Source organism: Quercus suber, unplaced genomic scaffold (assembly GCF_002906115.3).
Source record: "Quercus suber isolate HL8 unplaced genomic scaffold, Cork oak 2.0 scaffold_202, whole genome shotgun sequence".
NCBI classification, from domain to species: domain Eukaryota; kingdom Viridiplantae; phylum Streptophyta; class Magnoliopsida; order Fagales; family Fagaceae; genus Quercus; species Quercus suber.
Window position 1 is genome coordinate 535,711 of NW_027069660.1, and position 66,223 is coordinate 601,933.

Here is a 66,223-nt window from a genome sequence, read left to right on the forward strand (position 1 = left end):
TTACGGTGTCTATAACTAAAGTCTTATCTATGTGATTTTTACAGCTATGACAGAGATTAGAGAAATGTGAAATCAATCAAAGTTTTTGAATATTTTTTTTGAAATGCGAATGTGTGTGTGAGAATATTTTATTGGTTTTTACATGCAAACGCGTGCAACTTTGTAGTGGGAATTTCTCTTTCTTGGGTATGGGTAAGTCTAAAGAGGTGGGGTCCATGCATTTTGACATTGACAGTGTTTTATATTTCAAGGAAAAAAAAAAAAAAAAAAAAACATTGACAGTGTTACTTTAACTTTTTCTTTTTCTTTATCATCCTCATCTCATTTTATTATTAAAAGTTTCCAGTCAGATATTTCAAGCATGAAAATTAAGAATGGAACAATGATTAAATGGATCATTAAAGTCATTGACAAATGCTTATTTTGACCTCTTCTTTTTTTTAGTGAGTTTTTGGCTAATTAACTGCTATGCACTAGAGACAAATACTAGCTTAGCATCTTTTTATTTTGTTGGGTTTCCATGAATGCTCCCAATTTTGTTTGATACCATTAGTGCAGATTAGTTTGGACTTCGGAGTTTGCTGTGAGACTAGGGACCGCAAAGGGGATAATTGTTGGAAATGACAAGACGTACTTGGATGATTATCTTCTTCTTTTTTTTAGGAAAAGGTAAATAGATGATTATCTTCTTGTGAATGATCGGTGACACAATTTTGGTGTAAGTAATCAATTTGTTTGCTTGTGTCACGTGAGCAAACGGTCTGCGGTTAGACTGTGAATCTGGGATATTGGCCTATTGGAGGGGAAAGTCGAGAAGATTGATTAACCATGAAGTCAATGTTCTAAGTAAAAGTTTAAACATTTAATTTAAGGCATGGGAATCCCAGATAACAACTGAAGAAAACGCCCTCTAAAAAAAAACTGAAGAAAGCATATTTTAAAAAACATTAGATCATTTATATAAAGGTTACTAAAAAAAAATACTTATTTTACTGTTTAAAAAGTTATTTTTATTTATTTTAATAATCTATTTTACAATTCATACTACATTTCAATTTTTATTTTTTACATACAACTAATACTATTCATTTATTTATTCATTTCTCTCTCTCATCCTTCCGGACTCTTTTTCTCTCTTCCTCTCCCCATGAGTTCCACAACTAAACCAAACCTGTCATGACCCATACCCACGCATGCCAATCTCCAATGCTTGGGCCGAGGTTGGCCATGCCAAATCGACTTCCTAGGCAAAGTTGGCCACGCTACATCCACAACCTGGACCAAGTTGGCCACGTCGACTCCACCATTTAGGCTGAGCTAGCCACACTGATCTCTATTGCTTGGGCCGAGTTGACCATGGTAGGAGGTGGATGGTTTTGAGAGAAGAGAGGGATGAAAGAGATAAAAGAGAAAGAAGGTGAAGATTGTGAGAGAGGAGAGAAGACAATGTGCCGGTTTGGATAGCTAGTAAAGTTGCATTGCGTTTCACTTGTTGCGTTTTCTCCCTTTTTTTTTTTTTTTTTTTTTTTTGTTTTGGCCGGCTTTGTTGACTTTGGAACTTTGGGGGACAAAATTCACTGTGCGTGCACTGTTCACGCACTGTTCATGCAATATTTAATATTAAAAGTGGGTCTCATAACACTATTCACACATTTAAAAATTATTTTGCTACAGTGTTTTCAACAACAATCAGTTTTTATCAACTTTCAACAACAATAAGTGCTATCCAAACGGACCCAATGTTGAGGTGAGAGAGGTTAACGAAGTTCAGCGAGAGGAGAGAGAAGAGTTAAAGTTAGAATAAAATATTAGTTTTTAATTTTACAAACTTACTACAGTAATTTTATATTTAAGTGTGTAAAGGTGTAAAAAACAAATGCTCTTAGAAGGAAATGAGTAAATTTGGGAGCTTCACAATTACTTGTGTGGTGGATAGTCTTCGTTAAACATAGATGAGTAGATGACCATTAATATAACACTTTATAGTAATAAATAAGTTGTTTATAGACCATGTGAAAATAAATTCTACTTGTTTTAATTAATGAATAAAGTTATGGCTGTCTCTAATTTTTATGTGAAGAAAGAGTGAGTAAAATCTTTTTTTTTTTTTTTTTTGGATAATTACATTTTATCCATCTGTGGTTTGCCTCTAATTTGACTTGCCTACCCGTGGTTTCAATTTTGACACTTTACCCACCTATGATTTCCTCCGTTACTGGTCCATAACCCACCTCTCCTTCAGCCGTTACTCTAACACATAAATGTCAAAAACAAAAGCTCAAATAGATCAAAAGACTTCTCACATGAAGAACATACACAAACATGAAGAACATACACCTAGAAAACTAATACAAATTAAATCAAGCAATACCATCAAAGTATAAATCACAGATATATCAAAATACAACCCAAAAACCCAAGTCAAAATTGCAAACATCAACACACCCACACATTCAAACCCAAGGATCCATTAGTAACCATGCCTCAAATCCCATTTTTCAAACCCTAACAACCAAAAGAAACCCAATCCCTAAATCAAATAAATGGAGCAAAGCAACTGTGATGTCCATCTCCTCTGCTCTCATCACCCGAATGTGCCACATTCATGAACGCTCTGTCCCTAAATCACATTTCCTACTTCAAAGACATCAAAAGAGAAATGGAGAAGAAAACTCTGGCAAGTGTATGCTCAGTCAGTGTCAACGGCACCCTAAAATGGCTTTATGAGCTCAATTACTTATTGGCCGAGTGCCGAATTTTTGCACTAAAAAAGAGCAAGCGGCGAAACAATAAATTGTTACAGTTCATCGCTCTTCTTCTGGACCAAATATTTTTTAGGAAAATGAGGAAGTGATTGAACACATCAATGCTGGGTTTGGAAAATTTTTACTAAAGACAGGAAATGAAGATAAAACGGTCAAAATTGATTACAAAAATTTCATCACAGTTCAAGATATGAGTCGAATTGATATTGGTGTTACTGAGGTTGGAGATCGGTTTGTGTGCTTAGATTGTTGTTTTTTATTTGCTAACTTGTCATGGTTCAATTTGGGTTTAAAGGGTTGGTTAGGTCTTCATTTTCATAGCTAGGTTTTTCATGGTGTTTCATGGCTGGGTTTTTCATGGTGCTTTCTTGGCTGGGTTTCTTTTCTATCTGAGTTCTTTTCTTTATTTTTGTGCTTGTTTCCATGTGCTTGGCTTCATTTGGATTTTTTTTTTTTTTTTTTTTAGTCTTTATTTGGAAAGAAAATCTTGATTTTCTTGGGAAAACTTTGAATACCCAGAAAATAGATCAAAACAAAAATCCTAGATGCTACAATGCAATTTGAAGTGTTGCAGTCTGCTTTGTTTTTGTAGATTTACTGCCTTGGATCTAGGATCTTAGTTTGGTGAGCAAGTTGGATGGGAGTGAGTTTTGGGAGTGAAGAGTGTTTTGATCTGTTTGGGTTTTTGTTTTTGAGTCTTTGACATATCATGTGTTAGAGTAATGGCTGAAGGAGATGTGGGTTACGAATCAGTAACGGAAGAAATCATAAGTGGATAAAGTGTCAAAATTAAAACCACGAGTAGGCAAGTCAAATTAGAGGCAAACCACAAGTGAGTAAAGTGTAATTGTCCATTTTTTTTTAATGTTTTTCTTTTTATCTAATAAAGAACATTTTGTCTATTAATCACACAATATACCACAATCATTTCTCAGCTCTTAAATCTCAATCTTTCATGAACCAACCAAAAAAAAAAGCTGTAATGATTATGCATGAAAAGAACAAAAGAATATCTAATGAGTGCAAAAATTTCTTATCTAGTTAACACTTTTCTCTATTTTAAACGAATGCTTTGGGCCGGGACTTATTCATAAATTTAGATTATATAATTACATCCTTTTAGGCTAACAAGTTGAGTGCCTTACTAAAAGAAGGGAAAAGGGAAAGAGAGTAAAATATTATGTTGCCGACCGTAAAAATATATGGAATTCGAGGTTGAATAGGAAGAACTAATCCAATAATTGATGATAAATTAGTAATTACATGACTTTCAACTCTCAAGTCAGTAATCTTTTCTCAAAAGTGTTTTGTATTGGTAATTAATTCATATCTCAACGTGGTCATTGAATTTTGAATTTATACAAGTTAACGTACACATGTTACTTCTTAATTACACTAATTATCTTAGTTGTGGATTAAAATGGGTGTTATTAGAGACATCAGGAATGAAGTTGAAGGAATTACTTTGATCATAGTGAGAATCTCGACCTTAGGTAATTTTTTTTTTTTTCCCAATAAATGTAGCTCCAACGTTTTCAACGACGTATTTCCTCTTTTTCAAGAACAATTTATTGACTATGGTTATACTTGTCCAACAAGCTTAATCAGTCAATAAATTCATCATCATTCATCCTAACAAAACTGTTTAATTAGTCGATTCTTCTCCTCATCAATACTCTTTTTTAAATTTAAACTTAATCAAATGTTAAATAAGCATTTGTTTATCATTAGGCTCAATTATTAATAATGGGCATCTAAGTATATTGAATCCTCTAAAAACTAGTAAAAATATGGGCAAAAAAAATCATTTGCGTGATTAGGCGGCATCTTGTTGGCTTTAACGGCACTCCACAACGTGGTATAAGAATCTGTTGTTGGTTGTTTGTTCCAATCGGACATGAGGGAGTGGTGCTTTATGAGCTTTGACTAACGTGCCAGCAACAGTGAAGTTAGACTTCTTAGACCAATCTCAATCAAGACAATGTGATTTATAGCAAATGCTTCCAAATAAGTTTGTTGATTCCATTCAACTAAACCCGACATGTGTAGCCGACTTTCATTTTTTTCAGTCTAGAAGGTCTATCTTGTGGGGCCTTGATATGAACACAAACAGAACAAAAAAAATGGCATTGTTCAAATTTCAAATCTACCAACCTTGTTTAGTTGATTAATATCTGCATTTGGCATACAAATTTCACAATTGTATTCAATAACTTCACGTTTGAGTTTTTGACTTTTGTCCCAAAACCCATATATTTGGCCTGAATATTTTTCATTAGTTTGGATTTACCATCTTATATTATAATCTGAGAGGGTGGAAACTTTTTTTCCGATGTCTAAATAGTAATTATTGAACTTTTAGACAAAGTTTGTCTATAAACTCTCACTAAAAAATTAATATGACTACATATTTTGAAAATATATCCATTAGATTGTATGTGTTTTTTTTATTCTTAACATGCATGTTAATTTTTGTTTAAATAAAAAATTATTTACTATTCGATCCATAAATTTATTTATTTTGAATAATTTTAAATTACAAAAACTTAAAATTTAAACATTAGATTGATGACATAGCTTTTAATTTTTGATTTTTGAAATTTTGCAAGTATGAAGAAATAATAAAAAATACAATCTAATAAAAATTCACATCTAATAAAAAAAAATAGAGTGATTTGTTAATAATTTTCAAAAACAAATTTCAAATCAAATTATATAGCCGCGCAATGACTTTCTCAGACAGATAGAATTTGTGACCAACTTAAATTCAATTAGGTTGAAAATGCATCTAATTTACTGAAAAAACAACTAGAAGACAAGCCGTGAATTAAGAATAAAATGTTGAACTCAGCATTTGAAATTCATTCCATGTTATGGGTGATGTCGTCGGTGGAAGACAAATGACAAATGAAATAATGTTATATACTATATAGTATGAATTATGGCCAAAACCATAATTAAACTTTGATTGCGCAATCAAAGCATTATTATAAAATTTGGCCATATAGTTGGCCCCTAAATTATGTTCTGCCATTTCTAGAACTTTGAAGCACGTTTTGAATCCAATTTTATCAAAGCAGGTAGGTAGATAGATTATGGGCCTTGTAAGTTCTACCTAACCTGCTCGATCTGCGTAAAGCTCTTTCGAGAGTTATGGTAAACTGCACCTCTCACTCTCAGAGCCACTATAAATACCATTGTGGTCCATATGGTTTTCAAGATTCTGCCCAATTTGTTCAGTTGTCCAACCATGATTAGTAATGCTTCTTTGTGAGGGAATAAAAAATGTTCTTTCTTTCTTCTTCTTCTTCTTCTTCCTCTTTTTTTTTTTTTTTTTTTAATTTTAATTTTTAAAAGGTCTGACTTTTTTTTCTTTTTTCTTTTTTAATTTTATAATTTAGCTGTTACAAGCACAAGATAATAGAAAACAGACGATGTCATTGAACTATAAAGCTTTTAATAATTGTTTTTATTTATGTTACCATTTTGTTAATGTAATAGTTGGATAATGCTACACGTACATTGCACATGGTAACATCTCAACTGAAAGTATATATTTGAATTTTAAAAAATCATTAAATATCTCTCTCTCTCTCTCTCAACGAAATTACAGAACAAAGAAGAGGGGTTGGTGAACGAACAATTCGACCGACAAAATGTCTCCTTTGAGTCTAGGGCAACATGAAAAGAACGAGAGCTTACAATATTTGGAGGACCGTGGATATCAATGATTGGCATATAGGGGCAAACGGGACAAAGTGAATGAACCCAAAGACCACGGATTTGGGTCGAAGATTCATAACTCAACTCATCTTGTCATTTGTGCTGCACTCATCTTGCCACCCATTCAAGGTTTTTTTTTTTTTTTTTTTTTAACAAAATTTCAAATACTAATTAAATTAAAACAACCATGTCCAAATTTAAGGTATACAAATTGCACTTTCAAAATTTTACTTTTTAAATTTGTGTTCGATGGGATACATTTTTTAAGTTAGTGCTTTCTTTAGGAAGGTAAAAAAATTAAGATTTTATTTTCAAGAGTTGTCATTCTATAGAGTGTCACGTTATTTAAAATTTTAAATGACATGACACTAAATACACATTTAAATTTATAATATTTAATTTAAACCATTAAATAAATCAATTTCAAAATTGAGAGCATCAATCGGCAATGCATGAATGTGTGAGCTATACTAGCATTAAGTAATAGTATTAAGCAACGAAATTTTAGATTCAACCATGGAGGAGTGAAGGGAGTCAATCACTTGAGTGTACATTTTTATGGGGGAAACTTGTAACAAAATTTAGTCTTTTTTTTTTTCTTTTTCTTTTTTGAGAATCATAACTAAATTTAGTCTCATGGAGAAAGAAAATGAGAATTTGAAATTAGTAACTTCCACTTTATGAGGATTTCTTCTCAACTGATTGTACTATCATTTGGAATTGAATGTTCTAAAAACTATAAATAAACTAAGAGGTGCCCTATTTTGAGCCTGGAGAAGAAGGAATGAACAGAGTAGAGAATAGAGGGGGAGCTAGTGCCTTTGTCCTATCCTAGGATGGGAGATACTTTAATAAAGGTTGGTATTACACCCATTTTTATGGCGTATGGTACCTTTTGCCGTGGGCGATAGGATATATAATTTTATATCATTATCTATAGATTTGAAGGGCATCTTCATTTTTTTTGCTGAATGATTTGAAGGGCATCTATATCTCTAGGCTAGGCTAGATATATATATATATATATAATCTAATAGGTAAATAATATTTTATTTATGCATCATTCCTCTCTCTCTCTCTCTCTTGGTCAAAGGCAAGGAGCAAAAACACCATAACACAGTGGGCCCAATGGTCTATACTCTAAAGAGGCCAGAGAAACCAGGCATGTAGCTTACAGGCTCTAGAGTCAAAGGTTTGAACTAAGCAAAAACATGAATTGGGATAAGATGCAGTACTAATAGCTGGCAGTGTAAACACTTCTTAGAGCATTCGCATCAGCTCTTATAAATTTTATGTCTATTTTACATGAAAAAATCTATTTTTTCTATTTTAGCCGACCACTTTTACATTACACCCACATCAGTTTATCTATTTTCCACATTTATTCAATAAAATATTTCCTATTTTACAATTTTTTATTATTACTCCCTCACTGCCCCTCTCTCTCATAGACCCACAGCCACCATCATCACCGCCCAGCCACCATCACCACCATCATCAGCAACCAAAACCCACACAAATCAACCAAAATCAACATCAGATCAACAGCCACCATCATCACCACCCAGCCACCATCACCGCCATCATCAGCAACCAAAACCCACACAAATCAACCAAAATCAACCTCATCGCCGCCACAAATCAACATCATCAGAAAAAATCATTGATCGATCACCGCCGCCATCAATCATCGCTGCCATCGACCTCGCCACGCTCATCGATCATCGCTGATCATCGACCTCGCCACGCTCATCGATCATTACCGATCATCGCCGCGATCGACCTCGCCACGCTCATCGCCGCGATCAACCTCGCCATGCTCATCGATCATCGACCTCGCCACGCTCATCAATCATCGCCAATCATCGCCGCGATCGACCTTGCCACGCTCATCGATCATCGACCTCGCCACGCTGTGACCCACAGCGATCGATCTCGCCACGCTCCGGTGGCACGCTTTGAACGAGAGAGTGAGAGATGTGAGATAGGTAGAGAGAACTGAGGATGAAAGTTGTGGAGAGAAAGAGAGGCAGCGTCTGAGATAGATAGAGAGGGAGCTGAGTGGCAGTGAGAGAGAGAGAAAAAAAAAACTATTAAAAAAATAAATAGATGAGCTACAGTACTCGTGTAAATTTACACGAGTACTGTAGCTCGTTTATAGTTTTAGACATATTTGAATGATTTTAAAAGAGCTGATGTAAAGGGTTTTTTGGTGCAAAATGTGTAAAAGTGATCAAAATGTGTATTTTACACATTTATAAAAGACCTGATGCGAATGCTCTTAGTTGCTGTTTTATAATTTAAGACGGTAAAAATTCACTCCTTTTAGGTTTGTATATTTAAAAATTTTTTTGCAACTTATAAATAATAAGAGCATTAGTATTAAGGAGTGTAAACACTTTTAAGTTGCTATTTTATAACTTAAACTATCCAAAACTCACTCCATTCGGGTTTGTAAACTTAAAAAAATTTGCAACCTATGAACAGAAGTTAACCTTACTGTTCATAGGTTGCAAAAAAATATATTATTTTAATATGTAGTTGTGTATGAAAAGAAAAAGTGAGTGAAGGAAAAAGAGAGAGGATAATACTTTTTATTATTTTATTAGGTAGTTTATATTATTTTATTGAGTTGTATGTAAAAATAAAAACTGAGATATAAGGTGAGTTGTAAAATAAGTTGGTAAAATAGATAAAGTAGTGTTTGAGGATGCAAAATAGTTTTTTTTTTTTTTTATCTCCGGATGCTAATGCTCAAAGGTTGCATATATACAACCTCATTATTCACACTTTGTAAAAAAAAAAAAAAAAAAATAATCTAAGGAATGTTCCTATCAAAAAAAAAAAAAAACTGGGATGTAAGGTGAGTTGTAAAATGAATTGATAAAATAGATAAAGTAATATTTGAAGATGCAAAATAAGTTTTTTTTTTTTGGCATTTTCAGGTGCTAGTGCTCTAAGGGTTGAGATTAAGAGTTAAAAAAATAATTTTCAATCTCAATATTTGAATTAAAAAAAAAGTAAAAAATCAAAATTAAAAAGTAAAAATGTTTGTATGTGAGCGAAGAAGCAATACCCTGGATCCAAAACCCAAAAACACTATAACACAATGGGCCCAAAGGTCTAAACTCTAAAAAGGCCAGAGAAACCAGGCATGCAGACCTAACATAATTTACAGGCTCTAGACTAGCACTTGTTTATTGTGTATTGCCCTAGATTTGCTAATGGCAGATTCTGGGCTTCGAAGACCGAAGCTTGAAGAATGTGGGCCGAGACTTGTAATGCCCAAGACTTGCAATTTGCCAATTCTGGGCTTCAAAGACTGAAAGCTTACAGGCTAGACTAGCTTATTGTATTGCCCAAGACTTGCAATTTGCCAATTCTGGGCTTCAAAGACTGAAGGCTTGAAGGCTGTGGGCCGGAATTGACCTAAAACAGATGGGGGTGGTTGTTCCAGCTTTGAGTTTTGTACTTCAATCGAAGATGGAGATGAAGAAAAATTGAGTTCAGCTTGTAAAGAATGTGGGAGGTGGAGGTGGGTTCTAACCACAAACATGGGGATACTATGAAATGTGTTATTACCACTGAGCTATCACTTGAGCCACTATTAGCTTGTTAAATTGTCAATTCAAAGAATAAGCTACAATGAGAGTGTAAGTTTATATATGTGGGTGGTGAGGAATTATCGATGGATGTTTGATGGAAGCTCTAATACAAAGGAGTATCAGTATGTTCGGCACTTGCACACAATGAATATAGGAGCAACCCTAGAAGGGGTGACAGTGAGCACTTCGAAGCTCAAGTCAGTATTTTGTCTTGAAAGAAATTGAATGAGTGCAATTGTTATGTGTCAAGAATTTTTTATACCTTTTGGACGTTGCAAAGGGAGTATTTAAGGCTTTAATTAACACTTACCAATTCAGAGAAATCTATCATAAGATTCATAACATATCCAATTTGATTTTGGTGAATGTGACCATCTTTTGGCCATTTTTCTAATTTCGAGCTACTTTTAATTAGTGGTTGAGACTTCCATTAAAAAGATAGATCACATCACATTATATACTGACTGAGTTATTAGATTTAATTAATGCAATCATGATTGACATGACTTTATGATATGTATTTTGGGGATTGCACCCAGTTCGGCTGTTGTGAATAGCATATTGGAAAAACCTTTGAACTGGAAATCCTAATGATTATCGATCTCATGTATCGATCTTTTTCTTTGTTTAGTATAAGTTTTAGGCAAAATACTAGTCTTACCCATGAGTCTTGACTCATACATTAGACCACCACAATTTCCATTAGAAGACTTAGTCTGGTCCACAGGAGGAGTTATCCTAATTAATTAGTATTAATTTTATAAATATTTAAATTTATTGTATAATAATATGAGCGGTAGAAAAATAAAATACTCATCCCCTTCAAGTAATGTGAACAGGTATTTTGTGAACAGATGCTTAAAAATAAGTGTTAATAATGGAAGACAGAGGTCCCTAGCCGAACATTTGAATAAGCATGTTTTTCATCAAATGCCAGTGTACGCCATAGACTGTCTTCAATTTCTAACATAGAGTTGTTAATACTTATGACGAGCTCTCTTACATTTAGTTATTACTGCTAAATTAAAATTATTAGTTTGTTGATATCATGCTCGTGCAAAATATGGATAAAAAATCATATATAAACAAAATAAAACATTTTAATAATATAGCTGAAAATGAAAAATTAAAGTACATAGTAAAAATGAAAGAGTAAAAATTATTTTAAGTTATGCAATGAGTGCAATTTGAATAATTAAGGCAAAGTTTCTATCAAAACCAAAATGCTTGAAACTTTTGTTAATTGAGTTTTAATCGTAGTATTTTCAATTTATCAAAACTTTGGTAATTTTATTTCACTAAGAAGAAACTATGCTAATTTTTATGTACTTATTGTGCATGGCATGTCATATGATATATAATACTTGAGCATTAGCATTGGAGAATGCTAATGCTATATCTAAGGTGTTTTTAGCATTTCAATCCTTAAAAACTGCTGCATCAGGAAATGCTAAAGGCAAGAATTGCAAATTTTTTGCAATTCTTGCTACAGTGCAATTCTAAACTACAGTGCAATTCTACCTTTAGAATTGCACTGTAGAACAATTATAAACCGAATAAGTAATTTTTTATTCCATCTCTCCTTTAGTCCTCTCTCCCTCTCACTCCCACTCTGTCTCTCCATCTCCCACCCCATCTCTCTGTCTCTCTTTCTCTCATCTCACGTCTTTCTTTCTCGTTCAAGGCTTGCACCGGAGATGGTGGGTTTGGATCGGTGTAGTGGTGGGTTGGGATCGGTTGATGGTGGGTTTGGATTGGCGCGGATCGGCGAGCTGGGTGTGCTGGAGATGGCTCTAATGGCTCCGATGGGTTTGACAAAGGTTTGAATCAGAGAGGGTGTGGGTTGCTGGAGATGGCTCGATGGGTTTGACAGAGGTTTGAATCGGAGAGGGTGGGTTGCTGTGTTTGACCGTGGCTTGCTGTGTCGTGCTTGGTCGGTGAGGTCTGGGTCGTGCTTGGTCAGCGAGGTCTGGGTTTTGTGTTTTGGTCGGCGTGGGTCACGGTGGCTCCGATGATTATTATTTTTGAATGGGTTTGCTCCGGTGGGTTTCAAATCGGCTGGGTTTCAAATCTGCGATTGTTATTGATGGGTTTGCTTCGGTGGTTGTTGATGGGTTGAGGTGCCGTGGCTATGGTTGTTGATGGCTTGTGTGTTGCTAGAGGTTGAAGGAGAAGGAGAGGAAACAAAAAAAAACTGTTGGAAAGCGCAGGAAATGAGTCTGAAAAAAAAAATAACAGTTATAAAGAAATAGTAAAGAAAGATTAAAAAAAATAATATTTTAATAAAAATTGAGTTTTGGAATGTAGGAGGTATTGTAAAATTGAATGGTATAATGATAAAGTGAGGTTTTGGAATGGTAAAATAGAGTAGCATTAGCATTTTCCAATGCCAATGCTCTTACATTGAACCACACAATTTAACCACATTTTCAAGCAGTGTTAAACTTAATTTTTTATTGTTAAAATTAATCTAAAGACTTTTGGCAAAAGGATTTTAATTAGAGCAATATTTTTAAACTTTTTTTAAATTTGATAACTTTTTGAAAATTATCTTTGATGGTGCAAGAAAAACACCAAGTTAATTACTCGTCCATATGGCTGTCCATAGCGATGTACAAAGTGGAGAACGAAGGGCCGGTACAATCGTCCTTCCTTTACCGTCCTCTTACATTTGTCCTTCATTCACTCGTCCAATGAAGGACGTACTAGCAGAGAACCTCGTCCGTCCTTAATGATGGACGAGTGAGGTTCACCAAGAGTTACACTCTTCCAACACTCTTCCAAAAGCCAAGAGTCATGTTGAAGAGTCATATTGTTTGAATCAGAACACAGGTCCCGATGAGGTGACTCCTATGACAGTTATGGAAGTTACCCTATGAATCCTCCAAACTCTACGACATTTTTTTTTTTTTTTTTTTTTTTTTTTTTTTTTTTTTTTTTTTTTTTTTTTTTTTTTTTTTTTTTTTTTTTTTTTTTTTTTTTTTTTTTTTTTTTTGCGTAAGTATCAACCATTAACCCAAGGACGAGGGGGCATGCTAAGGTCAACTCCAAGCTAGTAGACCACATAGTCTCAACAAACTACCAAATCAATTTCACCATATTTTCAAATATTTTAATGCCTCATTGTTGACAAGCTCATGTTACTAAGCTCGACAGTAATCGTCTTTAGTTAAAGTATGAGCTTTTTGGACATGTTTAAATGCATTACTTTTTTCTTTTTTCTTCTTTTGTCTATATGGAAATAATTTTATTTTGGTCATTTTTTAGGCTTAGGGTATTTTGTTCATTTTAAATAATTTAGGGATATTTTGATCAATATAAAAGTTTTAAGTTATTTTTGTTTTTTTAGAAGTTTTAGATATATTTTGGTGATATATATATATATATATAATTGGATAAGTGGATGGGTTGAGTTGGGTTTTACATTAAATTAAATAATTGGTTTAGATATCAAGAGTATTGTAGCTCAACTCATTGGCACGTCCTGATCATGTCCATGACATCCAAAGTTCAAATCTCCCATCTTTCATTGTGACTATTGAATTATCAAAAAATAATTTGTTTGGATATAGGTCATAATTATTTTGTAAATGATTAATAAATTGGTGAATAAGTATTTTTTTTAGTAAATAGTAATACTTATTAAAACACACACGAAAATAGTAATACTAGTGTTTTAAACTGAGTTTATAATACATTACATAACCAAAGTACAATTACAAAAAGGGTAGCACATGGAATCCCATAGTAATTTATAGCCCACACATTTGCCATCCTTAAGTGCAAGCAAAAGTGTCCATATACATTACTTGTGCTAAATTCTATATAATAGTTGCAATGGTACCTTACATGGATAAATTATTATTATTATTATTTTAATTCAATAGTTATGGGGGGAACTTGAACCTTAGATGGTTCCGTAAGAAACAACAAAATATATCAATTGAGCTCTGATGGTGCAAGAAAAACGCCAAGTTAATTACTCGTCCATATGGCCGTCCATAGCGATGTACAAAGTGGAGAATGAAGAGCTGGTACACTCGTCCTTCTTTTACCGTCCTCTTACATTCGTCCTTCATTCACTCGTCCAATGAAGGACGTAGTAGCAGTGAACCTCGTCCGTCCTTAATGAGGGACGAGTGAGGTTCACCAAGAGTTACACTCTTCCAACACTCAACCAAAAGCCAAGAGTCATGTTGAAGAGTCATATTGTTTGAATCAGAACACAAGTCCCGATGAGGTGACTCCTATGACAGTTATGGAAGTTACCCTCTGAATCCTCCAAACTCTACGACGATAGGAGAAATAACTGTCAAGCTAACACTATATAAAGACCCTTCTACGCAGAGTTATGGGGACTTTTTTTTTTAGATTCTAGAGAAAAAATTGGTGAAGTCTTTGAAGTGCTCTCTTTTCTACTTCAATCCACTAACTTTACCATCGGAGGATTCAAGACTGGCTTCCACCGGTCTTCTCTTATTTTCTTTGGTTTTCCAGGACTCATTCTTCAAGATCAACAACATCCGAAAACTTTTCAGCCCACTGATTTCTAAGGACTTATCAGTTGGCGCCGTCTGTAGGGAGTAAGAAATTTGTTATCTTTTGAACTTAGTTTATTAAGTTCTGTAATTTCTTTCTCCAATAAAGGGTTGAAATGGTTCGGACAAGATCTAGGGCTACGAGTCTAGGCCCTCAACAAAGCAGGAATGCATCTAGTAACCCTCACCGAGACCGTCAGTCAGCACCCACCATGCAACCATCTTCATTCCAACATATGCAATCCATGGCCGCTGCTATGGCAGAGTTAACTCGTCAGAACCAAGAGTTGGTTAGACAACTTGAGTTAAGGAAGCAGCCTCATGAATGGAATGCCGAAGAACGGGCCCAGAGTCAAGAAGAGGAAAGGAATGTTGAAACTGAAAATCAGTCAAGGGGTACCGCTTCACGGAGGGTACCTCGTTTGGAAAGGGAAATGGATCAAATGAGAAGAGTCATGGACGAGATGAGGGAAAACATGAGGAAAACAAACCCTGTGGAAGACTTAGTTCATAGAACTGATTCCCCCTTTGTGGCATCCATCAATGCTCATCCTTTGCCACCTAAGTTCAAGATGCCTCTTTTAGATTCGTATGACGGGACGCGAGATCTTTTTGACCATATTGCCACCTTCAAAACTACTATGCATCTTCAAGGAGTTCCAGATGAAATAATGTACAGAGCTTTTCCTACTACCCTCAAAGGACCTGCACGAGTGTGGTTCAGCAAAATACCTCATAATATAGTGACGTCCTTCAAAGAGTTAAGCAAGTTGTTCGTTAACAATTTTATTGGAGGGCAGAGGCACAAACGTTTTTCGTCTAGCTTGCTAACCATAGGGCAAGGGGAGAATGAAAGTTTGCGGTCCTTCATCACGCGCTTCAATAGGGATGCCTTGGCGGTGGACGAGGTGGATGATAAGCTCCTTCTGGCAGCATTTTATAATGGAGTTCATTCTGATTTATTCATCCATAAGTTATATGAACAAGCGCCTCAAACCATGGTTGAACTAGTTCATTCAGCCCAGAACTTTATGAATGCAGAGGATGCTATCATAGCCAAGAAAAGGAAGAGAGTTGAGAAAGTTGAAGCCAACCCAGGCGTCAGTCGGAGCAAGGCCCTCGTCCTAAGAAGGGACGGACAGAAGATAAGAGGGATCGAGAGAAGAAAGCAGGTCCTTCAGCGCGAAATCAACAGTACACCCCCTTGAACGTGCCACTTGAGCAAGTCCTTATGCAAATTAAGGACAAGCCTTCTTTGAAGTGGCCAGAGAAGATGAAGGGAGATCCCAACAAGCGCAATAGGAATAAGTATTGTCGCTTCCATAGGGATCAAGGGCATGATACGAATGAATGCTTTGATTTGAAGCAGCAGAATGAGAATCTCATCAGGCAAGGAAAGTTGAGAAATTTCCTTGGACGAGACCACAAGGATGAGAAATTGAAAGCGAAGGTAGAGGAATCATCACGACCATCGCTCGGAGAAATAAGAATCATCCTAGGGGGAAGTCCTATAGGACAGTTGTCCAAGTCAAAGAAAGCATACTTGAAAGCAAGATAGAACGTTCAACTCTCTAGACGATTACCGAGCAAGAGAACTACAGATGAGCAGGCGATCACCTTCACGGACGAGGATGCAGAGAGAATTCACCATCCTCATGACGATGCTATTGTCATCACCCTCCTTATTGCTGACTACAAGACCAGAAGGGTGTTGATAGATAACGGAAGCTCGGCTGATATTTTGTATTATCCAGCCTTTCAGCAGATGAGGTTAGGACGAGATCGGCTACGACAAGCGAGCTCCCCCCTAGTGGGTTTTGGTGAAATGAAGGTACAACCTGTGGGCAGTATTTCATTACCAGTGACAGTGGGGGCATATCCGTAACAAGTTACCAAGAAAGTGAACTTCCTTGTGGTCGATTGTTCGTCCTCTTACAATGCAATAATTGGGAGGCCAACCCTAAATAGGTGGAAGGCAGTTACATCTACCTACCACTTGTCAGTCAAGTTCCCGACGGAACATGGGGTAGGCCAAGTACAGGGAGACTAATTAACAGCAAGAGAGTGTTATCTAGCCATGCTGACTGCGGACGAGCAAATTCAAGCAACGAATATTGAAGAAAAGAAAGTTATGGCAGAACCCATTGAAGCGTTGGAAGATATTCCTTTAGATGATAATAACCCTGAGAGGTGTACCAAGGTTGGAGCAGATCTGGAAGCGAAGATCAAGAAAGATCTCATTTGTTTTTTAAAAAGAAACAGAGATGTGTTTGCATGGAGTCACGAAGACATGCCGGGTATAGATCCTAGTGTCATTACCCATCGTCTGAGTGTGTGCCCTTCCTCCAAACCAGTGCGGCAAAAGAAGAGGGTGTTCACCCTAGAGAGAGACAATGCTGTTAAGGAGGAAGTTCAGAAGTTAATTATGGCAAAGTTCATTCGAGAGGTATACTATCCTGACTGGTTGGCCAACGTAGTCATGGTCAAGAAGGCGAATGGCAAGTGGAGAATGTGTGTTGATTTCACTGACTTAAATAAGGCTTGTCCCAAGGATAGTTACCCGTTACCACGCATTGATCAGCTGGTAGATTCTACTGCAGGCCACAAGTTGCTCAATTTCCTGGATGCTTTCTCTGGATACAATCATATTAGGATGGATGAAGCGGACCAAGAAAAGACGTCCTTTGTCACCAGTCAGGGATTATTTTGTTATGAAGTGATGCCTTTCGGTTTGAAAAATGCTGGAGTAACGTACCAACGATTGGTCAATCATATGTTTTGTCCACAGATCGGGCGGAATATGGAAGTCTATATAGACGATATGTTGGTGAAAACTTAGGACGAAGATAGGCATCTGGACGACTTGCAGGAAACATTCGATACACTGAGGCAGTATCACATGAAGTTGAACCCTAGCAAATGTGCTTTTGGAGTATCATTAGGAAAATTCTTGGGGTTTATGGTCTCCTACAGAGGAATCGAAGCAAACCTGACAAAATTCAAGCAATATTAAGTATGAAGCCTCTGAGCAGTGTTAAAGAAGTCCAGTCCCTCACCGGACGAGTTGCCGCCCTCAACAGGTTTGTTTCTAAACTACTAAAAAATGCCTGCCATTTTTTAAAGTTCTTAAAAAAGCATTTGAATGGACCGACGAGTATCAGAAAGCTTTTGAAGATTTGAAAACATATCTCACCAAAGCCCCTTTGTTAAGCCCGTCCGTGCAAGGAGAAGAGTTGTATTTATATTTGGCAGTCACCCCACATGCAGTGAGTTCAGCATTAGTGAGGGAAGAAGACAAGGTACAAAGACCTGTATACTATACTAGCAAAGCACTGAGGGGAGCGGAAGGACGATATCCGTTAATGGAAAAATTGACTTTTGCACTGATAACAGCCTCCAGAAAACTAAGGCACTATTTTCAGGCTCACGTTATTAACGTCATGACAAATCACCCACTCAAGAAGACAATGAACAAACTAGAGGCTGCAGGACGTTTGATCCAATGGGCCGTCGAGCTCAGTGAGTTTGACATAAAGTATCAACCGAGGCATACCATAAAAGCTCAAGCCTTGGCAGATTTCATTGCAGAGTTTACCTTAAATTGTGACGAGGTGGGTGAGAAGGAAAATATTAAGTGGTTCGTCTATGTGGATGGTTCATCTACACAGTACGCAGGAGGAATAGGTGTGGTTTTACAATCTCCAAAGGGGGACAAACTAAAACACAAAATTTGTTTGCAATACCAGACAACTAATAATGAAGTTGAGTATGAAGCTCTTCTCAAAGGGATGGAATTGGCCAAGTCCGTAAAAGCAGAGTCACTCCTCGTCCTGGGAGATTCTCAGTTAATCATAGGCCAAGTGAACGGCATGTTTGAAGCCAAGGAAAAACGAATGAGGAAGTATCTAAATAGAGTGATGCGCCTTATAAAAAAGTTTGAGGAAGTTAGCTTCGTTCAAATCCCAAGGGAAGAAAACATGGAAGCTGATGCCTTGGCGAAAGAAGCCTCAGCGAGTGAAGACGTAGACGAATTTGATGAAATTCAGTATATGCCAAGTATAGACATCCCAGAAGTACAACAGGTGGAAGATAGAGCAAATTGGATGGCTCTAATTTTGTCATACCTAAAAGACGAACGACTCCCACAAGAGAAGGACGAAGCTAGAAAGCTGAGGGTAAGTGCGGCCAGGTACGTTCTTATGGACGAGATTCTTTATAAAAAAGGTTTTTCCCAGCCTTATCTCAGGTGTTTGGCCCCGGACGAAGCAAACTACATAATAAGAGAAATTCATGAAGGAGCGTGTGGCAATCACTCAGGAGCCAGGTCGGTCGTCCACAAAATCGTCCATGCAGGATATTATTGGCCAAACATACAAGCTGACGCTAAGGCCTACGTCAAGGTCTGCGATCAATGCCAAAGGTTTAGCAACGTCCCCAGGCAACCATCAGAGTATTTGACTTCAATGACGGCCCCGTGGCCTTTTGCACAATGGGGACTAGATATTCTGGGTCCATTTCCACTGGGTGTAAGACAAATGAAATTCCTCGTGGTTGGTATTGATTATTTTACCATGTGGGTAGAAGCAGAATCCTTGGCTAACATCACACAACAGAATGTCAAGAACTTCATGTGGAAGAACATTGTGTGCAGATTTAAGGTTTAAGGTCCCTCACCTCGTCCTCAACCAAAGCTTTAAGGTCCCTCACCTCGTCCGTCGTCTTAGCAGCCACCTCAGCCCATTGCTTAGCTTCTTCCTTCAACTCCTGTATCCTCGTCTCTAGCAAGATCCTTGTCTTGTCCAACCTAGTGGCCTGTCTGGACGCTGCTATAAACTTAGACATGCCCTATAAAAGTCAACAACAAATATAAGTTTAAAAAAAAAAAAAAAAAAAGGAGAAAAATGTACATTTACCTTGAAAAGGTCATGAACACCAGAGTGTTCGAAGTCCTTGAGGGACATGTCATCGCAGACGTTTATATCCTCGTCCGTCACAGCGTTCTTAAAACGCTCCCAGGCCAAGTCCTCATTTTCAATAATGTTTAAAGGGGCCCTTTGGGATGGTTGAGACGAGGTGGGCACAATTCTGGACAGTGGAGTCTTGGACGGAGTGGACTCAACAGGAGTGGATGAGTCGATATCATAGACTTTGGTTGGCTGCTGAGACGACGGAGTAGGCTTAACTACTTGAGACGAGCCATGCTTAATCTTTTTACCACGTCTGCTGGGGAGGTTTTCCAAATCCAAGTGTTTGGATATGGTCTTCCTTTTCTCTCCAGCAACAGGACGAGCTTGGCGATCAAGCTCAGGACGGCTCCCCTTAGCACTTACCTCATTTCCTTTATTGCCTCTCATGGTTGCCATTCCTATGAAGAGACGAAGAGAATTCACTTAGAAAAATGAAAATAAAAGATGCAAGGAATGCAGAAATCTAATACTTATTTTTCTTACTGTAATCTCGTGTGCAAGTGCAATGTCAGACGGATTAGGACCTAACCCCTACTTAGCTAGTCGTCTGAGATTGACCAAGGAATGGAAATCCCTGTCTGTGTGTAGACGAGCCCTGTGGACGCGGTCACGGTGCAACTTGCTCAAAATGGGTCGTCCAACGGCTGTAATGGAATAAATTAAGGTTAAATGAGATAATAATAAATAAAAGGTAAGAGAGAGAAGAAGGGGAAAGCTAAGGGACTTACCCTCAGGACGAAGGTTCCCTAGGTCCCCAATAAAACGACCAAAGGAATCCCGACCAACGTCTACAGGATTTCCAGCCCAGAATCCAGAGATGAAGAAAAACTCCGTCTTCCATTTTCTGTCAAATGAGGCCAAGGATTTCACCAGTCTACAATCTTTACTCCTGGCTGTGAATTGAAAAAAGCCTGGAGATTGATAAATCTCTGAGGGTTTATAGCAATAGAGGAACTCGTCCACAGTAATAGGATGGTCCCCTCCAAATACTTCCCTTCACAAAATTTGCATAGAGATAATTAATCTCCATGCATTTGGGTTGAATTGACACACCCCTAAACCTAACCTAACTAACAGCTCTCTGGTAAAAGAATTTAAAGGAAACCTAAGACCTCCAAGAAGGTAGGCCTTGTATACACCTATCCCAAAATGAGGGTTGCAGCACCACTCTCCATGGACGGGTAATCTAGGATTAAAATCGTCTGGGATTTGGTACCACTCCCTAAGGTTATTTAATCTTTCCTCGTCCGTCTTTGAAGGAATATCTACAGCACAACTATATACAGTTACCTCTGTCTCGTCCAAAGGACTGGACGAAGGGATGGAAGACGAGGTACCTACTTAGGACCCTATAGTTTTCCTAAGTTGTTTCTGTACTTCTTCTAAAGGAAGCCTAGGGACCCTTGAGACATACTCCTCATCAGTAGTGTTTCCCTTACTAGTACTACTGGTATCACTAGAGTTATCACTACTCTCGTCATAATACTCGTCTATAGCCTTTTCTGTACTATCACTAGACGAGGAAATTGTGATTCCTAACATTTTCTAAAAAGAAAATTTTGAAAACCTAAAAGACGAGGAGAGAGGGAATACCTGGCTCTAGGATGAATTGAAACTATGGACGCGAGGAAACTCTTAGACGAGGCTCTAGACGATGAATGTCAAGGAAGAAAAATCTCAGATGTGAGAGGGTAATAGGGGCATTCCACTATTTATAGATGGTTGACCTGAGCATATGAAACGACACAACCAATCAGATGCTGACACGTGGTCTTCGTCTCGAAAAAATGAATCGACGAAATGAACCATCAATTAGATTGTGACACGTGGCATCTCTGATCATTAAAAAAGCTCGTCCATCCAGAGGAGTAAATTACTATATTTTCTTGGACGACGCATGGACAAGGGGGTAACTGATGGTGCAAGAAAAACACCAAGTTAATTACTCGTCCATATGGCCGTCCATAGCGATGTACAAAGTGGAGAACGAAGGGTTGGTACACTCGTCCTTCCTTTACCGTCCTCTTACATTCGTCCTTCATTCACTCGTCCAATGAAGGACGTACTAGTAGTGAACCTCGTCCGTCCTTAATGATGGACGAGTGAGGTTCACCAAGAGTTACACTCTTCCAACACTCTTCCAAAAGCCAAGAGTCATGTTGAAGAGTCATATTGTTTGAATTAGAACACAAGTCCCGATGAGGTGACTCCTATGACAGTTATGGAAGTTACCCTCTGAATCCTCCAAACTCTACGACGATAGGAGAAATAACTGTCAAGCTAACACTATATAAAGACCCTTCTACGTAGAGGTATGGGGACTTGTTTTTTTAGATTCTAGAGAAAAAATTGGTGAAGTCTTTGAAGTGCTTTCTTTTCTACTTCAATCCACTAACTTTACCATCGGAGGATTCAAGACCGGCTTCCACCGGTCTTCTCTGATTTTCTTTGGTTTTCCAGGACTCATTCTTCAAGATCAACAACATCCGAAAACTTTTCAGCCCACTGATTTCTAAGGACTTATCAAGCTCTAAAAAGCTCTAGGCTAGAAAAAGTATTTCCCATTTATGAAAAAGGGGGAAAATCCAATGTTTTGTGCGGTATTTATTTCGACAGATATTTCACAATTTGTGATTGTGATAACGAATGTATTCAAGATTGTAGCTTGAGTAGAGTATGTGACAGTATGTTCATGTTGGTTATTATTTCATTTTTCAAACTTCGTGACTCATCACTCCTCACTCAATTTTTGTCACTCATCACTCACCACTTAAAATACCCCAATTCCCTAAACCCCACATGTTTGGCACCCATCACTCAGTTATGTTTTCAAAAAACTGGGACCCACACACTGACCCAATGTCATATAACTTTTCTGTCTCCTTTTTTTTCCCTGACTCTCATCTTTCTCTACCTCTCCCCTTTGTTTTTCTCTGCTTTCCTCTTCGTTTTTTCCTTGTTTTTCTCTGCTTTCCTCTTCATATATATTAAACTTTTCTCTGCTTTTCTTTTGCATTGTTTTTGGTAAAACAATCCAAAAATCTCCACATCAGTCTCACCAGAATAGCATCAAAATCTAGCGTTTGAAGGTATCTCGCCTCAATTGACGGGATTGTTCATTGCCAAACCAAATAGGATATATATATATATATTTGTTCTCTTTCTCGTGCATAGATCGATGGACTGGGTTCTAGACGACTTATTCATTGATAGTGGTGGATGGCTTTCCACGATGGCTGCTGATTGGTGGGTTTGGTTGTGCAATGGGTTTGTGGTGTTGTTGCTGAAGTGTGGCTCTAATGGGCGAAGCCTTAGATGGGCAGCCTGCAATTTTTGATGGGGTGCATGGTGGCTATTAGCTGCACTTGGGGGCAACAATGGCCTGGGCAAATTTGAGTTTGCTTTTTTATTTTTTATTTTTTTATGATTAAGAAATTTGGGTTTGTTCTGGAATATAATTATGCTTGTCTAATTTTGTTCTGGATTTCACTTTCACTTCTTTTTTTTTTTCTTTTTTCTTTTTTTAAGTTGGGGTTTTCTGTGTATTTTGAAGATCTCAATTGGTCTGCAAGAAAAACATGGGAAAAATAAAGAGAAAAGCATGGATGAAGAGAAAAGCAGAGAAAAAGAGGGAAAAATGAAGAGAAAAGCATGGATGAAGAGAAAAGCAGAGAAAAACAGGGAAAAATGAAGAAAAAAAGAAAGAACTGAAGCTTACTGTGAAGAACAGAGAAAGAAAAGTTTGTTTCTTGATTTTTTTTTTTTTTTTTTTTATGGGTCTGAGATGAGAAATGTGAGAAGGAAGAAAAGAAAAAGAAAAAGAAAGAACGAATTGATGCAGTGAAGATAAGAGAAAGAAGAGAGACAAAAAGAAAGAAAAGTGGAGAAGAAAAAGAAAAGAAAAGAGGAGAGTAAAGTCAAAAGTTGTGGCTGGTGGGTCCCTCAATGTGTGTGTATTTTCAAGATTGCCATTATAAATTTGTTTTCATAACTTGAAAACACCTAAAATGTGTTTTCAGTTTCCATAACTCATCACTCAAAAATCAGAGAATTGAGTGATGGAAACAAATTTTGAAAACAAATCCAAACAAGCTTTCTCTCCATGGATCCCACCATTTTTGAGTTATGGGTAATGAAAACAGAATTATGGGTGATGGTGGGTGATGGAAACACAAAAACCAACAGCCCCTTAGGCAGCATATTCTTCTGACAGTGTAACTGAAATCCCCAATGAAGTCACCGAAATGTCAAAGTCTTTTCTTCATGTTGGCACATGTTGTGATTAATTGGCTTTGCTTTCAGACTTGGATTCAAGATAGGGCTCATCTTTGCTACTTTCATTGACATGTATTGTGGTGAAGGCTAGATTTACCTTAAGGGCTACGCACAAAAACGTGAGCTAAATAAAAGGGGTAGCTACACAAGTACAACAACCAAAGGTGACTGACCATAAAATATGACAAAAAGAGGGAAATTTTTTTTTTTTTTGGAGAGAGAGAGAAAGAGGAAGATTATGCACATGTGATCAAGGGCCTAAAGACACTTTTTTTTTTTTTTTGGCTGAATCAGGGCCTAAAGAAACTTATTTTGGCTTTTGTTGTATTTGACATAAAAACGTTATGTTGAGTGAGATCATAGTAAATGGACTGATTCTAGGTTGGTGAGCTTGTATAGTCTAAAATTGCCAAGGGTTGATGTCTAAAATTCCCAAGGGTTGATCTTTTTATGGAGATGTGATTTTGGTTTGGTCAAGTGTCAATTTAGCCATTTAGGTAACCAGACCTATTAGAGACTTTTTTTTTTTTGGAGGAAATATGGAGGCAATTTGGTTGGCTTCTCTTGACAATTTTTAGCTTTTTTATAATCCAAATAATGTTAGATAATAAATTCAATAAGGACCTGGTGTAAACTCTTTGGTTTACACCCTCCAATTAGGATATGCCACATTAGTTTTTTACTTAAAACTTATTATAAAATCGATACATCCTAATACATCTAATAACATCTCAAAAAACACCCTAATTCATGTTTTCAGGCTAGATGTGAGGAAATGCCCTAAATCTCATCTCCCTCCTCTGCTCCTCCCTCTTCGGCCATGTTACATCACCGGACCTCCGTCCCTACCACATTACCTCAAAGGAGTCTCTGTTGAAACCTTGAGATTATAATATGACGTTGTTTTGTGACTTCAAGGTTTGTTTACCAGGCCCTATTTCACGTTTTGCTATATACTTCATTGATTTGGTATGGCATGTGCTATATTTTGATATCTAGGTATGGGTTTTGCTATTTTGAAATAGAATTGGGTTTAGCTAATTTGCAATTTTGAAATAGATATAGATTTTGCCGAATATAGATTTTTATTATTATTTTCTAATTGTTTCTGTTAACATAGAAACGAATCTAAATTTAAGTTGGTGTTAACATAAAATCTTGCTAGCAGTTTGTACCAAGAAATAAGAATCAGTTACAACTCAAAGTAGCACATCCAAGCAGTTTGCCCAATCAAGAAAAAGTAAACCTTGAGGTCGTGGAATCTCTATCATAGATTCACGATGCTACTAAAATAATGAGATTTGTTTTTTTTCTTTTTTCTTTTTTTCTTTTTTTGATAGGAATTGATGAGATTTGGGTTTAAGTTTGTTCAGAAATTGATGATGTTGGTAAAAGTAGGAGTTGATTGAGATATTAATAGTCGCAACAAGATGTTTTTGTTGAGATGTTATTAGGTGTATTAAGATGTACTGATTTTACGATAAGTTTAGGTAAAAGTCTGATATGACATGTCCTTATTGGCTGGTGTAAACTAAAAGGTTTACATCCCGTCTTTATTTTATTTTATTTTTATACAAGATAGAATTCTACTCTAGCTTAATCTAAGTGTATATGTGTGTGAAACTTCCTCTTGGAGATTTGAACCCTGGCATTTACCCCTCACATCCCACAAGCACTTATACTTGTGGAGTGACCATCGCACCACCTTGGTGCGATGGTCACCTTTATTGAATTTAATCTCATAATGTTATATTAGCATCATTACACGCGCTTTGTGCATGCAATGAGACTTTTTTTTAGTGGTCCTATTTTGTAGCCAAAAAAAAAAAAACACTAAGCTTTTATTTTATACATATAATTTTTATTTTAAGAATCTAATTTATAAGTGAATAAAGAAATTTGAAAATCAATAGGAGAGTTGCTCTATTTTTTTGGCAATGTTTTAGTGAGAGTTAGAGTTGTATTTTTACTGGATTGTCCTTTAGTTTTTTCTCTACTTAAATATAGGAATGTAGATGTATTTTTGAACAAAAAAAAATGGGAATTCCAAATAGGGAAAACTCCTTAAATAGTAGTATAGATAAACATAAAAAAATAATAATAATAATGTTATAAACATATCAAAAATAAAAGTCAAAATTTATCATAAATTATGGTTAGAAAAAATATTTTTTTAATTAATTTATCAATTTTATATATACTTTAATATTTTATTGATATCCTTTTTACTTTACACTAATAACAACATAGAAGGTACAACACCGAGACCTTTGTAACTCAACTAGCACTTTCTAATATTTTCATCAATGACGTCAAAGGTTCAAATTACCTTGTAACTATCAAATTATAAAAATAAAAAATAAAAAATAGTAATAACATACAATAATAACACTATGAAAAAAAATAATGAAATTTTTGATAATTCAAGATTTATTACAATCCCAACTCCCACACTTCGACAAAGTCTAAGTAAGCCTCCATAGTCAATGCCAGCATAAGAGCATTAGTATTGATGGAGGCACATAGGTAAAATGCTATATTTTGCAACTAAATATAACAAAACGGAACAAAAGGCTAATGCATTAGTGGAGCACAAGCCATATTTTTTTTGCTATTAAGCTATAGTGCTCAGCCCTATGTAGGGTAGCTAAGATGGTAAAAAAGAAAATATTTTATTAAAAATATTATTCTATTGTGTTGGCGGTAGTGGTTGTTGTTTATTGTAGTAGATATCTATACTACTATTTAAGAGGCTTCCTCTGTTTGGGGTGCTCATTTTTTTGGTTAAAAAATGCCCCTATACTTCTATGTTTAAGTAGAGACAAAACTAAAAGACAATTCGGTAAAAATATAACTCGAACTCCCACTAAAATATTGCCTAAAAAATAGGGTCACTTTCCTATTGATTTTCTTTTTGAGTAAATAGTAATACTTATTAGAACACATCTCTTGTTGATTTTCAAATTACTTTATCCACTTATAAATTAGATTATCAAAATAAAAATTATATATAAAAAATAAAAACACAGGTTTAAAAAAAAAAAAAAAAAACCTCATCGTACGCGCAAAGCGCATGTGATAAGGCTAGTATTATTTTATTGTGTTGAATGCTAAAATATATTAAGGGATAATTACACTTTACCCACCTGTGGTTTGCCTCTAATTTAACTTACCTACCTGTGGTTTCATTTTTTACACTTTACCCACCTGTCTTCGTTATTACTTTGTTACCCACCTCCAGTGCAGATGTTACTCTAACACATAAACTCATAAAAAAAAGAACCTAAAACAAATCAAACACAGTCTCACTCCAAAAACACACTCTCATCCAACTAAGATCACAATGCAGTGTGTTTGAGATAATGGACTGAGAATCACCTGGGTTTTGATCGTGCAAGCAAACCGAGGAAGAATGAGACACAGTGTTCATTTGTTTAGATGTTGCAGGAGCACGTTGGAAAGAGCCCTTTGCCCTTGCTAGAGACCGTTCTGCCCAAATCTACACTTTAAATGGAACGTTGTCATTGGAACAAAGGGATGGAGGTAGGGTGGTTACAGAGTGACCCCCAACCAAAAAAAAAAAAAAAACATCCAACCAGATAAACCATTCTAAAAAATTTTGTTTTTTTTTGGGGGAGGAGGATTTGGGGGAGGAGGATTTGAACCCTAGACGTCTCCGTTGGAAACTCCAGAAATTCCATTTGAACCAAAGGTCATTGGCAAATTGTTGGAAAAAATCACTTTAGTGGAATGTTAAAAATATAAGTTGCTCACATTGGAAAAGCTGAATTGTTTGTTTATTGCACAACTACCAAAAACTGAAGAGGGACCTATCCTACCACAAAGTAAGGACCTATGCTCTCCCTCACAAAAATTACAGTAAAACCACATGAAATAATGTCTCACTCCAATTAACAGTCAATCATATATAACATAAAAAATAAAAATAAATAAATAAAAAAAGTTTTAAAAAAATTTATTTTTGTGTGCGCGCGCGCACACGCGTGTTGGGGGGAGGATGAGGAAGGAACTTTATAGCAATAAAGTACCTGTTGGTTTTGAATCACAAATGCTTCTTCCAGGGAGGGACGAAGCAACTCCATCATTTGAGTATCAGAGAAGTCATAACATATATGCTCTAGTATGTCTTTGTCAGCAACAAAACCCAAAGCCCGAAATACAATAATAATGGGAATCTCAGTTCGAATATATGGAAGTGTGGCGCGAATGTACTGCCCTGAAGATCCCTGTATCAGTAGACATGGATACACATGAAAGAACACACATCAATACTATAAACGAACTCAATAGAGGAAAAAGATCAACTGAATAGTCCAACTTTCCAGGAAAAAGCAATCCAAATGCCATATATAATCCCATTACCCCTTTGGCACTAGTTCGAGAGAGCATCCGCACAAACATGGTACTAGGTGGTCTGTTTTGAGATTCTGCCATAGACCGAACTTCTGCCACAAAGGCATACTTGTTGGGCTGTCTCTTCTTGAACACATAGACATGGTTGGTGCTCATCTTCTCCTGAGCGATTAAAACCTTTTCACTCCCGTTTATAATAAAATACCCACCTTGATCATATGGACACTCCCCAAGCTCAGTTAAATCTTTTTCTGAATTCTGGAACAATGTGCAATAACTTGACCGGAGCATTATTGGAACCTATTGACACATAAAAATACACAACAACACAGGGTGGTCAATTTGCAGAGTTGATTCAACTATTCATCCAATAAAGAGTTCAAATAACATACCTTCCCAATAAAAACTTTGGTGAAATCCTGAGTCTCAGTTACTTCTTCACCATCATGCCCTTTCTTTATAACTCTTTTTGAGACATCCACGTACAATGGGGCTGAATATGTTAGATTTCTCAACCTTGCAGCCTTTGGAAACAAGGTCGCAGTTTCCCCATCAGACTCAGTCATCATAGGCTTACTCAAGTATATCTGACCAAAGCTAATCTTGTAGATAGTCTGCACAGGAAAAATGAACAAAAGCAGCATAAAAACCAGGAATAAAGCCACAAATAATTCTTCAATTTCTACTCAAAACTCATTTCATCGGTTGAAGATGAGGGGAACGAGAAGAAATTAAAATTGACTCTTAAGTATCTCATCATTCAAGCCCAACAGAACAAAAACCCTCCACTGAACCATATCTAATACCATTGTAACAATTCAACCATTCTTTGAAGTTCAAAACAACATAAAACATAAAATCAACATAACTGCACCAAAATAACCATATAAAGATTTAAAATTTAAACTATTGTTCCAATTCCCATATTTTTTCACCAGCCAAATATAATTTATATATATATATATATATATATTTTTTTTAGATAAATTGTTGCTGCCCAGGATCGAACTGGGGACCTTAGTGTGTAAGACTAACGTGATAACCACTACACCACAGCAACGGCATTGCCAAACATAGTGTTACAAAATTTAAAATTTCCTCAACTATCACTCAGTCAGGATAACATCACACAAACCCTAGAAACAAACTATCTAAAGAAACTATGCAATTTTAAGCACCTAGGCTCCATTTGTTCCAACAAAAAATTTCCATTCACGGTTATATAACAGAAAATATAGGTTTAGTATAAGGACACAGTTCCCTAAGGCCAATAAAACAGGCTTCAAAATTCTCCCAAATTTCACAAACTAACCTCCACAGATGTAAACAGATAAAATATATGCATTCCAAAGAGTACTTCCCCTTAGATTACTCAAGAAATAAATTGTAGTGGTGAATATAGAAAAATGTATTTTCCCAAAACCTAAACTAGGAAGCTTGATGATTTAACCCAAGCTTCAATTTAAATACTAAGTAATGTGTAGCCTTACTCCATAAATTTTTTTCTAAGTGCGATTTTCATCCGTAAAAAACAAGAGCCTAGGGATATTTGTGAAAAACTAGTGGTGAACCAGAAAAGGCATGCTAACAACCCCTTGACCTTGTTGCTGCGTGTGTGAATAGTAAAGCTGACCTCAACGGTTCAAGGATAGGCATGATCCTAAAGCAAAAACCACATTTTCACACAACATAATTATCACAGTAGATGATGCTTTCACCAGGACTTTGGTTCATTCATTTCTTAAGATTTAAAAAATATGGTTCACTCATTCCTTCAAAGAAGTTTCTACGAATCTGTATTTGTCCATAAGAGACTCACTCATGACCAATTGTTTTGCACGTCAATCTTAAATTCTAATTTGAATTATCATTTTCGCCTTTACAAGTTCCAAGGCTATCCCGTATGGAGGCAAGAACCCCTAGTGTGAACGAAACGATGAGGTTAAACTTGAATTCTAACCAAAATTCTAAGCTCTCCGTTGTCTAACAACAAACCCTTACCACTCCGGTTCGCTTCCACAGAAAAATTAGTCTCAGGAAAAGATCAAATTTCACTCAGAAACCCTAATACTCCTTTTGTTGTTTGTTTGTTTGTTTCCAGAGAAAAATGGAAAGAAAATTCCGATTAGAAAACAAACGGACGGACCTCAGCGAAGTCCGACTGGTGGCCCGGGTTGTGCTGAGACTCCGGGCGGATCTCGATGTCAGCGGACTCATCGACGATTTCCTGCATGGTGTTCTGGATGAACTCGTCGAAGGAGTCGAGTTGCTGGCGAACCAGACCTTTTTCTTCGAAGTAGGCGGAGATGACAGCCCAGGCATCCTCCTGACCGATTTCTTCGTCCTCGTCTTCTTCGTAGTTCATCTGCTGGTCGTATTCCTGGCCATCATCCATGGCTCTGCGATTCCAATTCCAAACCCTAGCTGTTCAATTTGGGTATGGAAGTGATGAGATAGAGAGTGTAGAAGTGAAACCCTAGCAGAGCGTTTAGAGAGAAGAGAGGTTTCAGTGTTTTTTTTTTTTTTTAGCAAAAGAGAGGTTTGAGTTTTGGGGGTTCTAAATGACGACTAGTTTGAGGTACGGTGTAAATTTGTACTTTTATAGTCGGGGTCGGGAGGCCGTGTCTCTGGCGGTTGGATTAGACTCTAGAACAACTTTGCTCTTTTAGATTTTTACCAATTTGGGCCGCTATTTTATCGATTTTTTTTTTTTTTTTTTTTTTTGCATTTAACATTATTTTTGAAATATTTTAATTAGTTGTCATGTTTGCAAAATCATGTACCAAACTAGCATTTTGAGATTCAAAAACTGAAGTTCAGAAGTTAAACTCGAGTTTTTAAAACTTGAATTGTATGTGATGGTAATCTAATGTGGAAAAAAAATCAACGTGGAAATCAAGTATTTAAAACTTAAGTTCCTATTCTCCACATTCCACAAATAGATCTCTTTCTTCTTCTTCCTCAATTCTTTTCTTCTTCCTTCCAAATCTGATTTTTCTTCTTCTTGCTCGATCTGGTCCTCTATTCATCTTCCTCTCCTCCTCCTCCACTTCTTCTTCTTCTTCTTCTTCTTCTTCTGCTCCTTTATTTTGGATCTATCTGGTCCTTTGTTCTATATTCCTCTGTTCTGGATCTGATTTGATCTATTCCACACTTACACTATAGAAATCGAGTCCTATAGACTCGAGTTTACTTTTTACAAACTTAAGTCTATAAGACTCGAGATTTATGTAGCAAAAAACCCCAGATCAGCCAATAAAACTCAAGATGCTACTTTACTAAATCGTTTCTAACGCATGCTAACTAACACTATTGTCTCCCAAATGTATGCTAGCCTGCAAATTCCCTCTTATTTTATCTATTTTACTACTTTACTTTACAAAACACTTCATGTTAGTTAATATATGGGATAATTACACTTTACCCACTTGTAGTTTACCTCTAATTTGACTTATCTACCTGTAATTTCATTTTTGACACTTTACCTACCTGTGATTCCCTCCATTACTACTCTGTTACCCACCTCCAGTGCAGAGGTTACTCTAACACATAAACTCATCAAAAACAGAACCTAAAACGGATCAAACACACTCTCACTCCAAAAACACACTCTCATCCAACGTGCTCCTTCTTCCTCGGTGCAATTTGATTTTTGATCAATGCACTTAATAGCTTAAGAATTAGTTGTTGATTTTATACTGTTGCCATTGTTATATGTTTGTTTATGTTGTGTGTGTGGGTGTTTTTTATTTTATTTTTTGGGTTTAGCCATTCATATTTTGCATTGTAAGGGGCCTACCTGCATATGTCACCTCAAGACAATGAATCCCTATGAAATCCACAATCAAATCCGCATGTCCTAACACAATCTAATGCTCCCCTTCCCTCAATCAAATTCGTAGCACTCCCATTTTACAGCTCTAAACCCAATTTTTAATTACCATTAATGGAACCCTGAACTAAGTATTGACACACATTAGAACCTTAAAAAGTTCTCCAATTTATTCTAGGCTTTGGGGGGGGGGAGAGAACATTTCAGAGTTTTTTAACGGCTGCATGCATGTTACTTAGTTTCTACCAATGGACATGATGCTCAGCTTTATTTTAGTTCTGAAGTCTGCTGTTGAGCTTTAGTTAAATGGTCATGTTGTTCTCTCATTTGCTGCAGGTTGCACTAGATTATATTGGAAAACGAGGAGCAACTGTTGGTGTAACTAGGGAAAAAAGGATCAAGTATGTATTATCTAGATAAATTTACTTGGCCATTGGGATGCTTTGAGTAAAGTTTTAGCATCATATTCTGTGCATCCTCGTCACAGGTATGCCAAAGAAATTCTTCAAAAGGAAATGCTTCCTCATGTTGGTGTTGGAGAATTTTGTGAGACGAAGAAAGCTTACTATTTTGGGTAAACTTTGCTCTCTGTTAGATGTGCATTTGAATCATGGTGGTGATATGTGTGCTTAACATATTGCTGCTTCTACCAGATATATTATTCACCGGCTTCTTCTGTGTGCACTTGGTCGGAGGGCAGAAGATGACAGGGATCACTATGGCAACAAGAGGCTGGACCTTGCTGGTCCCTTACTTGGAGGCTTATTTAGAATGGTTAGTTTTTTGTGGAAAATTTGGAGGTTATTGGAATTTGAGTGATACACATTATTGAATTTATATATATTTTATTTATTTATTTATTTTTTCATAAATGCAGCTATTCAGAAAATTAACTAGGGACGTGAGAGGTTATGTGCAGAAGGTTCCTTACATAAACCCTGATATTATTTAGTTAAGTTACTATACTCTTTGTGGGGCTTGTACCTATGTGTTTCAAATGCATGGCACAGTGTGTAGATAATGGAAAGGATGTTAACCTCCAATTCGCCATCAAAGCAAAGACCATCACCAGTGGTCTCAAATACTCACTTGCCACTGGAAACTGGGGGCAAGCAAATGCTGCTGGTACAAGAGCTGGAGTTTCACAGGTTTAAGTCTAATTATTTTTATACTTGTGTGTATATGCTTTGCTCTCTCACTTTCTGCTAATTTGCAGCTTAAAAATGCATCTTTTCTACTGTAAATGACTATTTGGCTTTCATTTGTTCTTTGTATTTACAGGTGTTGAATCGCTTGACATATGCCTCCACCTTATCACATCTGAGAAGACTAAATTCTCCCATAGGACGTGAAGGTAAACCTAAGTTTGCATGATTTAGCTGATTCTGTCTTTTGAATTCTTGACCTTGCAGAGATTGGTCATTGATGCAGTATGGCAATAATGTCATCTGCCATATAAATTATTCCTAGAACCACTGCGCTACTATTTTGCCTGTTTGCTATTTTCTTCTTTATTTTCCTTTAATCGATGTATAATTTACCAGGGAAATTGGCCAAACCCCGGCAGTTGCATAATTCACAATGGGGAATGATGTGTCCAGCTGAAACACCTGAAGGACAAGTGAGAATCTTTTTTTGGATTTCTATGTGTACTTTACTACAGAAAAGTGGAAACTTGTCTAATTTTCTCCCTGTGGTACTTATGGCTGTTATTTCTCTGTTACACAAGGCATGTGGACTGGTAAAGAATCTTGCACTGATGGTGTATATAACCGTTGGATCAGCAGCATATCCTATTTTGGAATTTTTGGAAGAATGGGGTACAGAAAATTTTGAGGTGTGTACTTTTGGTTCTGTGTGAGTGGGTGATGATTTTCTATTTACTTTTCTAGTTGACATTTTAAGTTCATTGCAGGAAATTTCTCCTGCGGTTATTCCGCAAGCTACCAAAATTTTTGTCAACGGTTGCTGGGTTGGTATTCATCGGGATCCTGATATGTTGGTGAAAACATTAAGACGGCTGAGGCGAAGGGTCGGTATATCCTTAAATAATGTTCCGTGTCATTAAATCATTTCCTGAGTGAAAACTGGTCGGTGCCTTTGATGCACTGTACATTTTCCTTGTCCTTTCTTTCTTCACCTATAGATAAGCTCCCTTTCTTAGGACATGTCTCTTCAGTTTGACTTGTGTGCACTGGTGCCTTTTCCTTCCCAATGTTGTGCAGTGATATTTGTGTTCATGTCATACTAAAGCATTCTAGTGTTGAAGCAAAACAATATGCAAACAAGAGTAGACCTGATCTCATGAGCTGTTTTCAACAATAAAATCAAAATTCAGCACTTAAAATCCAATTGTAGACTTGTTAATGATTTTTACTGAAGTTATACCAATACCTTTGTCAGTAGTTATAACCACTTTCTTTATACCTTTGGTTTTTGGTAAATGTGTTTTTTTTTTTTTTCCTTGTTCTTCCCTTCTTGTTTTTCTCGATCATTGTAATTTTGGCTCTTGATTTCTGCCCACAGTACATCCCCAATGTACTTAGGTTGGCTATTTTTTATTAATAATATTTTCATTAATTATCAAAAAAAAAAAATTTGCATACAACCCTTTTTTTGTTGACAAATTTTAACTTCTAAACGAAGAAGCTTAAACAAGGAAACTAGGGGAATTCATGAGATGGGCTGCCCACGGAAGAGCATGACCACATTGCTTTATACCATTAGGTCATTTTGCAGATTTATGCTGCTTAAAGACGTCATAGTATAATTTTTATTTGATTCATATAACATCTGCTTGATTAATACACCCATAATTCTTTATCAGCTATGAATATGTATGATTGTATGCTGAGAAGAAGGTTATGCATATGAATGCTATGCCATGCATGGAATCCTGACAAGTCCTTACACATACAGGTTGATGTTAATACTGAAGTTGGGGTTGTTAGAGATATCCGCTTGAAAGAACTGCGGATATATACTGATTATGGCCGTTGCAGTCGTCCACTATTCATTGTGGAAAAGCAAAGGCTTCTCATAAAGAAGAAGGATATCCATGCATTGCAGCAGAGGGTGAGCCAATTAAAATTTTCATATGCCTTTCTTTCAACTAAATGTATTTTTTAGCATTAACATGAATGTAATTATTCTATTTTTCAGGAAAACCCTGAGGATGGTGGTTGGCATGATCTTGTTGCTAAGGGATTCATAGAGTATATTGACACAGAAGAAGAAGAGACCACCATGATTTCCATGACCATACCTGTAAGATAATTTTGGTTAGGAGAAACCAATCTTTATGTAATGTGCCACTATCTTGTAAAGAGACATGAAGAACTCATAAATATTTAACCGCAAAAAACTTGTACCAGGAACTTATACAAGCGAGACTCTCTGAGGATGCTTATTCTGGTACTTACACCCATTGTGAAATTCACCCTTCATTGATTTTGGGTGTTTGTGCTTCAATTATACCATTTCCAGATCATAATCAGGTACATTTGTTATGGTGGTGTGGAGTATGTGGACTTTATTTGATCATGATATATTTTCTATTTCTTCTTATTAATTTGTTGTGGGTGCAGTCCCCACGTAATACGTATCAATCAGCTATGGGTAAGCAAGCCATGGGTATTTACGTCACCAACTACCAATTTCGAATGGTATGCTTTGGTTCTCAATCTTTGTTATTATTGATTTTTCAAACTTTTTATAGTGTACCTTGGATCACTGTGGGTTCATATTCTCTTTACACAGGATACATTAGCTTATGTTCTATATTATCCTCAAAAGCCACTTGTAACCACACGAGCCATGGAGCATCTCCACTTCAGGCAGCTTCCTGCTGGCATTGTAAATATCTAACTTTGTTTAGCTTGATGTGTTTTTTACTCACTTTGGTAATGTTTCGTATGACAATTTCTGCCTATAATTCTGCTTCAGAATGCCATTGTTGCTATTGCCTGCTATTCTGGTTATAACCAGGAAGATTCTGTCATTATGAACCAGTCATCTATAGACCGCGGATTCTTTCGGTCACTATTTTTCCGTTCATATCGGTAAGCATATATTGCTGACACCTTTTTGAATGTATAGTCTATTTTTGTGCTTGTTTATTATTTTCCTTGGGGTAGCGCGTTGTTAATTCCCTTCCCTTGTACAGGGATGAGGAAAAGAAGATGGGAACTCTTGTCAAAGAGGATTTTGGGCGCCCAGACCGTTCTAATACCATGGTGAAATTGAGTTTGAGATAGTTTTATGTCCTTTGCTGCTCAATTGAATGTTTGGCATTTAACTTGGTTTGTGTTTTACAGGGTATGCGACATGGCTCTTATGATAAATTGGATGATGATGGTCTTGCCCCTCCTGTAAGTTATGCAAGCTTGTGTTGTTACCATGTTTCCTGCTAGTGCATAAGTTTTTATTTTGTTCTCTGAAAGTAACCTACTATTGTTTATTAGGGTACAAGAGTTTCAGGTGAGGATGTGATCATTGGAAAGACAACTCCTCTTTCTCAGGACGAAGCTCAGGGACAAGCTTCACGTTATTCACGCCGTGATCATAGCATAAGCCTGCGCCACAGTGAAACTGGAATCGTGGATCAAGTAAGCTTTATTGGATTTTAACATCACTGCTGTCTTTAGAATTGAGTTTCTGTTGTGTTTGTCCATTTAGTTGATTGATCAAGATATTTTTTGAAATACTTAAAATTGTGTCACACAGGTTGCCTTTGTAATATAAATGTGAACCTTTTATGGAATTTGACTGTTGTTTGCCCAACCATTTATTTATATTTCTTGGTAGGTTCTATTGACAACAAATGCAGATGGGCTAAGGTTTGTAAAAGTAAGGGTGAGATCTGTTCGAATACCTCAAATAGGGGATAAATTTAGCAGTCGGCATGGGCAAAAAGGAACAGTGGGCATGACATATACTCAAGAAGACATGCCATGGACCATGGAAGGGATCACCCCTGATATCATTGTTAATCCGCATGCCATTCCTTCACGTATGACAATTGGTCAACTGATTGAGTGTATCATGGGCAAGGTTGCAGCTCACATGGGAAAGGAAGGAGATGCTACTCCTTTCACAGATGTGACTGTAAGTTTATTCTCTCTTTAAAACTGTACGTTCTTAAAAATTGTCATGGAAGTAGATGTTACTTCTTTTACAGACTTCGAATGATGTTATGGAAATTTGGTTATAAGTATTTGTTGTCTCTTTAGTTTTTAAAGTATCATTTTTCAAATTTTTGGAATTGGGTTATGAAGTACTTTGTTTAGTATTACAGCGATTAGCGTTTTTTGGAATTTGAAAATTTTCATCTTCTCTTCTTGTATTCATTGTAGGTGGACAATATCAGCAAAGCTCTTCACAAATGTGGCTATCAAATGCGTGGCTTTGAGACCATGTATAATGGTCACACAGGCCGACGTCTACCTGCTATGATATTCCTTGGCCCCACTTACTACCAAAGACTTAAGCACATGGTTGATGACAAGATCCATTCACGCGGGCGTGGGCCTGTGCAGATACTGACAAGGCAACCGGCTGAGGGGCGGTCCCGTGATGGAGGTCTTCGGTTTGGAGAAATGGAACGAGATTGCATGATTGCCCATGGTGCTGCTCACTTTCTCAAAGAGAGGTTGTTTGACCAAAGTGATGCATATCGGGTCCACGTTTGTGAACGATGTGGGTTGATAGCTATTGCAAATTTGAAGAAGAATTCTTTTGAGTGTAGAGGTTGCAAGAACAAGACTGACATTGTTCAGGTAAATATTTTCATCAACTGAGAGAAAGGGAGGGGAGGGGGGGGGGGTGTTTGGGGGGAGAGTTAAAATTCTTGCTATCACACACACCACAAGTACATGAAACACACTGATCTCATTAAGGTAAATATTTTCATCAACTGAGAGAAAGGGAGGGGAGGGGGGGGGGGTGTTTGGGGGGAGAGTTAAAATTCTTGCTATCACACACACCACAAGTACATGAAACACACTGATCTCATTGTGTTCAAAAGATAATGTTTTTCCTTGTATATGCAGGTTCACATTCCTTACGCTTGTAAGCTGCTCTTCCAAGAGCTTATGGCCATGGCTATAGCACCAAGAATGCTCACAAAGGAAGTCAAACCAATCAAAGACAATAAGAAAAAAGGAGCCTGATATACCATGTCAAGCAAAAGTTATTGGATTTATTTTTCTTTTGCAGTTTTGCAGGTAATTTGTGAAATATTTATTGGTATAGAGAAGTTGATGTTTTGGGACCAAAGGTGCAGCAAATCATTTCTTCATTCTCAGTGAGCGAGAGCCTCTATCCAGAAGAGATGCTGCTGCCTTGTTACATTTCAAATCATTATAATTTACAACACATCCTGACATGGCCTATCAAGTAGCCAGTTGCCATGCAGCTGGAAGAATCAAAGAGGAATTGAGCCCTTAAGTGAACAAATCTGCCATCTGGGAGAACTGCTTTTCCTCTCTGCTATCTTTCATCTTGGATCCTCCATATCCTCATTGTAAGAAAATTGTTGCGTACGCATCAATGTCCGGTGTTTGTTGGGATCGGCTGCATTACTTTTTTAATTTTCCCTCTTTGCTTCCACCGTAGGAGAGAGCTTTTTGTAATGTGATGGTAATTAATTGGTTTTTGCCTTCGCCATTGTGAGAGAGAGAGAGAGAAAGAGGATACTGAATCAGAAAGTATTTATTCGTAAAACTATTGTAGCAGCTACTGGATTCCCTGTGCTATACATGTTTTAATATTTAACCTTTGTAATAGCACATAATTGAGAGTGGTGCAAACCATGCCATCATCTTTGTTCTGTTGCTGGACTTGATGAGCTCGTTTTCTTAGGTTGCTTTGCAGAAAAAGTTTCTCCAGTAACCGGCCTTGGAGTTTTGAGAACTGACCCAGTCTACTATTCCCTACCATCCTGAACAAAAATGATACTGGTGTTCTAGATTTTCCAGAGTTTTTGCCCTGTGGAAATGCTATTTTATAGAACTCTAGCTCGGTTGGATTGAGATCAGGTGCAATATGGTAATGCACTTGATGCAATTACTATGAATGGTTGGGATTGATAATTGCAAAAAACAACTATCAATTTCAACCATTGCTTAAAAAAAGTTAATTAAATTAAAAAGGGAAAGTTAAAAGAGTGATAAGTGAAAAAATTTGTGAGAGAAAATAGGTGAATTGCATCCGGTGCAATACTCTAGGTATTGCATTGGATCCTAATCCAGTTTGGCTGGTCATGACCAAGAAACCATAGGTTTTAGTAGGAATGACGCCAATGAGATCAAGCGAAGGTAAGGAACTTGGTGCTGCAAGTGCTCCACTTCATTGAACTTTTAGTTGTTTGGATATGTAATTTTTTTTTTTTTTTTTTTAAAGATAGAAGTTTTACTCTATCATAATCTAAGTGTATTGTGTCTAAAGTTTTCTCCTAGAAACTTGAACTTCGACTTTTGCCCTCTACATCTCAAAAACATTTATACTTATAGAGTGACCATTGCACTAAAGGTGTGCAGTTGTGAATATGTCAATCAATTGTGAATATGTTTTCTAGTAATAAAGGTCCAAGTTTCCTTCAAAGTTTAATTCCAATATAAGCCTCATGCCTTCGTGCCTCATTTATAAAACCAAATAGTTTTCTTCACATTCAATAAAACTAGGGGTGGCAAAATTGGACACGACTTGTGAACCCGACACGACACGACACGAAATTAGCAAGTTATGGGTTGATGTTTAATGTGTTCGTGTCATATTTGGGTTGACACGACAGACCCGTTTGATAAGCGGGTTGGGTTAGGGTTCAACCTATGAAACCCGTTTAACCCGACTGACCCGTTTAATTAAATGAAATTTTACCAATATACCATTCAAACCCTAGGTATATAAACTTATTAGTTGTTGTAGTTTATTTTCTTTGACATATTGTGATTGATTATTTATGATATTGAGATATGCTTTAGTTTTGAATGATTATTTGTGATGCAGTTATTCATTAGTTCTGAATTTATATTTAAAATATTTATTTGCTTATTTTTTCATAAATTTTTTTATTCATTTTGATAAAATCAGATAAATAGGTTGACATGTTTGACCTGTTTAATAAATGGGTTGTGTTAGGGTTAAAGAATCTTGACCTATTTAATAAACATGTCGGGTTAGTGTTGACCCATATAGTCGGATACATATGAGTTGACATAACACGAATCCGACACGTGAACACGAATTGCCACCCCTAAATAAAACCTCCAATTACTAAGGATCTAGAATAAGGCCCTTTTAGGGGGCTCGGATATGTATATAAATGTATGAGATCGTAAGAGTTATAAGTCTTCGCAGTTCAGAACGAGAATGTAAAAGAGGGACGAATTTTCTCTCACTTTTGGCATAGCAAGCCTCAATGGAAAGGCCACATTTAGCATGCTATTAGTTGGCTAACTTGACTTTATCTTATCATATACTGGTGGTGGTTTTTGTTTTTAATTTTTAATTTATTTTTTTATCCTTCCTAAAAATTCCAACCCACTACTTGAATGGAAATTTGGAATTAAAAGGGTAACTGACCCATTCTTGATGTTGGATTTGTTAGTGACAGGCTCAAGCCGAGGTTGCTTTCACTAAAGATAAAATACATTTATATGGAGTTTATATGTGATATGCAATTATGTAGAACAAGGTAGTTTTTTTTCCCCTTTTTCCAAAATTAAAACAAAAAATTCTGGATAACCTTGGCTAGAAATAACTATGTAACATAGTACGAGCTTTTTTAAAAAAAAGAAAAAGAGAAAGAAAAAAGTCATGAATTCCACTAAGCAACATAAAACAAAGTTAGATAATCTCATAATGAACCACCAAAGCCAGGCTCTAATTGTGATCCAACTTTGAGCGCTCTCATTGCCTATACATTCTTTTCCTTTTGGAATGATTAATGGAGTGACTATACTGGCTGAACCTTCAGGATAAAACGGGGTATTGGTTTGAGACTCGTAATAAAAATGAGTCAACATGTATCCAATCTCCTTTATTGGTATAGTTTTGCCGTTTCGGTCAATTTGATAGAACTAAAATTGGTTGTGGTTCTGACACTAGAGTGTCCCAAGTTTCAGCAAGTCCAATTTGATGCGAAGTCTAGCCCATATGTTTTTCTTGAAGTCCAGAAGTGCAGCTCATTATTTTGAATGTTTTTCCCTCCAAAAATATCATTAATGAGTTATAGTTTACAAAATGAAGTCAAATAGTCTTTAATTAGCAATTCTTAAGGAATTATCAAACTTTATATTTTAATTTTCCTAGGCAAACAAGTCTTATATTGTGTTTCTAGTTCCAAAGAGTCAAGTTTGATTTTGATCTTGCAAATTGGCCCGTTTGGTATATTTCTACACACTTTTTCACTCATACTTATTTTCAAAAAATACAAACAATGTTACTAGAGTCTAGAATAGCGTTACCAAACGGCCTTATGTTTTAATTGTTATTTTCATTCTCCCATGCTCAGAGGATTGTTCTAAGCTCTATATAAGCATTTTGGCTGGTGTGCGGATGGAGTGATTAGTGGCATAGGAGTTGTCTATGTGGCTATGAGGGTGGAGTCATTTGAGAGGGGTATAAAACTCTCAAATGAGAATGAGAAATTGGATAAAAGTTATTGGGTTTTTGTGATTTGTTTTGCTAGAATTTGTAATTGATTTGTTGTTATTGTTTTTGCTTAGATTGGATTTATGATTTATCCAAAGATTTTTCTTATCATTCGGATATGTGCTTTTTTTTTTTATAAAGAATTTTCTTGTTATCCATTTTTGAAATTTCATGGATCAACTTGTAAATTCTTTGGGAGAAGGGCTCGGTTCAATATGTAAAATCTCGGTTTTCATTTAAAAAAAAAAAAAAATTTTTTGTGTTAATATATATATTAGTTGATTTTTTTATGGCCCCTCTCAGCCCTAAGCTAATTCAATTACTGAAACAGAGGAATATTTTTCTCTTTTCTTACCTAAACATGTACATACCATTTTTTTTTTTTTTATAACAGACATGTACATACTTGATATCATAGTGGAAACAATTTATCTAGTTTTTTGCTAAAAAAGTGCTAAAGTACCTTTGAAATTTTTTGAAAAAGTGAGAAATGAAGGAAAAAGTGAGTTTGTAAAAGTTAATGCCTAAGCCCTAGTTTATGAGGAGGGAATAGAATGGAATGGAATAGAATGAAAATAATAATTTTAGAATATTCTTTCATTCTCTTGTTTGGGAGTTTTAATGGTGAAAATGGAAAATCCATTCCATTGTTTGAGAGTTTAAGCAGGAGGGAATAGAGTGGGTAGGAACGAGCCCTTATTCATCTCTATTCTTTTAAAACCTCAAATTTTCATTCCGCTCAAAATTGGAAGGAATTGGAAGGAATAAAATTAGATTTAATGATTTTTTTAATTACTAAAACTCTCAAAATATCTTTATATATTCAGCCTTTTATTTTAAAATAGAGGTCTAATAGTAATATTGTTATAAAATAATCTATACCTTTTCCTCTATGTTACCCCCAAACATGATTATTTACATTACATTTATTTGCATGCTTTTATTTTAAAACATCCAAATAAGGTTACTTAATTCCATTTTATTCATTTCTTTTCCTTTGCTTATATACATTCTATTTCATTCCATTTCCTTATAAACTCCCAAACGAGGCTTAAAACCATAAACCCTAGATAGGTGTTTCTCTTATCCATTATCCGTTTCTTTTTTTTAAGGCAAAAAACACCTTTTAGTCCCTACATTTTCAGGAGATTCTCATTTTAGTCCCTACATTTTATTTTTACCTCTTTTAGTCCATATCTTGAAAAATGCTTCCCGTTTTGGTCCTTGCCGTTACATCAGAAACGGAAAAAACTGACGTGACAAACGGCAGGAATAAATAATACTAAATTATTATCCATATGGCCTAAATTAATAATAAAAAATATTTTTTGGCATTAAAAAAATGCCACGTCAGCATCTAAATTTAAAAAATTAATTTATTAATTTTAACTAAATAAAAAAAAAATTAAAAACAGAATTAAAAACAAAAAATTAAATGAATTGAGATCTAAGGGTGTCTTGAACAAGAACAACAAGAACACAAACCCAAATCCAAGATCACAAACCCAGAAATTAAAAAAAAAAAAAAACCAGTAAATCTTTGTCGTTGAGAAACGGTGAGTTATTCACAAAGGTCGCTAAAGGCCGATTCACCAGGGGCCTCATAACGGCTAAGGAAGAGGACAGTAGCAGCCACAACAACAAAGGTGAGATTCCAAAGCACATCGAGGATCACCACGGGCTTTGAGTAGGCCCAGTCGCTTTCGCGCTCCTCGAGCTGCTTCACCACGGTATCCCGAACCATCATCGACGGCTCGCGCATCACGCGGCGGCTGTTGGCTTAGCAAAGGAACCGCGCGGCTTGGCAAAGGCTCTGGCGCTGCACGAATTGGCAGCTGGTGTTGGGGTTGTTTAGGCTAATGTTAGTATCATAATCGTTGCTGGAGTTGCTCGAGGTGGTGTTGTTGTTCAGAAACGACATCGTGTCAACGATGTCGAAGGTGGAACGGTTCAGAGACCTTGTCGAAGCCATTTGTTGCTGCTTTTTTCTAAATTTGGGGATGTTTTGGAAACCCTAACTCGGTGAGTTGAATCGTTCAACCCATGCAAGATTGAGAAAAGTAATGAAGGGATTCGAGATCTTATAAATTGAGGTGTGAAGAACAATAATGAAAGAAAGGTTGGATAATTTAGGTGTCGACGATGATGCTGAAAATGATAATAGTACTAAAAAGAGACTTTCTATTTTTTTTATTATTTAATTTCTGGGTTTGTGTTCTTGGATATTAATTTAGGTAATGTGGATATTAATTTAGGCCATGCGGTAAAAATAAAATGAAGGGACTAAAAAGTAAATTGCCTGAAAATGTAGGTATCAAATAGTGCTTTTCGCCTTTTTTTTTTTTTTTTTAAATCTTCTTGTCATTGCAACCAAACGGGATTTTTAAGAAAATAACTACAAAACCCAAACAATATTATTAGTTAGGCAACGTTTCAAACATATTGTATTTCTAAAAATTCGACTTCAGAGGAGTCGATTTCACTGTTCACATCTATTTTTTGGATAAAAAAATCGAGTTTTTTTGTAGTCATTTTCTATACATAGAAATCGACTTCAGTGGAGTCGTCTTCAATACAAAGAAAACGACTCCAGTGAAGTCGTTTTCTTTGTATTGAAAACGACTTTGTCCAATAAACCCCTTCCCCGACGAACCCAGAAGAGATCCCATGCGCCAAAAAACCAGCAAACGAACCCAGCGAACCCAAAAGATCCCATGCGCCGTCACAGAACCCAGCGAACCCAGTAAACGAACCGACGAGCAAACGAACGTAGGCGCCGACGAACCCAGGCGCCGACGAGCGTGTTCTTCTCCTCCACTGATCCGATCCGAGCGTGTTAGACATTTGCTCGTCGGGGTTTGGTGAATCGGCGCCTGGGTTCCTTCGTTTGCTCGTCGGTGTTGCTGGATTCGTCGGTCAAAATCGGCGCCTGGGTTCGTCGGCAAGAAACCCAGGCGCTCGTTCGTCGGTCACGGCAAGAAACCCAGGCGCTCGTTCGTCGTTCGTCGGTCACGCTCGTCGGGATTTGTGTGGAGTTGGTGGTGCCGTGTGGAGAAGAACGAAGTTCTGGGTTTTGGACAAAGAACGAAGAACGAAGTTCTGGGTTTTGGACGAAGAACGAAGAACGAAGAACGAAGAACGAAGTTCTGGGTTTTGGACGAAGAACCAGTGGAGTCGTTTTCAATACAAAGAAAACGACTTCACTGGAGTCGTTTTCTTTGTATTGAAGACGCCTCCACTGAAGTCGATTTCTATGTATAGAAAATGACTACAAAAAACTCGATTTTTTTATCTAAAAAATAGATAAAAAAATAGATGTGAACAGTAAAATCGACTCCTCTGAAGTCGAATTGTTAGAAATGCAATATGTTTGAAACGTTGCCTAACTAATAATATTGTTTGGATTTTGTTGTTATTTTCTTAAAAATTCCCAACCAAACAGAGGGAAAGGTAGGGTATAAATAGCAATTCAGTCAAGTAGAAGTTAGAATTTCATCCGTTGAGTCAAAACGGGGCGTTGCGTGTTAGGTACAAATGTTTCAGTAACGTTGTAGCTCTCACGAATACACAGAAAGAGAGAGAGAGAGAGAGAGAGAGAGAGAGATCTGAATGGGGAGCAAAGAAATGGAGGAAGAAGAAGACGAAGGACCACCACCAGGTTGGCAGTCAATCCCTCTCCCTTCTTCACAGCCACCAGCACCGGCACCGGCACCAGCACCTCCATCTCCTTCTGGTGAGTCTCTTCCCATGTTTTTCAGTGACCCTATCACAATTCTTTCAATGCTTCTATGATATTTCATTCATTACCAGCACCAGCTTCAATGAGTTTTTCTTTTTTTACACTTTTTGAAGGTTACCCACTTGGTGATTGATTCACTTAATCTGGCATTGTCTATCAATTGCCTTTTGCTTTTATATTTTTCTTTTGCTAATCTAAAACAAACAATCAGCTGGGTCATCACCAACACTTAGATACGTGAATTCATATATAGAGTACAACACTCTCGCTTTTGCGATGCGGGTTTGAGAGAGGTGGTTGGTAGGCAGTCTTATCCTAATTCTTTGGATTCTCAAACTCGAACCCGCCACACATAAATGATCAATGAATATCTGGGTCTAAAAGAAGTTCCCTTTAAAAAAAAAAGTGAAAATTTGATCTTGCAACTTGCGGACACTAGTTATAAGGCTCTCTAGCTTTCAAAGGGGTATCTTTTATTTATGTTTTGGATGTGTGATCCCTAATTGTCTTCTTAGTTAATGGTGTGGCTTATTGGGAATAGTGTAAGTTCTCTGGCCTAAGCTTAGAAAAATGGATTTTGTTTGTAGTTGTCATCATCCTTAGGATAAGACTGGGTGTTGGTATCAGAAACTGAACTATGATTGATTTGAAGGAATAAGTGTCTTTCTGGTGATTTCTTTTTCTGAAGAGGTATCAGAAAATTGCTAGTTCTTGCTCTAATATCAAGAACAGTTGATTGTCTCTGTTTGCCATTGGTTTAAGTATATTAGACTTAATGATATCAGGTTTCATTTGAAAGGAAGCCAGTGCTTGCTTATGGAAGTTTCTTGTAGGAAGACCTATAACTGCTTAGGCCTTATAACTCTGAGAAATACTCTCTTGTGGCAGGCATACTAAGTCAGCCATGTAACAAGCCAATGAGCAAATGCCATGTAATTCAGTTTTATACTCCTTTGTCAAAGTTAGTCCCACCAACATCCTGCATGGTATTCACTCGTTGGCTTGTTACATAGCTAACTTTGTATGCCTGTTACTAGAGATACTTGCTCCTGTAAATCCATCATGCCGCTATTGCCGTAGTGTGAGTAATGGCATTGAGAGAAAGTTCTTTGCTTGCTTGCTTTAGGAGAAAAGATCAGTACAAAGTGGTAATAAGCTGAAGTTAAAGGAAGAAATCAGAAGTATTTTTATGCTTCTTTCAAATTCTGTAGGGCCTTTTACATGTATTTGACAGTTTTGATTCGATGACTCACCTTTGTCTAATAGGAAGCTTGTTGAAGAGGGCATGGGGTAATATGTATTGAATGTTGATCACCTCCTCTTGTTTTGTAGTGTTGAGTTCTAATTTGGTTTTCCACTGGAATATTCACTTGTAAGGGAAAATTTCTTTTGATAGGTGATTTTGGCCTAAGCAGAAGGGGGTGAAGGGGAACAAAAAAATTATCTTCTAAAAAGTTTCATGGTATTATTTATTCTTGTTTTCCCAGTTAAGATGGGTTCAAATTGGAAATTCTCCTAGAGAATTTAAACTTGAACGGTATTGTTTATTCTTGTTTTCTCAGTTAAGATGAGTTCAAATTGGAAATTCTCCTAGAGAATTTAAACTTGAACTCATGGATCGAATCACATCAAATTGAATGCCAATGGGCTCTAGCTCAACTAGCACCTCCCTCCCTTGCAAGTGCGAGGTCGAGGGTGAAGTCGTGGGTTTAAGACTCACTGTGTGCGTAACTTATTAAAAAAAAATGCTAACCTAAAAATGATAATGATTAGTGATAAACAAAGCTGCCACGGTGGGGCAGTTTTCACTTTTCAGATGATGACATTATTAAAATTTTTGGTTATTCATCAAAAAAGTTTTTAGATGATTACAGCAGGAAGGAATTAGGATAGACGAATGTTTATTGCTTTGGAACCATTTCCTTGACCTAGAAATCCATTAGGACTTTGATGAATCGATGTTTTCCATACTGGTGCTCTCTTGAATTTAATTAGTAAATTAATTTCTTAATGGTCTTTGCAACTGGTGAACTATGTTTTCTGATGCAGAAATGGCTCAAATGGTTTGTGGTACTTGCCATAACCTGCTTAAGTATCCTCGAGGGGCAAGACAAGTTCATTGCTCGTGCTGTCACACAGGCAATTTTGTATTAGAAGGTTCCTCCTCCCTTTTCTTGTACTTAAACAAATGCGTTTTCCCCCTAGATATTAAGCTTTCATACTTCTGTTGTTTTTATCAAAAAAGGTTAAATGTTTCTCTATTATATTTTATACTTCAAAACTTTTGGAAATTATGAGTTGTTGACAGCCTCTGTATTAGACGTTGATTTTCTTGCAGATAACTCAATAATTCTACTGTGAGCTAGCCTTTTGGGAATTTCATAGACAGAACCATATTGGGTTTTGGATATCACCTCCTAACTTAGGTGAAACAACCCCACATTACTTGTCTAGCAATATTGACATGGTGTGACACCAAATTCACTTAGTGGGGCAAGGCTTTGACTATGTTGATCATGTGGAATACCTCTATTTGCCTCCCTATCACAAAACATGCACATGCATATCCTCATTGTGGATATATTGGATATGTAGTATGGAGTCAAAGTTGAAAAGCACAGAAAGGCACTAACCCGATTAAGGCTAGGCGGCAAATTATATTATGTAGTTTTTATACATATAGAACTTAAATCATATGTAGCTAAAGCATTGAAATATTATCAAGTTTTTGATGTGTTGCATGAAGAAATTACGTGTCTTAATTTATTTCAAAATAGGCTCAACATGGTTTAGTCTCTATTAATTATTCTAAATTGCACACTCAAATTCTTGTCTCTGCCTTTAGGTAAATAAATAATTAGTCCCAGACCTTGGTTTTGTGATCATCTTCTAACCAAGGTGAAAGAAATTGTGAAACTTGATTCTTTAATCTCTAGATATGTGGTGCAGCACAGATAATTGTGGACCTAAGGCCATTGAGTTCAACATTTGACACTTATAAAAAAAAAAGAGTTCAACATTTGACACAAAATTTCAGATTATTATGACAAGTAAATCTTTTTGTCACTTACATGTGTGCTCATGCATCAGGGTATCAAGTCTGTTCTTGTCTAAATGTCTAGTTTTGCCTTTTCATAGAACCTATGTTCGATTTAGGTTAAAATAATCTTTTCTTTTGCACTGTGTTCTGTACTGTCATAATGGCAGGCCTTTTTTTTTAAAACTTGATCCTTGTTTCTCAGCTCATGAGGTTGGACTAGTTAAATGTGGCAGCTGTGAAGTATTGCTGATGTATCAACATGGAGCATCATCAGTGAAGTGTTCCTCTTGCTATTTTGTGACCGAAATTGGAGTATGTGAACTACATTCTTTCAACTATATAGAAGCCTACATGTTTTAAATCTATTATTTCTCATTACCTTTATTACTATAATTGAAATTCCTTTGCAAGCAATAATTTCTAACAGTGGCTGACATACCACATTTATACACCAATTGATCAATGCCCGTTATGCCAAGTAAATTCTGTGGAAATAAAGTTGGTGAAATGTAGAGTTTGGTTGTTAAATGAAAACATGCCAACCAGGATTTGGCTTAGTTTTCTAATTATGTGACTTTGATAATTAGATAGTTACAACAATGGGGAGGGGGGGATTCGAACCTTGGTTCTCCTAATAAAAGAGAGCAGGCTATGCCATTGAGTTACAAGGCTCTTGGCCTAATTATTTGACTTTAAGACAAGTTTCCTTCTCTTATTTTCCTGATAAAAAAATACACATTTGAATGTATAGACACTTTAAAAATTGATATTACAAAGATATAAGAGTATGTATACTGGCATGTATGATGTGGACTATTTGGAGGAAAAGGAACCTACAAAATTTTGATGGAAAGGAACACTATTCAACTCAAATATCAGCTGTTGGGTTCTCTTTTTGAGAGGCAGCATGTCTATTCATCAATGAACTTCTTTTTCTTACTGATTAAAGAAAAGAAAAATTGATATTACAAAGACATAGGAGTTCTGTATTAAAAACTTTGTCCTCGGCTGTTCAATATGTATTGAAACTTGTACCTGAAACAACAAAGATTTCTTTATGGAAATAAAGAAGTAAAAGGTAAAAAAGGATGCTTTTGAAGGGAAAAAATGATTATGATGCCCATGGACAATTATATCATCTCATCAACTAATTCTATTTAGATGTTATTGTAGAAACTGACTTCTTAAGGTCATATGGTAATTGTTTGTGATTTATATGTGTTATTTGCTTGGGAGGTCATTCTGGAAACTGATTTTGTTAACTGTTTCTTTGTAGGAGCTCAATAGGCGACCTCCATGGTCTGTACAGCAAGGGCAACCACCACAGCCTCCCAACCCCGTTCACTAAACTACCTATTTCTATTAGGCACATTAGCTAGGGAGTTTGTTCATTAACTTCAGCATTTTTGTTAATTTCCATCCTTAATAATGCAGATAAAAATAATTTTGCCCACCATCTTTTATAATTATTTGTATAGAAATACTGAGTTGTGAATACTTGTTGCTCTGATAAATTTATGACATTTTCAAAGTGAGTTTGTATATTGTTGCTATTTTGTTAATCTTCTTTTCAAAAGGAGAGGAAACTGCTAAACAACACGTCTCTGTGCTAAAACACCCTAACACTGAAGTACCACAAAAAATGTCTTTACCGTTATAATATCACTTGATAATGGATTTAATATAGAGAGATATAAATAAAAAATAAAATGAAAAGACTGTAAGTGTATGCACAGATGCAAAATAGGTCCATTATATTGTACGGTCATTGGTTCATTAACTTGTAAAGACATTAGCGGATGAAAAACTAATTGGAAAAATAGTGGATTCACAACTTCGCGTACCCACCCATCACAATTTGGGGTGGCTATTCTTCACAAAATCATATGAAATATGTTAGGCGAAAATGCTATTTTAATTCTTATATTTTGGTGTAAGTAAATTTGGTCAATATTATTTTCAATTTATGGTAATTTTATCCTTATCGATAAATCAAGAAAATGACTACAAGCTAAAAATAAAAAGAACAAAATTAACTTCTACAAAAAAAATATCCGAATCAAATTAACAATGATCTTAGAACGTAAAGACCAAAATTATATTTTTTGTGAATATTATAATATGCTAACAGTATTTATTATTTAAAAAAAAAAAAAACTAAAAATACCAACAAATATTAGATGAAGAAACCAAAATTTCTCTCAAAGTAATAGTAAAATTTTACATTGAATGAAAATTACAAGGAGGTATTTTTTCCAAACGGATTTGAAAGTTAATAAATCCTCCATCCCAATAAATATGCATGGTTTACACATTATTCTTAGGTTAAAATACACTCGGTCGTTGCACACAATTAAACACAAATAGCAAAATTGCAGTGAAATCTTGCTCTTACTCTTAGATGCACACATTAAATAACTAAACAGAGGAGGGGATGAGGAAATCGACGACGACCTCACTCTCCACAAAATCCTTAAACTTGTGTTTCAACTTCCCCAATTCCTCATTCGAATCCTCCAACTCTGTGGGTCCAGGAAAAACCGCCAGATAAGCTAAGGAGTACCCTCTGCTTCTCTCTGGAGAAAAGTTCTCTCCGTAACTCATCTCGCTAATTTGTTTTTGCTGCCCCAACAACAAACCATCCTTCGTTTCTTTTAAAACCCCAAGTATCTCTGATTTTTTTACATCTTCTTCTTCTTCTTCCTTTAGTTTGAAGAAGCTGACTCGAACTGCGGACCCGGGTTTGGGTTTGGGTGTGACCGCCAGACGAAGATCGGGGGCGACCCAATCGAAGGCCATGATGTCTTCGACTATGTGCAGGCCGTGATCTTTGACGGCGCTGTCGTGGCGGGGGTGGATAGTGTAGGCCTTGAGGTCTTGCTTGGAGTTGTAGCGGCTGTGGAGGATGTGAGTGAAGTTGAGCGAAGTGGCGGAAGAGGAGGTGGTAGTAGTAGTTTGGATTAATGGGGCGGCGGTGAGTGAAGTTGAGCGAAGTGGCGGAGGAGGTGGTAGTAGTAGTAGTAGTTTGGATTAATGGGGCGGCGGTGAGCTGGGCCACTTGGTCCAGGGAGGACAAGCCGTTGAGAGCGTCGAGCCACGCCTTCACCTTCGATGGTTCGGCCTCGTCTTTCACCTTGAACAGGACGATGTGTTCGATGGCCTCGGACACGGACTGCGATGCCATCTTTCAGTATCGGTTGACTTGAGAACTGAAGATTTCAGACTTGTCAAGCTAGAGAGAGTGTATGGACTATGGAGGGACCCAGGGAGTGGCTGATGACCATGCTTGATACTTATTTTTTTCACCTATTTTTTTTTTTCTAAATTATTTTTGTACCTACTCTACAGTGTGTCCGGGACGCAAGTGTGTAAATATCATTTTTTTTAATTAATTTTTTTCAATTTGTTTTACTAACTTTTAAGTTCAAAGTATTAAATAGTCTTCTGGTTGTCAAGTGGATTGTAATTAAACTAGTTAATACCTTTTAATATTTGCAAGAAAGAAATTTAGTTATAAAATTGGTTGTAGTTTAAACTTGAAATTTTACTTAATATTTTTTTTTATTGAATGTGAATTTTAATAAATTTACTATTGAATCGTATTTTCTTTTTATATCTTCTATATTTGCAAAATTTTTAGAAAATTAAAAATCAATAGGTATGATATCAATAAATTATTTAAATTGCAAGTTTTTGTAGTTTAAAATTATGAATAAAATATAAACTTATAAATCACATGGTAAATAATATTCGATTAATACAAAATTTAACATGTATATTAAGAGCATAAAAAATATGCAATTCAACGGTTAGATTTTCAAATATGTAGTAATATTTATTTTATTGAATAAAGTTGTAACTTTAAGCTACAACTACTTTTGTAACTAAACTTTGTCCTATTTTTAATAAGACATCTAAAATTTAAATTATTGTCTATTATTGAATTATAAAAAAGGGAAAAGTTAACGGATTTTTAAAATATTTTAAATAAATTTTCTTTATAGTTTTTATATTCCGATAAAAGCAATATCAAAACTTTACTAAAATTGTCTATTAATAATGTTCAAATAATACCTATTAACCGAATTCAAATCTAAAATATAAAAAATATTCTAGCCTCCAAAAGAAACAAGGAAGATTAGAATATTTTTGCCTAGTTTATAATTATGGCTAAATGAATGACACCCTAATTAGTAAGAATTAAAGTCGTACACAAATTAAATTATTTAAGTTGTAAGACAATTTAACTAAAAACAATCAATTTCAAAATGAAAAGTGGGTATAAGTATATTGGTAATATTTCTTTAAACATTAAGATTAAATAGATATAACAAAATAATCCAGGATTAATGAAATTGAAATCTTGACACATTTCAAAAACCATATGAGTTGAAATCGACTAGTAAACAAACATTGTGAAATTGTTTATCAAGTTAAGTCGGAACTATTTAAGTATTTATAATTAAATTGGTTGGCTTGAACTTGAAGACTTAAATGATTAGGCTGGTTGGTTTGAAAGATGCTTATAGACTTTCTACTCAAAGTAGGTATTACCACTGCAGAAGGGGCGGATGATTCGGGTGGAAAAAAATCCAATGAGTTTCTTTTCATATTCGTTCTAATTTCTGAGTTAATTATAGTCACCTATGATTCATTTCACATGCCTATAGCTATGGCTATGGCCATGGCTATGTGCTGGGACCATAGTACAGCTAGAGTTATCCCTTCATTTCACAACCTGGTCCAAGCCTAGAAGAGAGTGGTACAAGTTTAATTATGCTGCAGCCATAGGGAGTAGCTAGCTTCTCCATCAGTAGTAGGCTAGTAGCAAGAGATCGGAGAGGGGCGGTGGCTTTAGCCAACTCTAATTAAAAGGTCTTTTAATACCACAACCATTAACCATCCCCCCTCTCTAAGTTGAAGCTAAAGCTTAATTGTGGGCCCACTTACCTCTGGAGAATGAAATTCTTAGGGTAATTATTAATATAATTATCAGTCTGCAGTCTGCACCTACAGATACATCCAAACCAATATTTAAAATATGGCAACTTGTGATTTAGTAGTAATTATTGAAAGTGACAATAAGATGTGTATGGATGCAATTTCCCAATAGGCAGAAGATAGGCCAAGGAGGTATCTAGATGGCCTCAATTTCCCAAAGCTTTGAAGACAGCTCTTTTTGGTGGGTTAATTAGAACTTAGAAGAGTCGCAAATAATGCAGCTTATGTTGGTGTAATAGACCCGTGTAGGTGTAGGGCCTTCGGTTTTTGTTGATGTGGTAAGTACGATACAGTGCCAGTGCCTACTGTTTCTGTTTCCAGTAACTAAGTGCTGAGATCACATTTAAAAAAAAAAAAAGAAAAAAAGAAAAAATGGCCATGGCTATGTGCTGGGACCATAGTACAGCTAGAGTTATCCCTTCATTTCACAACCTGGTCCAAGCCTAGAAGAGAGTGGTACAAGTTTAATTATGATGCAGCCATAGGGAGTAGCTAGCTTCTCCATCAGTAGTAGGCTAGTAGCAAGAGATCGGAGAGGGGCGGTGGCTTTAGCCAACTCTAATTAAAAGGTCTTTTAATACCACAACCATTAACCATCCCCCCTCTCTAAGTTGAAGCTAAAGCTTAATTGTGGTCCCACTTACCTCTGGAGAATGAAATTCTTAGGGTAATTATTAATATAATTATCAGTCTACAGTCTGCACCTACAGATACATCCAAACCAATATTTAAAATATGGCAACTTGTGATTTAGTAGTAATTATCGAAAGTGACAATAAGATGTGTATGGATGCAATTTCCCAATAGGCAGAAGATAGGCCAAGGAGGTATCTAGATGGCCTCAATTTCCCAAAGCTTTGAAGACAGCTCTTTTTGGTGGGTTAATTAGAACTTAGAAGAGTCGCAAATAATGCAGCTTATGTTGGTGTAATAGACCCGTGTAGGTGTAGGGCCTTCGGTTTTTGTTGATGTGGTAAGTACGATACAGTGCCAGTGCCTACTGTTTCTGTTTCCAGTAACTAAGTGCTGAGATCACATTTAAAAAAAAAAAAAGAAAAAAAGAAAAAAAAAAAGAAAGAAAGAAGAAAGAAACAAAGTGCTGAGCCAAGCTGGGGCTAAACCTCAAAACTATAACAGGCACTCTGATGGATTAATGGACATTATACTTGCCCACTCTATCTGAAATATGATAATTGGTCTTTTTAAAAAAAAAATATATATTTATTTGTTTGTTTTTCCTATTTGGCCGAAATTGGACTTTCTATTTTTTTTTTTAATTGAAAAAATTGGTCTTTCTATTTGATTGCACTATAACAAGACAAAAGGCTCACGGGAGAGGTCTTTTTTTGTTTTTTTTTTTTTGTTTTTTTAAACTGGTAGCCTAGAAGATTATAATGTCTAATTTGAAACCCTTAATTTATAAGATTANTAGCTTTTCACTAGATCTTTTTTTTTTTTTAATTATTAATTAGTGAAATATCTTTTCATCAAATAAGAGATCTAATGTTTGAACTCAGTCTATATTAAAAACCAATTAGTGTTTTGACCTATAATAAACCAATTATTATGAAGTGAATACCATGAGTTTAAATTATATTACATTTATAAAATAAAATAAAATAGAGAAACAGAGGAGTAAAGAAGTGAAGAAGTAGCAGCACTAGGAGGTTCACCAAACTGCTCAAATCGCACAATCACACTCAAACCGACCAAAATTGCTCACAAATAAACCGACCAAAATTGCTCACAAATAGAATAACTGCACTGCATTCATGTATATTTATTTATTTATTTTCTATTATATATATATATATATATATTTAATAATTTAATATTATATGAAGTAAGTGGCCAGCCCAATATTAGTGTATCCTCTCACTCTCATTAAGCATGAACAGCAATGTATATAGTACATTGTTACAGACCTTATGGCTCTTGCTTGTTAAACATTTTTGTGTATAGATTATATTTTTTTTACATGTATAATTGTGTATGGTTTACCGACAAGGGTTATTCTTTTGTTTTACATATATTTATGATACTTTTATTTACTGTCAATCTGTCATGATTTTTTTTTCATGTATACATTTGTGTTACTTTTTTTGCTCTACACAGGTTATATGTTTTTTTTTTTAACTTACGGTTATATTTTCGGCATTGTTATTAATAGTAAACCAGTAATTTGGCCATGACATTTTAAAAAATATATGGGGTGTTTGGTAAGGTATTTTAATCAACGGTTTTCTGTATTTAAACAGCATTACATATATTTTCACACACTTTCATCCACATGTGTTCTTCCAAAAAATACAAATAACTTTACTAGAATAACATTACCAGACGCTCCCTATACTAACCCAAAACCGACCAAACTGCATCTTGTACACCACACTACATCGCAAATATGATCGCAAAATTTAGGTATGGTGTGGTGATAGTTTTTGCTAAACTACACTACAAAGTGTGGTGCTAAAATAACTCAAAACCGCACTGTGAACACCCCTAAGATCATGATCGATAACATGGCAACAATCGGCAACGTGGTGGTAAATGGCAGACAATACTGACTGCTTATTGGCGTATTTTATTTTTCCTTTTTTTTGTTTGGTATGTCCTGAACATTCCAGTATTTAGAGCAGTACGATTCAATGGGATTTCTGTACTGGATGAATAACCGATAAGATAGATATGCCTTATTGGCCTGAACAGTATATATAATATCGACTCCACTAATGTATTTAGAATTGTCCTTAAGCATGATATGAAATACAAATATTCATTAGGTGTCCAGGAAGTTATCTTAGAGGGCGATACGTCGATTGTGATCCAAGCACTCAAACAGAGGACTGCTAGTGATGCTATGTATAGCAATTTGATTGATGATATCCTTGCCCAGGCTTCCCATCTATCTTTCTTTGATTTCTGTTATGTTAAGCGTAATTGTAATAAGGTAGCTGATGCTTTGGTTAAAAAAAAGCTAATAAAACTGGTCCGGAGCTTCAGGTTTGGACAGAGGTGTTACCGGATGATATTGCTCCTCTGGCTCTATTTGATGTCGATTGAGTTTTTTAGTTTTTGTTATCCAATAAATGCCCAGGCTTATAGTCTGGTTTCTCCCAAAAAAAAAAAAAAATTCATTACCCATTTATGACAAAACATTTAAGCATGCGTATGAAATTATTCTTCCTCGGAAATTATTCAAGACACATCCCTTGTGGCTTTTCAATAATTGGTCGTTTTTCGATGAACCTAATTATGCTTAAAAACTGCAAAGGTTGGAACGACGTACTCAATTTCAAATTGATTTATTTTTTAATTTAACCAAGCCTATCTGTTTTAGTTATGCTCTACCATATTTTTTTGATAACTTGATCATCAAAGAGTTGTCGATTGAACTATAAGATTCTAGACTACACTACTATATTTAAAGAATAATATTAAATCTGTAAAAAAACTAATAAAAAGAAACCATATTTGCTATGTTTTTTTTTTTTCAAAAAATAATATTATTTTATTATTAATTATTAAAAATATGTTATGGTAAAATTATTGGAAAAATTCCTCTCTTTAAAAATTGATTTTGAAAATTCTAAACGGAAACTATGTTTTGAAAACACAACTTTAGTGTAAACACATTTTACACTGAAATTATTAATTGTGTTTTGAAAACATGATTTCAATTTAAATTTGAAATTTTAATACTTAAAGTCGTATTTTCAAAACATATTTTGAAAGTAATATATTTTTCAAAATAATTTCCCAGAACACAATTGTAGGGGGAAAAGCCCAATCTAACGTAGTGAGCCTAGGACCCTATTTGAGGATTACTGTGTGTCCGAAAAGAAGGAACCGGTTGAGGTAAAGTCCATCTGGAAGAAGGATACCTGGAGACGAAGGAGGGGTACAATCCGAAGAGGTCACCAGCAGTCCGAAGGGGTCCTACTCCTCGGATACGAATAGTATTGATTAATCAAATGTGTGGAAGGTCTGAATGGTCTTCCTAGCAACCCCAATGATCAAGATAAGCTTTGAGTATATTTGGAGACGATAAGAACGAAGAAATATCTAAAGGAAAAGCTGCTACCACCATATTAAATGCGCTGCAACAACTTTTCTGGCTGTATTTATGTGGAGAAGACCTTTGAACAGTGTAATCTCAGCTACCGCCACTTACAAAAAGTTAAAGAAGATACATGACATGACATACACTCAAGTAGGTACCCAGATGAAGAACAAGTGGACGATGGAGATAAGGGAGAAGGATACTATATAAAGAAGGAGGGCTCCTAAGAAAGGAGGGTGGAGAAAAGAAAAAAAGAAAGGTTTTACTGTAGCTCTAAGAATTGTAACCTGTATTTAATCTATTATAAGTCTCTTCGGACTTCAGCTTATTTGATCTTTACGTGTATTTTTATGCTAGTTCATACTTGGACGTTGTGATCAACCGTTGTGAGCTCCACAGTCAACCTAGCTCTATTATCCACACTCTACAAATTTATTATTTTAGGCTTGAGCCACAAATCTTAACCCTACAACAATTTTTAATAAGTATAATGAAATAATATTATTTTTCCCAAAGAAAAAAAAATCCATATCTACCAAGTGCCAATTGCCAATTGCCAAATCAAGTTTCTAAAGGTAAGATAAATAAACCTCTTGGACTATTTAACCTTAATTAGAAAGAAGAATATCGTGATGGGTCACCTACTTTTCATGGTTTGGTACAATGATCAACTAAGTCTTTTAGGAGTTAAAATTATGAAATTTGACCACTAAATCTTAGCATAAGAACTTTACGAGCCTGCCATTGGGCTTAGAGATCTGTGGCAGTAAGACCAACGAAATGAAAGAAATGAAGGTCAAGTTCAGGAGAGGTTTTTTTTGGTAGAGAATACTAAGTATTTTTAACATACACAAGGGGAGAATGTCTTAAATAAACTTACAGTGATGGAGTATATTCAAAAAGGCTTAATTATTGGATATATATACAGTACAGACTTTAAACCTCTTTAACTCACACTCATTTTTTAATGTGGGATTAACCCATTATTTTTTCTTTTGAGAATACTAATTATTTTTAACACATAGAAGGGGAGATGAGAGAAGGTATTAAAAAAACTTACATTGGTCTATATCCAAAGAGCCTAATTATTAGATACATAGCACAGACTTTAAACCTCTTTAACCCACACTTATTTTTTAATGTGGGATTAACCTATTATTTTTTTTAGAATACTAAGTATTTTTAATACACACACGGAGAGATGAAAATTTTCATAAGTGTTTAATACCAGGTTCAGTGAGCCCTATAGTGGCGTTTTTATGCCCTATACTGACGTTTTAAAGCCCTATAGTGGCGTTTTTCTGTTAAATTTTTTTATAACTCCATTTTTAAGCCCTCTAGTGACGTTTTTGAGTCCTATAGCGGCGTTTTCTGAACTCGAGTTTTTAAAACTCGATTTTCACTTGGATTTTTTTTACAAATCATGCCTCAAAAACTTGATTTTTATCATGGAACTCGAGTTTTAAACACTCGAAATGCTAGTTTTCAAAATTTTTTTGCAACGTGACAACTAACTAAATTTTTTAATATTTATTGTTATTTAGAAAAAAAATTCCATCCTGCATGGTCTGCTTAGTAAGAAAACAAAGAAAGGTCAAGAGTACCACTCTGTTTAGGTGTAACCGCTTTGCGATGAGCACTTGAACAATCGTCTCTGCCAATCTAACCACACTTGGAAACCACGCAAAAGAGCTGAGCAACAAAATGACCCGTTACTATCAGACTCTTTTCTTCAAGTTCAACTAAACCTTGGTCCTCTTATTAAAGATAGTATTAGAAAAGTTAAAGACTCCGTCAAACAAAATGGTTTTCAAGAAGCTGGTGTGCTTTATCTATAATCATCTTATTGGTAATGGTGATCATCTAAGAGCGCAACCAACGTTCTGGGAAGCTCCTTCACTTCTTCATCACAAGGTGAGCTTGGATGAGATTGAGGTTGAGGTCGAGGTCGAGGTCGAGGGTGAGGTGTGTTGCGTGTGTCTGTCAAGATTAAAGAAGGGACAGGAGGAAACGCGTATTCTTCCTTGCCTGCATGAGTTTCACAAGATTTGTGTTGATAGGTGGTTCAATCATGTGTGCCGGAAAACCTGCCCGGTATGTCGGTTTTCCATGGGAGGAGAGGACAAGTTTCATACACAGCAAGTGCTCACTGATGAGATGGTCATATGGTTTTCTTCTTTTCATGTAGCTGGTTTCTAATAAGCTGTAAATCGCAGTTTCATACTCTTCGGCCAGGATGTCGCCCGCTATATATAGACTGGCGTTGATCTTTGACGGCGCTGGCGTGGCTGGGGTGGAGGAGAGAGTAGGCGATGAGGATTGAGGCTGAGGTGCTAGCTACATTGTGCCTTTCTTTTTTTTCTTTCTTTTTTTTCCAATTTCACTAACTTTTTAAAGTGTTAATATCAAGAGGTTTATTGGTGTTTCTAATGAAAACATTCATGATTTGAATCCTCAACTCCAATTATAGATTTTATATTTTCCTTCGAAAACAAAAAAAAGAAACAAACAATGAAACAATCTATCTACTTCTTTTGAAAGTTTGTAAGTTAATAAGAAGCAATATATCATCTTTTCTTGAGTATGAAAGGTACTATTTAATTGATATAACAGATAATCCAGGAATGAAATTTAACTCTTGACACATTCCAAAAACCACATGAGTTGAAATCGACTAAGTAAACAAATATTTTGAAGTTGTTTATCGAGTTAAGTCCCTACTGTTTATAATTTAATTGGTTTGTTTGAACTTGAAGTCTTAAAGAATTAGCTAGGCTGATTTGTTTGAAGATGCTTCCAGACTTTACACTCAAAGTAAAAGATGTGGATGTTTCAGCTGGATGTTCCAGTGAATTGTATGTTCGTTCTAACTTCTAAGTTAGTCACCTATGATTCATTTCACGTACCGATCAAATCTCCACTAATTGAGATATAATGCATTTGTTAATTGGTTTTTAATGCGTATCATGATATATATATATCATCCTAGGAGCGTTGCAACCACCTAAAGGTGCGAAAACTAAGAAGGTATAAGTTAATTAGAGTAATTTATTATGGGAGAGCAATTGAACTGAGGAAGTTGAAGAGTTGAGAGAAAAGAAACCAAGGAATTAACGTGTGGTGGGATTAATTATTCATTGCTGTGTACCCATTGAAGAAGGGATACCCCGTAAAATATAAATAAATAAAAGCACCAGTACCATCAAAGCTAAAAGGGAAAAAAAGTTTAACGGTGATCATAGCAGGTTGACTACCTTAATAAAATCAATGGCAAATAATCTTCACCTGTAAAAGTATTATATACTAATTTGATATGTCCATACATTGTGATTTACAAGTATAAACATGATAATAAGTTGTGTCTCTTCTACTTACTTTGGATTTTGTGAATCAATAACATGCTTGCATGTGTAGATTCTGAACAAGATCTCATTTTACATAGTTACCCATTTGATGAATCAATGATTATACATAGTACTAGTTTGACTTCACATGAGTAACTGTGTATATATGCAATGTATTTGTGAATTGTAACATGTGTGGATAATTCTTAATGATTTATGAATTCAAGCATGTTATTGTGTCTGTTCATATGAATCTTGCTATTATTTGTATGTTCTATGATTTTTTTCCCTCTCTCTATGTGTAGATTTGCATTTATTTTGAAGTAACACTCTTGGTGCAATGGTCATTCCACAGGTATATGTGCTTGTGAGGTGTGGGGGGAAAGTGTCAGGGTTCAAGTCTCCAAGAAAGAGTTTCACACATATATACACTTAGATTAGGTTAGAGTAGAAATTTTATCTTGTAAAAAAAAAAAAAAAAAAAAAAAATGGAGGTTGCATTAATGATAAAGATACCTGAGGTGATGAAGGTTGATGAATGGGCTCTTCTTGACAGATAGGTACTAGGAGTTATCAGGTTAACTCTGTCTAGGTATGTTGCACATAATGTTGTAAAGGAGAAGACCATAGCAGATCTGATGAAGACTTTGTCTGGTATGTATGAAAAGCTGTTAGCAAATAACAAGGTGCATCTAATGAAGAAACTGTTCAATTTGAAGATAGTAGAGAATGCATTAGTAGCATAACATCTGAATGAATTTAACACTATCACAAATCAATTGTCGTATGTAGAAATTGATTTAGATAATGAGATTTGTGCTCTGATCGTCTTGGCTTCTTTGCCAAATAGTTGGGAGGTAATGAGGATGGCAGTAAGTAATTCTACAGGAAAGGAAAAGCTCAAGTACAATGATATACGAGATTTAATTCTAGCTGAGGAGATTCGCAGAAGACATGCTAGTGAAACCTTAAGATTTGGTTCTACTCTAAACCTTGAGACAAGAGGCAGAGGTAATAACAGAAATTCAAATCGGGGTAGATCAAAATCTAGAAATTCTAATCAGAACAGAAGTAAATTTAGATCAGGCCAACAAGTACAATGTTGAAATTGTGGGAAAACAGGTCACTTTAGGAACCAATGCAAAAGTCCTAAGAAGAAGAATGAAGATGATTCTGCTAATGCTGTAACAGAACAGGTATAGGATGCATTACTTCTTGCATCAGACAGTCCACTTGATGATTGAGTTTTGGACTCAGGAGCTTCGTTTCATACCATTCCACATCGAGAAATCATACAGAATTATGTTGCAGGTGATTTTGGTAAGGTGTATTTGGCTGATGGTTCAGTCTTGGATGTTGTGGGTATGGGAGACGTCCGGATATTGTTGCCCAATGGATCTGTTTGGTTACTGGAGAAGGTTCGACATATTCCTGACCTGAGTAGAAATCTGATTTCTGTTGGACAACTTGTTGATGAAGGGCATGCAATGCTATTTGTTGGTGGTACTTGGAAGGTTACAAATGGAGCTAGGGTATTGGCTCGTGGAAAGAAAACTGGTACTTTATATATGACCTCAAGTCCAAGGGACATAATTGCAATTGCTGATGTAAGTACTGATACAAGCCTATGGCACCGTAGACTTGGTCACATGAATGAGAAAGGGATGAAGATGCTGCTATCAAAAGGAAAACTACCAGAATTGAAGTTCATTGATTTTGACATGTGTGAAAGCTGCATCTTAGGAAAGCAGAAAAATGTGAGCTTTTTGAAAACTGGCAGGACACTGAAGGCTGAAAAATTGGAGTTAGTGCACACTGATTTGTGGGGGCCTTCTCCGGTTGCATTCCTTGGAGATTCAAGGTATTACATCTGATGATGAACAAAATCAGTAGGCTGAACAACTCGGCTTCGATAGGCTCTGAGTGGTAGCGAAGGCCTGAAAAACGAACACGCTATCAGAGGAGACAGGGGTGGACCGGCCTAAGACCCTCCGATGGCTAAGTTAGTATCTTCCTCACCAGTGAAATTCTCACTGTATTATCGTAATCTCAGAATAGTTTTCCTACTTGTGCCTGATTCAGACCGGCCCTTATACAGGGAACCTCGAGCAGTTATTTGGTTTGATAACTTCTCCAAGATTCGTGGAAGTCCGAAATTACGGAAATAACTTCCCCAACGGCTATAGAAGTAGTAACTGCTGATGGAAGTTACATACTTAGGAGAAATTGCTGGCGATGAACACGGGTTGATTAACCGCTCCAGAATTCCAGAATTTTACCAAGTGTCACAGGGTCGTCCATGTGCTCTGCCCATAGACGAGTCTGTATACATATTGATGTTGTGTGGTCGTCCATGAGTTTTGCACTTGGACGACTCTTCTGACCTAATTCTGAGGTTTATTCAATTGATCAATACTCAAGGAAGACCCCTCTGGATGGACTATAGAGGTCTGGCTATTTGGCAATCTGATAATCATGGACGACCCCTCTGGACGAACCATAGAGGTCTGGCCATTTGGCTAACTGATGACCATGGACGACTCTTCTGGACGAACCATAGATGTAATTTTTGCCATCCCATCAACATCACTTTCATTGATGATTCAAGCAGAAAGGTATGTGTTTATTTTCTGAAGAATAAATCTGATGTATTTGAAACTTTTAAGAAGTGGAAGGCCATGGTTGAGATAGAAACAGGTTTGAAAGTAAAATGTTTGAGGTCAGATGATGGAGGAGAGTATATAGATGGAGGGTTCAGTGAGTATTGTGTTGCACAGGGAATTAGGATGGAGAAGACTATTCCTGGGATACCACAGCAGAATGGTGTGGCTGAGCACATGAACAGAACTCTCAATGAGTGTGCTAGGAGTATGAGGTTGCATGCTGAACTACCAAAAACTTTTTGGCCTGATGCTGTTAGCACTGCAGCTTACCTGATAAACCGAGCACCATCAGTTCCCATGGAGTTCAGACTTTTTGAGGAGGTTTGGAGCGGTAAAGAGGTAAAGTTTTCACATTTAAAAGTTTTTGGCTGTGTTTCTTATGTTCATATTGATTCTGATGCTCGTAGTAAACTTGATACAAAGTCTAAAATATGTTTTTTCATTGGCTATGGTGATGAGAAATTTGGCTATAGGTTTTAGGATGAACAAAACAGGAAAATCATCAGAAGTAGAAATGTGATATTTAATGAATATGTTATGTACAAGGACAGGTCAACTGTAGCGTCAGATGTTACAGAGAAAGATCAAAAGAAATCTGAGTTTGTTAACTTAGATGGATTGACTGAAAGTACTATCCAGAAAAGGGGTGAAGAAGATAAGGAGAATGTAGATTCACAGGTAGATCAGAGTACACTTGTAGCTGAAGTTCATAGATCTTCCAGGAACATTAGAGCTCCACAGCGTTATTCACTCGCTTTAAATTATCTCTTATTGACTGATGGTGGTGAGCTAGAGTGTTATGATGAAGCCTTGCAAGACGAGAATTCAAGCAAGTAGGAGTTAGCCATGAAGGATGACATGGATTCCTTGTTGGGGAATTAGACATGGAAACTGATTGAATTGCCAGTAGGAAAGAAGGCTTTGCACAACAAGTGGGTATACAGAATAAATAATAAGCATGATGATAGCAAACGTTACAAGGCCAGATTAGTTATTAAAGGGTTTCAACAGAAGGAGGGCATTGACTACACAAAGATATTTTCTCCAATTATGAAGATGTCAACAATTAGAGTGGTGCTGGAAATGGTGGCTGCAGAAAACTTACATCTTGAGCAGTTAGATGTGAAGACGACATTCCTTTATGGTGACTTGGAGGAAGACCTTTACACGATTCAGTCAGAAGGGTTCATTGTTCAGGGACAAGAGAATCTAGCCTGCAAACTGAGAAAGAGCTTGTATGGCCTAAAACAAGCTCCTAGACAGTGGTACAAGAAATTTGACAGCTTTATGCATAGAATTGGGTTCAAGAGATGTGAAGTTGATCACTGTTGCTATGTTAAGTTTTTTGACAATTCTTACATCATATTATTATTGTATGTGGATGATATGCTTATTGCAGGGTCTTGCATTAAGGAGATTAATAATTTGAAGAAGCAATTGTCAAAACAGTTTGCAATGAAGGATTTGGGAGCTGCAAAGCAAATCCTTGGTAGGAGAATCATTAAAGACAAGACTAATGGTACATTGAAGCTTTTACATTCAGAGTATGTGAAGAAAGTTCTCAGCAGGTTCAACATGAATGAAGCTAAACCAGTGAGCACACCCTTGGGTAGTCATTTCAAATTAAGCAAAGAACAATCACTGAAGATAGAAGAAGAAAGGGACCATATGAGCAAGGTGCCCTATGCCTCAGCTATTGGCAGCTGATGTATGCTATGGTGTGTACAAGGCTAGACATTGCACATGCAGTGAGAGTTGTGAGCAGATTTATGAGTAGGCCTGGAAAGCAGCATTGGAAGGCAGTCAAGTGGATTCTGAGATTTCTGAAGGGTTGATCAGATACATGTCTTTGCTTCACCGGTGCAAGTTTGAAACTGCAGGGTTATGTTGATGCTGATTTTGCTGGCGACATTGATAGTAGAAAGAGTACTACTGGGTTTGTATTTACTTTGGGTGGTACAACTATATCATGGGCTTCAAATTTGCAAAAGATTGTTACTTTGTCTACTACAGAAGTTGAGTATGTTGCAGCAACTAAAACTGGAAAGGAGATGATTTGGCTACATGGTTTCTTAGATGAATTGGGAAAGAAGTAGGAGATGAGCATTCTACACAGTGACAGTCATAGTGCAATTTTTCTTGCTAAAAATTTGGCTTTTCATTCAAAGTCGAAACATATATATTCGCGTAAAATAATCTGCAAGCGCACATAATCGTAACAAGTAGTAAAGTGTTTTTAGAAAACGAATGTCGAACCCACAGGGATTAACTATGTTATTGAATACCGAAATTCACTAAATTAAGTACTATTTGGAAAATCAAAAATAGATGGAACGTTCTACTATCTGAATTAAATTAAACTATTTAATAAAAATAAATCTATGAATAAAAAATTAACAAAGTGTAAAACTCTAAAAGTGTAAAAAATATGATAAGAATGGATCTAAAGCAATTGATTTCACCTAACAAATCCCACACAATTTATCCTTCCTAATTATTAAATTCTAATAATCTCCCGTTGATGATTAAAAATTCCTTAAGTATTCAATATCTTCTCTCGAATAATATCAAAAATGTCTTCAACTAACAATTCCATATCTCTATGTGAATTTAATTAATTGGAGACTCATTACGTACTTT

At 36.1% G+C, this 66,223-nt stretch overlaps 5 protein-coding genes and 1 non-coding gene across 6 annotated transcripts in view; 2 read left to right on the forward strand and 4 right to left on the reverse strand.

Moving 5' to 3' along the window:
- LOC112012757 (serine/threonine-protein kinase-like protein At1g28390) overlaps positions 1-96 on the reverse strand; it is a 2,215-nt gene extending 2,119 nt beyond the window's left edge. Inside the window, exon 1 of the mRNA XM_024045143.2 lies at positions 1-96. This exon is cut by the window's left edge and continues 2,119 nt beyond it. The gene's annotated coding sequence lies outside the window, so the exon portion shown is untranslated.
- Positions 97-27,778: 27,682 nt separating this feature from the next.
- Positions 27,779-30,828, reverse strand: LOC136070004 (DNA-directed RNA polymerase II subunit RPB2-like). Its single transcript, XM_065779209.1, has 4 exons — positions 30,394-30,828; positions 28,640-28,861; positions 28,257-28,547; positions 27,779-28,120 (listed from the first exon to the last, which is right to left on the reverse strand). The coding sequence occupies exons 1-4, from the start codon at positions 30,640-30,642 to the stop codon at positions 27,785-27,787; spliced, it is 1,098 nt and encodes a 365-aa protein (XP_065635281.1). The 5' UTR covers positions 30,643-30,828; the 3' UTR covers positions 27,779-27,784.
- TRNAV-UAC (transfer RNA valine (anticodon UAC)) lies at positions 29,236-29,307 on the reverse strand. Its single transcript has one exon. It is a non-coding gene; the product is annotated as a tRNA-Val (tRNA).
- A 1,521-nt stretch (positions 30,829-32,349) lies between the features above and the next one.
- LOC112005225 (DNA-directed RNA polymerase II subunit RPB2) lies at positions 32,350-38,908 on the forward strand. The gene is made up of 21 exons (XM_065779210.1): positions 32,350-32,480; positions 32,567-32,653; positions 32,733-32,853; positions 32,957-33,001; positions 33,090-33,227; positions 33,361-33,433; positions 33,624-33,700; positions 33,809-33,916; positions 33,995-34,111; positions 34,999-35,154; positions 35,242-35,346; positions 35,454-35,576; positions 35,667-35,744; positions 35,839-35,934; positions 36,025-36,140; positions 36,245-36,314; positions 36,396-36,449; positions 36,543-36,686; positions 36,886-37,185; positions 37,434-37,856; positions 38,130-38,908. Exons 1-21 carry the CDS (start codon positions 32,386-32,388, stop codon positions 38,247-38,249), a joined length of 2,646 nt encoding a protein of 881 aa, XP_065635282.1. The 5' UTR covers positions 32,350-32,385; the 3' UTR covers positions 38,250-38,908.
- Positions 38,909-45,224: 6,316 nt separating this feature from the next.
- LOC112005208 (protein LOL2) lies at positions 45,225-50,047 on the forward strand. The gene is made up of 4 exons (XM_024037463.2): positions 45,225-45,466; positions 47,522-47,629; positions 48,715-48,824; positions 49,789-50,047. The coding sequence occupies exons 1-4, from the start codon at positions 45,343-45,345 to the stop codon at positions 49,858-49,860; spliced, it is 414 nt and encodes a 137-aa protein (XP_023893231.2). The 5' UTR covers positions 45,225-45,342; the 3' UTR covers positions 49,861-50,047.
- Positions 50,048-50,688: 641 nt separating this feature from the next.
- LOC112017648 (stress-response A/B barrel domain-containing protein UP3) lies at positions 50,689-51,805 on the reverse strand. Its single transcript, XM_065779211.1, has 2 exons — positions 51,548-51,805; positions 50,689-51,465 (listed from the first exon to the last, which is right to left on the reverse strand). The coding sequence occupies exons 1-2, from the start codon at positions 51,694-51,696 to the stop codon at positions 50,931-50,933; spliced, it is 684 nt and encodes a 227-aa protein (XP_065635283.1). The 5' UTR covers positions 51,697-51,805; the 3' UTR covers positions 50,689-50,930.
- Between the last annotated feature and the right edge of the window lie 14,418 nt (positions 51,806-66,223).

Excerpts from the sequence above, each read along its gene's own strand:
- LOC136070004 (XM_065779209.1), bottom strand. The coding sequence starts at position 30,642 with ATGGATGATGGCCAGGAATACGACCAGCAGATGAACTACGAAGAAGAC. Across the intron at positions 28,862-30,393 it reads ACCAGTCGGACTTCGCTGAG|ACTATCTACAAGATTAGCTT; the intron begins GTCCGTCCGTTT and ends TTTCCTGTGCAG. Across the intron at positions 28,121-28,256 it reads CTCGAACTAGTGCCAAAGGG|GGATCTTCAGGGCAGTACAT; the intron begins GTAATGGGATTA and ends CTACTGATACAG.
- LOC112005225 (XM_065779210.1), top strand. The coding sequence starts at position 32,386 with ATGGTCATGTTGTTCTCTCATTTGCTGCAGGTTGCACTAGATTATATT. Across the intron at positions 32,481-32,566 it reads ACTAGGGAAAAAAGGATCAA|GTATGCCAAAGAAATTCTTC; the intron begins GTATGTATTATC and ends TCCTCGTCACAG. Across the intron at positions 33,228-33,360 it reads CAAGAGCTGGAGTTTCACAG|GTGTTGAATCGCTTGACATA; the intron begins GTTTAAGTCTAA and ends TTGTATTTACAG.
- LOC112005208 (XM_024037463.2), top strand. The coding sequence starts at position 45,343 with ATGGGGAGCAAAGAAATGGAGGAAGAAGAAGACGAAGGACCACCACCA. Across the intron at positions 47,630-48,714 it reads AGGCAATTTTGTATTAGAAG|CTCATGAGGTTGGACTAGTT; the intron begins GTTCCTCCTCCC and ends CTTGTTTCTCAG. Across the intron at positions 48,825-49,788 it reads ATTTTGTGACCGAAATTGGA|GAGCTCAATAGGCGACCTCC; the intron begins GTATGTGAACTA and ends GTTTCTTTGTAG.
- LOC112017648 (XM_065779211.1), bottom strand. The coding sequence starts at position 51,696 with ATGGCATCGCAGTCCGTGTCCGAGGCCATCGAACACATCGTCCTGTTC. Across the intron at positions 51,466-51,547 it reads GCCCAGCTCACCGCCGCCCC|TACTACTACCACCTCCTCTT; the intron begins ATTAATCCAAAC and ends ATTAATCCAAAC.